A 71,914-nucleotide genomic window follows, 5' to 3' on the forward strand; every position below is an offset into this window, starting at 1 on the left:
ATGCCCCCAGTAAAACAAGGTTTGATTTCTGGCTGGATGCGGTGGCTCACACCTGTAATCCCAGCACTTTGGGAGGCCGTGGCGGGTGGATCACCTGAGGTTGGGAGTTCGAGGCCAGCCTGACCAACATGGAGAAACCCCATCTCTACTAAAAATACAAAATTAGCTGGGCATGGTGGCACATGCCTGTAATCCCAACTACTCAGGAGGCTGAGGCAGGAGAATCGCTTGAAACAGGGAGGCGAAGGTTATGGTGAGCCAAGACTGCGCCATTGCATTCCAGCCTGGCAACAAGAGCGAAACTCCATCACAAAAAGAAAAAGAAAGAAAACAAATGAATCAGCCAGGCACGGTGGCTCACACCTGTAATCACAGTACACTGGGAGGCCGAGGCAGGCAGATCACTTGAGGTCAGGAGTTCAAGACCGGCCTGGCCAACATGGCGGAAACCCCATCTCTACTAAAAATACAAAACTAGCTGGGCGTGGTGGCACACACCTGTAGTGCCAGCTACTTGGGAGGCTGAGGCAGGAGATTTGCTTGAACCCAGGAAGCAGAGGTTGCAGTGAGCCACCAAGATCATGCCATTGCACCCCAGCCAGGGCGACAAGAGCAAAACTCCATCTCAAAATAAAAAAACAAAAGAAAAAGAATGAATCAAGCTTCCTATCTCCCAGAGCTCTCCTCCTATTCCTTAGGACTTAATCTTTCAGCCAGTATAAACTATTGAGACTTCAGGGCAAGAAAGACACATGTAACTTGTGACTTACATCTACTGCTTGAAATATTGAGACAAATTTTCAGATCTATCTGTGGGGGTGGTTGGAATATCACATCTCAGAATTATCACACATCCTTTCAATTTTTGGTGATATCATGAATCCTATCATTTTTTTCAACTCCCAAGGAAGTTAGTAGTGATGATGAAACCACCTTCGCAAAATTATGACTGAGACCATGAAAGAGATCTAACCTAAAGGACTCCATCTTGCTTCTAACCTTTAAAGTGTCCTTGTTCTTTCCTGGGCATAGGCTGAACTAACTTTGGGAGGAATTTAGTTTATAGTTTAAAACAAAGACAATAATAGCCCTTTCCCAAAACAAACCTCCTTCTTGCCTGGGGACTAGACTGCCTTTTTAGGACTAACAAATTAGCCACAAGATTAGAAATTATGGTTTAGGAGTCATGCAGCTGGAGGCCAAGATTCTGACCCTCCCTAAACTGCTCCTAAGATCAGTGCTTGAGATATTTTGCAGACCCTGCACTTGATGGATCAGCTGGTACTACCCAGATCGATAAACAGGCTCATCTGATCTTGTGGCCCCCATCAGGGAACTAACTCAGCGCAAGAGGACAGCTTCAATTTCCCATTATTTCATCTGCTATCTAGCCAATCAGCACTCCTGGCTCACTGGCTTCCCCCCACCCACCAACTGTTCTTAAAAACTCTTGATCCCCAAATGTTCCAGGAGACTGATTTGAATAATAATAAAACTCCAGTCTCCCGCACAGCTGACTCTACGTGAATTACTCTTTATTGCAATTCCCGTCTTGATAAATGGATTCTGTTCAGGTAGCAGGCAAGGTGAGCCCACTGGGCAGTTACAATGACATCACTTGCCTTTGGATGCCCACTGAACCAGGACTGATTTCTGGGTTCCAATCTAATCCCAGTCACTGAGTTGCTGTGTAACTTGGGGCAAATTACCTTTATCCTCTTGCCTTCAGCTTTTCCTTTGGTAAGAAGGGAGTATTAGAGGAGAGATCATTTCAGTAAGGTCCCTTCTAATCCTAACAGTCTAAATAGATTATTATGAATATTAGAAGGTAATAATAAATGTTGAAGAAATTAACTTCAGTTACTTGTATAATATTTCAAATTATCAAAGGGTTTATATTAGATTTGAGGCTAACTCCAAAGGATGTTTAAGGACCATAGCAGCAAGGATCAGGAGGCCCTTTTGGTCTGGACCTCACCTTCACAAGGGCCTCAAATTTAGATTTTTGAGAATATCTCCTTTAAAAGTAATTGTCAAATATGATTATAATAAGTTCATCATTCAACTTTATATAAATATATTTTAGAATCCTCTTATGCCTTTAGGAATGGCACAGTTGATCCTATATTTTTTTAGATGTTGAAAGTATTGTTAAAAACATTTAAAATATACCATTATTTTTGACATGCAGTTTAAGGTTATTTTAATTTTTTTTTTTTTTTTTTTTTTTTGAGGCAGAGTCTCTGTCGCTCAGGCTGAAGTGCAATGGTGGGATCTCGGCTCACTGCAACCTGTGCCTCCTGGCTTCAAGCGAGTCTCCTGCCTCAGACTCCCAAGTAGCTGGGATTATAGGCGCGCACCACCATGCCCTGCAAATTTCTGTATTTTTAATAGAGACAGGGTTTCACCATATTGGTCAGGATGGTCTTGAACTCCTTAACTCAAGCAGTCCACCCGCCTCGGCCTCCCAAAGTTCTGGAATTATAGGCGTGACCCACCACGCCCAGCCTGGGGTCATTTTAATTTTAATGTACTAATGAAAGAAGTCTGAACTCCCTACCTCTGAGGATAATTTCCTTTTACTGGAAATTTACTCTGCACCTGGCACTTCACTAACATTGCCCTTTTTTCAGTCCAGCTTCTGCAGAAGCCTGCCGAATCTTTACAAAACTACGATGCAGCCACTACAATTATCCCCATTTCAAGGACGAAGAAATTGAGATTTATAGAAGTTGTCAAATCGCTTACTAGCACACAGCTAATAAGTGGTAAAGCCATCTCTCAAATACAGGAAATCTAACTGCCTTGCCTGAGCTCTGAGTCAAGGGTCCCACTTTGGCTGCCAGCTAGCGACAACTTCAAGGGTAAAATCCTATGCAGGCCGTAAGGACTCTTCCCCTCCCTCTCTCCCACGTTTTCAATCCCAAGGTCGCCCTTCCCAAGGCAGGGAGCTGGGACCACCCTGGGCCAGCTGCCCTGCGCATGCTCAGCCGCAGAGCACGACGGGAGAGGGGCGGGGCCGGCGGGGCCGTTTCGCTTCGAGATTGAGAAGCTTTGCGCGGCGGGCGTCTCTGAGAGAAATTAGTAAGCCTTCTCATGCGGCTCTGGTTTCGGTCTTTACTCCTGCGCCTTACTCGAAAGGGGCAGGGTTTCTCCTGTCGGTCGGAGGGAGGATGAGGCGTCGGGTCGGGGTTTTAGAGACGGGACTTTGAGTGCAGATTCCGCCAGATGGGGGTCGGGAACTCCGGGCCAGGCCCTGACCTGGATTGTGTTTGTCGCCCCCTTTAATCTTACCCTCACAGATTCGGGGGGTTACTGCTCCCCGCTTCCACCGATTCTCGCCGCCTCCTGCCCCTGTGTCGTAACTGGGCCTTCAGACTTCAGACTTTGGTCTCCTTCCGCAGCCTCCGTTTCAAAAGCCCTCATCACACCTGTAGCTCTCCTTCATTAAGCAGTGATTTTTCAAAAGTTTGACTCTGGCCGGGCGCGGTGCCTCACGCCTGTAATCCTGACACTTTGGGAGACCGAGGCGGGCGGATCACTTGAGGTCAGGAGTTCGAGAACAGCCTAGTCAACATGGCGAAAACCCCGTCTCTACTAAAAATACAAAAATTAGCTGGGCTTGGTGGCAGGCGCCTGTAATCTCAGCTACTCAGGAGGCTGAGGCAGGAAAATCGCTTGAGTTGTAGGCAGAGGTTGCATTTAGCCGAGATCGCGCCACTACACTCCAGTCTGGGCGACAGAGCGAGACCCCGTCTCAAAAAAAAAAAAAAAAAAAAGAATGAAATGTTTGCTGAACCCCAAAAGCACAGTTTGAACGCTGCTGATTTACAAGATTAATTTTAAGGTATTTGGTATCAGGGACCTTCCTGACATGACCCATGACCCATGTCTACTTTCCTAGCTTTCCAGTTCCTTTTACTGGCACTCTTGCATTTGTACTTTCTCTGCAACAATAGTCCCGCTCCTTCTAGTTCCCATGTATTTGTGCTTTTTTTCTTTTTCTCTTTTTTTTTTTTTTTTTTTTTGGAGACAGGGTCTCGCTCTTTGGCCCAGGCTGAGTGCAGTGACAAGATCACGGCTCACAAGCAGCCTCAGCTTTCCGGGCTCAAGCGATCCTCCCACCTGAGGCTCCAGAGTAGCTAGGACAACAGGTGCTCCCCACTACGCCCAGCTAATTTTTATATTTTTTGTAGAGACAGGTTATCTCCATGTTGCCTAGGCTGTCTCGAACTCTTGAATTGAAGCAATCCACCCGCTTCGGCCTCTCAAAGGGCTGGGATTACAGGCTTGAGCCACTGTGCCCGACTATTTGTGGTTCTGTACCTACTGTCTCTATACCAGGAATATCCCGCATTATTGGTTGGTAGTAGACACTTTAAAACCCAGCTCAAATTTCACCTCTCATTTCTTCTCAGTACCTTGTATATACTTACTGGTTGGGACATCCTGCTCATCAGTGTAACCCCGTACTGAGGCACTTCAGAAATGATGGCTCCCCATTGCCTGCAGAATTAACCATGGACATTTTAGTTTGGTTTGAAAAGCATATAGCCTTCTGCCTCCAGCCTTCCCATCAGGCTAGTAAAAGACCTTGCAGAACTCAGTTGAATAAGATAATTTTCTTTTTTTTTTTTTTTTTTTTTTTGAGACGGAGTCTCACTCTGTCCCCCTTGCTGGAGTGCAGTGGCCGGATCTCAGCTCACTGCCAGCTCCGCCTCCCGGGTTCAGGCCATTCTCCTGCCTCAGCCTCCCGAGTAGCTGGGACTACAGGCGCCCGCCACCTCGCCCGGCTAGTTTTTTTGTATTTTTTCAGTAGAGACGGGGTTTCACTGTGTTAACCAGGATGGTCTCGATCTCCTGACCTCGTGATCCACCCGTCTCGGCCTCCCAAAGTGCTGGGATTACAGGCTTGAGCCACCGCGCCCGGCCTCTTTTTTTTTTTTTGGAGACAGTTTCACTCTTGTCGCCCAGGCTGGAGTGCAGTAACTGCAATCTCCACCTCCTAAATTCAAGTGATTCTCCTGCCTCAGCCTCCCAAGTAGCTGGGATTACACCACACTTGGCTAATTTTGGTTTAGTAGAGACAGGGTTTCACCATGCTGGCCAGGCTGGTCTAGAACTCCTGACCTCAAGTGATCCACCTGCCTCGGCCTCTCAAAGTGCTGGGATTACAGACAGGAGCCACCGTGCCTGGCTAAATAAAATAAATCTTAGCAAAGTGTAATGTATAAAGAAGTGGTATAATGCAAAGAAATAAGAGGAGTATATCTGCTTCCGGACTCTATGTTTTGTTTTTGCTTGTGTCCTTACCATACTATCTTAATGTACTGTAGCTTTATAAGCCCTTCCAACTTTTTTTTTTTTTTTTTTGAGATTGTCTTGGTTATTCTAGGCTCTGTATGCACATTATATATACATTAGAATTACCTTGCAAATTCCACAAAAACCTCTGCTGGGATTTTCTTCTACAGCTTAATTAGGAGAAAAATTAACTTAATATTGACTCTTTCCATCAATGAGCATTTATTTAGATCTTCCTTAATTTCACTCAGCAATGTTTTGTTTTCACTGTAGCTTTAATAGCTTTCATTAGAGTTATCCATATACTTGATATTTATGATACTGTAGAAATGGTTATTTTTATATTTTTCTGTTCTAGTGCAAATAAATAAAATTGATTTTTTTTTTTTTTTTTTTTTTGAGACGGAGTCGCGCTGTGTCGCCCAGGCTGGAGTGCAGTGGTGCAATGGCTCACCGGAGCCTCCGACACCCACATTCAAGTGATTCTCCTGTTTCAGCTTCCTGAGTGGCTGGGATTACAGGTGCCCACCACCACGCCTAGCTAATTTTTTTGTATTTTTAGTAGAGACGGGTTTCACCATGTTAGACTGGCCTTGAACTACTGACCTCAGGTAATCTACCCGCCTCTGCCTCCCAAATTGCTAGGATGACAGGTGTGAGCCACTGTACCTGGCCAAAATTAATTTTCAAATGTCTTGCTAAGCTTAATAATTTGGAGATTCTTTTGAATTTTCTTTATACAGAATCATGTCATCCATGAATAATAACAATTTTACTTACTTTTCAAAGTTTGTCTTTTATTTCTTCTTGCTTTATTGATCTGACTAGAACTTCTACTACAATGTTGAAGATCAGCGATAAGAAAAATTCTAAAACGCGGATCTTGTATTATCCTATGATTCTGCTGAATTCACTTACTCCAGTAGTTTCTTTTACCGGGATTGAGTTGGGGGAGGTTCCTTAGAGTTTTCTATATGCAGTCATGCCTACAAATAAAAACAGTTTTCTTCCTTTCCAATTTCTTTTTTTTTTTTTGAAACGGAATCTTGCACTGTCACCCAGGCTGGAGTGCAATGGCGTGATCTGGGCTCACTGCAACCTCCACCTCCTGGGTTCATGCAGGTCTCCTGCCTCAGCCTCCCGAGGGATTACAGGCGTGCACCACCATACCCAGCTAATTTTTGTATTTTTAGTAGAGATGGGGTTTCACCACATTGGCCAGACTGGTCACAAACTCCTGACTTCAAGTGATCCGCCTGCCTCAGCCTCCCAGAGTGTTGGGATTACAGGCATGGGCCACAATGCCTGGCCTCCTTTCGAACTTTTATGCTAAATTCCCATCTACTATTTTACTTTAGCTTAAAGAATTTCCCTTAGTGGCCGGGCATGGTGGCTCACGCCTGTAATCGCAGCACTTTGGAAGGCCGAGGCAGGTGGATCACCTGGGGTCAGGAGTTCCAGACCAGCTTGGCCAACATGGTGAAACCCCTTTTCTACTAATAACACAAAAAATTAATGCACGCCTATAATCCCAGCTACTCAGGAGGCTGAGGCAGGAGAATCCCTTGAACCTGGGAGGTGGAGGTTGCAGTGACCCGAGATTGTGCCATTGCACTCCAGCCTTGGCGACAAGAGTAAAACTCTTGTCTCCAAAAAAAAAAAAAAAGAATTTCCTTTAGCATTTCTACAGTGTTTTCATTTATCTGAAAGTGTCTTTATTTTGCTCTTAATCTTGAAGGATATTTTTACTGAATATAGAATTTTAGGTAGATTTTCCCCAGCACTTTAAAGATACTACATTGGCTTCTGAAGTTTCATTGTTTTCTTTTCTTTTCTTTTCTTTTTTTTTTTTTTTTTTAGACAGGGTCTCACTCTGTCCCCCAGGCTGGATGCAGTGGCATGATCACAGCTCACTGTAGCCTCACCCTTCCAGCTTAAGCAGTCCTACCACCTCAGCCTCCTGAGTAGCTGGGACTCCAGATGCACACCATCACACCCAGCTAATTTTTGTTTTTAGAGATGGGGGGGTCTCACTATGCTGCCAGGGGCTGGCCTCGAACTCCTGGGCTCAAGCAGTCCTCTGTCCAATACCTCCCAACATGTTCAAATTACAAGTGTGAATCACCACACCCAACCTTCTTACTGCTTTTAAGATTTTCTTTTTGGTTTTCACCAGTGTGACTATGATATGCCTACTCGCTTTTTTCTTTATATTTGTCTTATTTGTGATTCACAGAACTTATTGAATTCATGTGGTTTGATGTTTTTCTTCAGTTTTGGGAAATTGTCCCAAAAAATGGTAGGTATTTTTTGTTATTTTTTTTTCGAGACAGTGTCTCATCTGTTACCCAGGCTGGTGTGCAGTGGTGCGATCATAGCTCACCATAACCTGGAACTCTTTCCTGGGCTCAAGTGATCCCCCAGCCTCAGCCTCCCATGTAGCCTGTACTACAGGCATCCACCACCATGCCCAGCTAATTTTTCTAATTTATTTATAGAGATGAGGGTCTCACTATGTCACCCAGGCTGGTCTCAAACTCCTGGACTCAAACTCCTGCCTGGGCCTCCCAAAGTCCTGGGATTACAGGCGTGAGCCACCTTGCCTGGTATTTTCTTTCAAATATTGCTTCTTTTGCATTGTCTATTTTCTCTTATTCTAGAACTGAATAAGAGATCCCACATGGCACATTATTCTAGATTCTTATTCTAGATTCTTATTCTAGAACTGAATAGGAATCCCACATGGCACATTATTTCAATTTTCCATCCTTTTATCTCTGTGCGTCAGTCTACCTTCTAGCTTGTCTTCACTAATTTGATATTCATCTGTTGAATTCTTAATTTCCTCACTGTGTTTTCCAATTCTAGATTTTCCATTTAACTCTCTCTCTCTTTTTTTTTTTTTTTTTTAATGGATTCCAGGTCACTGCAGAACTTCTCCATCTTTTCCTCTATTTTCTCAAACATAACCAAGTCCTTGTCTGACAAGAACAATATCTGAGTCACCTGTGGGTTTGTTTCTGTTGCCACTTTTTTTCAGTCAGTTTTGGGATTTTAAAAATTCCTCTTGGTCCATAAATTGTTATTAGATTCTGGATATTTTGGATGAACATTATTAGCATCTGGATGTACTTCCTTCAGGCTAAGGTTGCCATTAGGCAGGTGGATAGTAGTAGCAGATGACATTGATCCTGTTGATTACAGGCCTTGTTAAGGCTGTTCTATTTCAGTTTGTCCTTTCTTCTTGGAAGTGGTCTCTTTTCTTCTTGGGGCATGGCCATTACTCCTAGAGCAAGGCCCTCCTTGAGTCTCAACCAGAAATCCAGGTCTTTACCAAAACCCCTCTATCTTGCTAGTCTTAAATTTCAACTCTCAACTCAGCATAGCTGCTATAATCTTATCAGCTCTTTGACATTTAACTGCTCTTTGACATTTAACTGTTAAGTTTTTGAAGTCTCACTCTGTAAATGTGCAGTTTAGGAGTCAGCCAATGACTTGGAGGAGAGGAGATTTGTATGCACATTATTTTTCTGTGGTTTCCTCCTCTCCCAGATTGTGCCTCTTGAGTTCCAGCTACTTTAGAATCCAGTACTGCTAACTGTCTCCTGCTGTTTTCTGCTTGGGTTTCCACTATTTTGTCGTGGAAAGTCCCCTTACCAGTAAATAAAGTCTGTTAAATTTTGTAATTGATTCTAGTGAAAGGATTTAGTATGCTAAAGGCTACTCTACTATGCCTGGATTTATCCATTTTTTGTTTTGTTTTGTTTTTTTGGGGTTTTTTTGGAGACAGAGTCTCCCTCTGTTGCCCAGGCTGGAGTGCAGTGACGTGATCTCGGCTTACTGCAACCTCCGCCTCCTGGATTCAAGCAGTTCTCCTGCCTTGGCCTCCCAAGTAGCTAGGATTATAGGTGCCTCCCGCCATGCCCAACTTTTTTTTTTTTTTTTTTTTGAGACAGAGTCCCAGGCTGGCACAGTCTCAGCTCACTGCAACCTCTGCCTCCCTAGTAGCTGAGATTACAGGCATGTGCTACCATGCCCTGCTAATTTTTGTATTTTTAGTAAAGATGGGGTTTTACCATGTTGGTCAGGCTGGTCTTGAGCTCCTGACCTCAAGTGATCCTCCCACCTTTGCCTCCCAAAGTGCTGGGATTACAGGTGTGAGCCACTGTGCCCGGCCCTGGCTAATTTTTTTTATATTTTAAGTAGAGACAGGGTTTTACCATATTGGCCAGGCTGGTCTTGAACTCCTGACCTCAGATGATTTACCCGCATTGGCCTCCCAAAGTGCTGGGATTACAGGTGTGAGCCACCATGCCCAGCCCTATTATTTTTTTTTAAGACAGTCTCGCTCTGTGCCTAGGCTGGAGTGCAGTGGTACAGTCTTGCCTCCAGGGTTCACACCCTTCTCCTGCCTCCGCCTCCTGAGTACCTGGGACTACAGGCGCCTGCCACCACACCTGGCTAATTTTTTGTAATTTTAGTAGAGACGGGCTGTCACCGTGTTAGCCAGGATGGTCTCGATCTCCTGACCTCATGATCCACCTGTCTCGGCCTCTCAAATTGCTGGGATTACAGGTGTGAGCCACTGCACCCAGCCCCCATATTATTTTTAATTCTTGCTAGTCTGATAAAATCTGGAGTTCAGTTGATTTACAAACTGCGTAGGATCTGATTAGGCAGAAATGACTTGCAGGAAGGAAAGCAGTATGGGGACAAGTAAAGTGAGGAGATTAAGGTGCAGCTGATTCTTTGCCTTGACATCTGTCTCTCTTTCCCTCTGGCCCAAAGAGGAGGATGGTGTTTTCTCCTGTGGTTGTTGTAGATCTCCCTTTAGCTGCAGCTGTCATTTGCTGACGCTGAAAGCATCTCCTTGACTACATTCCAGCTTGAGGGACAATAGCCTCCTTCCTTGAACAGTCATTCCTAGGGCTATCCTGGGCCTGCCCATTCCTGCCTTTGGTGTGGCACATGCCAGCCACCTAGCTCTAATAGGGAATTGTTGTTAATCAGTATTCTGCACCCCTCATTCCCAGTCTAGTTTTGAAACATACTTGTGGTTGGGGTGCTAGGTTCACACTGGCCCCTAGCCTTTGTGGGGTCCTTGCTAAGATTATGAACTCTGTGTCTAAATATTTAAAAGTTATAAATTAAGCTAACACATCACGGAATAAAATGAGTTCCATCCTCCTACTGTGACAAATACACCTTTGTAATGACCAAATAGAAAAATACATGTAAAGCTGTGGTTTTCAGGACTGAAAGTAAGCAAATTATCAATGATGTCAGAATTCAATTTTGTGTATTATGTTTAAACATTGTATTTGGGTCACTCATGGTAAATTGTTATCACAGAAAATATAGAAGATTTGAATTTCATTATATAAATCACTGTCATCCATAATATGACTTTTTAAAAAATAATTTCTTCAAGTTATATTTATAGTCATACAGAATTTAAGGTTTTTCCCCAAAATTTTCAATATTGGGTTATTAGTTTATTTTATTTATTTATTTTGAGATGGAATCTTACTCTGTCATACAGGCTGGAGTGCGGTGGCGCAATCGTATCTCACCGCAACCTCTGCCTTCCAGGTTCAGGTGATCCTCCTGCCTCAGCCTCCTGAGTAGCTGGGACTACAGTCTGGGCTATTACTTGTAAAAAACAGAAAGTTGGCCGGGCGCGGTGGCTCAAGCCTGTAATCCCAGCACTTTGGGAGGCCGAGACGGGCGGATCATGAGGTCAGGAGATCGAGACCATCTTGGCTAACACAGTGAAACCCCGTCTCTACTAAAAAATACAAAAAAACTAGCCGGGCGAGGTGGCAGGCGCCTGTAGTCCCAGCTACTCAGGAGGCTGAGGCAGGAGAATGGCGCAAACCCGGGAGGTGAGCTTGCAGTGAGCTGAGATCCGGCCACTGCACTCCAGCCCGGGCGACAGCGCGAGACTCCGTCTCAAAAAAAACAAACAAACAAACAAACAAAAAAAACCCAGAAAGTTTATTGCTAAATTTGTTCAGATCTCTCTCCAATCAAGATTATAACTTTATCTGTAGCAGTAAAAAAATAGTCTCTATATAAATTAGTTTTGAGATTATATGTCTGTGCATCTTACTCATCGTCATGCAGTTTCCTTTCATTATTGTAGCTGCCTTATATTTCATTGAAATCTCATGCAAATTTTTTTTTCAATTGAAAAAAAATTTTTTTTTTTTGAGATGCAGTTTTGCTCTGTTGCCCAGGCTTGAGTGCAGTGGCCTGATCTCGGCTCACTGCATCCTCCACCTCCTGGGTTTAAGAAATTGTCTGCCTCAGCCTCCCGAGTAGCTGGGATTACAGGCTCCCACCACCACACTCGGCTAATTTTTTTTGTATTTTTAATAGAGATGGGGTTTCACCATCTTGGCCAGGCTGATCTTGAACTCCTGACCTCGTGATCCACCCACCTCAGCCTCCCAAAGTGCTGGGATTACAGGCGTGAGCCACCGCGCCCGGCCTTTTGTTTGTTTGTTTGTTTTTTTGTTTTGAGATGGAGTCTTGCTGTGTTGCACCCAGGCTGGAGTGCAGTGGCACAATCTCCGTTCATTGCAGCCTCCGCCTCCCAGGTCAAGAGATTCTCCTGTCGCAGCCTCCCAAGAGCTGAAACTACAGGTGTGTGCCACCACACCTGACTAATTTTTCGTATTTTTAGTAGAGATGGAGTTTCACCATGTTGGCCTGGCTGGTCTCGAACTCCTGACCTCAGATAATCTGCCCACCTCAGGCTCCTAAAGTGCTGGGATTACAGAGGTGAGCCACAGTGCCCGCCCAAAAATTCATTTTTTAACAGTAGTTTGAACCATCAGGGTTATATAAATACTATTTACTAATTTTCCAGGAAGAATCTGGATGATATCCCTTGGAGGTCTATATGTGTATCTGGAAATAACTCTTGAAACTTGCATTTTCTTTTTTTTTTTTTTTTTTTTTTGAGATGGAGTTTCGTTCTTGTTGCCCAGGCTGGAGTGCAGTGGCACAATCTCGGTTCACTGCAACCTCTGCCTCCCAGGTGCAAGTGATTCTCTTGCCTCAGCCTCCCAAATAGCTGGGATTACAGGCATGTGCCACCACGCTCGGCTAATTTTTTGTGTTTTTAGTAGAGATGGGGTTTCTCCATGTTGGTCAGACTGGTCTTGAACTCCCAGCCTCAGGTGATCAGCCCGCATCGGCCTCCCAAAGTGCTGGGATTACAGGCATGAGCCACCGTGCCTGGTCTTGAAACTTCCAATTTCTTTGTGATCTCCTGTTTTACTTTAAGAATGAATGTGGGCTGGGTGTGATGGCTCATGCCTGTAATCTCAGCACTTTGGGAGGCTGAGGCCGGTGGATCATGAGGTCAGGAGTTCGAGACCAACCTGGCCAAGATGGTGAAACCCCGTCTCTACTGAAAAAAACAAAACTTCCCGTCTCTACTAAAAAACAAAACGTAGCCAGGCGTGCTGGCAGGCGCCTGTAATCCCAGCTACTCAGGAGGCTGAGGCAGATAATTGTTTGAACCTGGGAGGCGGAGGTTGCAGTGAGCTGAGATTGTGCCACTGCACTCCAGCCTGGGTGACAGAGAGAGATTCCGTCTTGGAAAAAAAAAAAAGAAAGAATGAATGTGAATTTTGTTGTGTGCTCTATCGTATTTCTCCCTTCGGTTTAAATTAAAATATTTTATGGCCAGGCGCGGTGGCTCACACATGTAATCCCAACACTTTGGGAGGCCGAGGCGGGCGGATCACAAGGTCAGGTGATAGAGACTATCCTGGCCAACATGGTGAAAACCCGTCTCTACTAAAATACAAAAATTAGCTGAGCATGGTAGCGCATGCCTGTAATCCCAGCTACTCAGCATGCTGAGGCAGGAGAATCGCTTGAACCTGGGAGATAGAGGTTGCAGTGAGCCGTGATGACACCACTGCACTCCAGCCTGGTGACAGAGCAAGACTCCATCTCAAAATGTGTGTATGTGTATATATGTATATATATTTTATATTACTACCAAGTAGTATTGCCCAGCAGGAAGATGTGCAGCATTCATCCTTTGACTATTAATACCTGTACTCTGTCATACTATGATTTAGCCCTAGTTTGGAAAGATGAGTAGGGCTATGTTAAAAGGAAGTCTGTAGGAATTATTTTACTCTAATGTGCATCTTGTTGGAAAAGGAAGTAATGGATCTGTCACTAATACATGTTTTGCTCTTCTTATAGCCATATGTTGCATTGCATTTTCCCTTGCCTCAGAAATTTTCAGGATGCTTTCCTTTTTTTCTTTTTGAGACAGAGTCTCACACTCTTGCCTGAGCTAGAGTGCAATGGCGAGATCTCGGCTCACTGCAACCTCCGCCTCCCAGATTCAAGCTATTCTCCTGCCTCAGCCTCCTGAGTAGCTGGGATTACAGGTGCCCACTACCACACCCAACTAATTTTTTGTATTTTTTAGTAGAGATGGGGTTTCACTATGTTGGTAAGGCTGGCCTTGAACTCCTGACCTCCTGATCCACCCACCTCAGCCTCCCAGAGCTCTGGGATTTCAGGCGTGAGCCACTGCGCTCAGTCTCTACTATTTTTATGTTTGTATGATGACATGTTTGAAGGGGTTGCAAGATGCCAAAGCTCATAGGTACTTTGTTTTGTTTTACTTTGTTTTGTTTTGTCTTACAAATAGCAGTAATTGTACCTCACATAAACTTCATTGGCTATGATACCACCACTGCACAAAACTTGGTGCTTTCTTTTTAACTGATGTTTAGACTTGCATGGCGTATGTACTTCCAGGTGAAGGGAATCTACCTAATGACAAATAGTTAATTATTAGTGAGTTTTGCTTTACTACTTGTGTGTAGTGCTCAAATGGGCTGGACAGAGGCTGTATGAACTATTTATTGCACTTGACACTCAGGCCTTATTTAACTTTCTGTGTTGGGATAGGAACTTTCAGCAAAAGTTGAGCTAAAGATGGAAATGAGGGAAGGTGGTTGAGCCCCAATCACAGAAATAAAAAATAATGGCAGGATTACTTGGGTCTTTCGTGTACTAACCCAGAATAAAACCGTAGTCCTGGAATTACTCCTATAAGAGATTTTTTTGTTTGTTTGTTTTTTCTTTTTTGGAGCCCATTATTCTAAGTGATCCTGTAAGAACTTCAGCTTCTCCACATTTGTGTTAGTTATCATCTGCCCTCCATAATGAAGGCTTTTTTTTTTTTTTTTTTTTTTTCTGAGACAGAGTCTTGCTCTGTCACCCAGGCTGGAGTGCAGTGACGCAATCTCGGCTCACTGCAAGCTCCGCATCCTGGGTTCATGCTATTCTCCTGCCTCAGCCTCCCGAGTAGCTGGGACTACAGATGCCTGCTGTAAGGCTCTTTTTTTTTTTTTTTTTTTTTTTTTTTGAGGCGGAGTCTCACTCTGTCGCCCAGGCTGTAGTGCAGTGGCACAATCTCCGCTCACTGCAAGCTCCGCCGCCTCCCGGGTTCACGCCATTCTCCTGCCTCAGCCTCCCAAGAAGCTGGGACTACAGGCGCCCGCCACCACAGCCAGCTAATTTTTTTTTTTTTTGTATTTTTAGTAGAGACGGGATTTCACCGTGTTTGCCAGGATGGTCTCTATCTCCTGACCTGGTGATCTGCCCACCTCGGCCCCCCAAAGTGCTAGAATTACAGGCGTGAGCCACCGTGCCCGCCTCAAGGCTCTTTTTTAAGGATCTGGGAGACAGGAAGACTTGCACTCTGAAGCCAAGCTAGAGTAGCAGGAAAGGAAAGAGTTCCAAAGGATTTAGAATCAGAGGTGGCAGTTACCAGAAAAGTGGAAAGTAGGCCTCAGTCAAGGAAAAAGGAGAAAATAAGGAACCAATCTGTCTTTGAAAAAGAGACCTTGCTGGAAGGAATAGCATTAGGAGCTATACCTAATATAGGTGACAGGTTGATGGGTGCAGCAGACCACCATGGCATGTGTATACCTGTATAACAAAACTGCATGTTCTGCACATGTACCCCAGAACTTAAAGTATAATGAAAAAAGTAAAAGAGACCTTGCTTTCGTAGTTCCTCAAAAATTGTAAGATGGAATTTTTTTAAAACCTGAATGCACAACAGTCTTTTATAATGTGAGTTTGGATTTTAGCTGCCTATTGACCAAAAGTGAATCTACTGATTTGGATAGTGAGGAGAAGCAGGCAGGCATGTGTGATGGGAAAATAGACTTAAGACTTATTTGGCTGGTCGTGGTGGCTCACGCCTGTATTCCCAACACTTTGGGAGGCCAAGGCAGGCGGATCACCTGAGGTCGAGAGTGAGCCCATCCTGACCAACATGGAAAAGCCCCATCTCTACTAAAAATACAAAATTAGCTGGGCGTGGTGGCACATGCCTGTAATCCCAGCTACTCAGGAGGCTGGGGCAGGAGAATCGCTTGAACCCAGGAGGCTGTGGTTGCAGTGAGCCAAGATGCACGCCATTGCACTCCATCCTGGGCAACAAGAGCAAAACTCTTGTCTCAAAAAAAAAAAAAAAAAAAAAAACTTATTTAAAGGGGGTAGATTGATCTAATTTCATGATTAGATTTAGGGAGAAGAATAATTCTAGGTTAATCCTAGATTTCTGGTATAGGAAATTAGGTATATGACACTGCTATTTACCAAGAAAGGGAATATCTGTAAAGCAGGTTTGTGGGGGTAATAAAAGAATATAGTGTTATTGAGGCAAGAGGATTGCTTGAGACCAGAGTTCAAATCCCTTGAGTTTGAGGGACCTGTGGAACATTCAAATGGAGATATTTATTTATTTATTTATTTTATTATCAAGACGGAGTCTTGCTCTGTCACCCAGGCTGGAGTGCAGTGACACAATCTCTGCTCACTGCAAGCTCCGCCTCCCAGGCTCACGCCATTCTCCTGACTCAGCCTCCCAAGTAGCTGGGACTACAGGCACCTGCCACTGCACCTGGCTAATTTTTTTTGTATTTTTAGTAGAGACGGGGTTTCACCGTGTTAGCCAGGATGGTCTCGATCTCCTGACCTCATGATCCACCCGCCTCAGCCTCCCAAAGTGCTGGGATTACAGGCGTGAACCACCGCCCCGGCCAAATGGAGATATTTAATAGGCAATTAGGTATATGGACCGCAGCTTAGGAACGTAAGGGAGAAACAGCCCATAGGTGATAGTTGAATCTGTGGTTGTGATCATAGGCCGGGCGCAGATAGACACCTGTCATTTGAGCACTTTGGGAGGCTGAGGTGAGAGGATCACTTGAGCCAGGAGTTCGAGATCAGTCTGGGCAACATAGTGAGACCCCTTCTCTTAAAAAAAAAAAAAAATTAGCTGGGCATGGTGGCGCATGCTTGTGGTCCCAGCTACTCGGGAGACTAAGGTGGGAGAATTGCTTGATCCCAGGAGGGTGAGGCTGCAGTGAACTGAGATAGTGCCACTGTCTGAGTGACAGAGCGAGACTTTGTCTCAAAAAAAAATAAAAAAAGACTTGGTTTTTGTTTGTTTTGTTTTTTGAGATGGAGTCTCGCTCTGTCTCTCAGGCTGGAGTGCAATGGCACGATCTCGGCTCACTGCAACCTCTGCCTCTCATTTTCAAGTGATTCTCCTGCCTCAGCCTCCCGAGTAGCTGGACTTACAGGCGCCTGCCACCATGACCAGATAATTTTTGTATTTTTAGTAGAGACAGGCTTTTGCCATGTTGACCAGGCTGGTCTCGAACTCCTCACCTCAGGTGATCCACCTGCCTTGACCTCCAAAGTGCTGGGATTACAGGCATGAGCTACCGCGCCTGGCCAAAGACTTGGTTTTTTTGTTTGTTTGAGACAACTGGAATGCAGTGGTGCAATCTCAGTTCACTGCAGCCTCCACCTCCTGGGTTCAAGCAATTCTCCTGCCTCAGCCTCCCGAGTAGCTGAGATCACAGGCACATATCACCACACCCAGCTGATTTTTTTTTTTGTATTTTTCGTAGAGACAGGGTTTCTCCTTGTTCGCCAGGCCAGTCTCAAACTCCTGACCTCTGGTGATCCACTCGCTGTAGCCTCCCAAAATGCTGGGATTACAGGTGTGAACTACCGCACCCAGATAACAGGTTTTTCTTTCTTTCTTTTTTTTTTTTTTTTTTTTTTTTTTTTTTTTTTTTTTTTTGAGACAGAGTCTCGCTCTGTCACCCAGGCTGGAGTGCAGTGACGTGATCTTGGCCCACTGCTACCTCTGCTCGCAGGTTCAAGCTATTCTCCTGCCCTAGCCTACCGAGTAACTGTGATTACAGGCGTATGCCACCAAGCCTAATTTTTTGTATTTTTGGTAGAGATGGGATTTCAGCATGTTGACCAGACTGGTCTCAAACTCCTGACCTCACGTGATCCACCCTCCTCAGCCTCCCAAAGTGTTGGGATTACAGGCGTGAGCCACTGCGCCCAGCCAACTTGGTTATTTTTTAAAAGCCAGGAGTTCAAGATCATAGAGCAGGCAAGAAGACTGCTGGGAAATTGTGTTTTTGAGGAACACAAACATTTCAGAAGCGGTAAAATAAGTATTTGTGAAGAATACTGCCAAAGAGGTAAAATGAGAAACAGGAGACGTCGGAGTAAGAAAAATCAAAGGAATTTCAAGAATGGGGAAAGGGGTGGTCAGAGAGACGGTGGGTAGCTTTAGATTCTAGAATGTATTTAAATGCTTATATCCTGGAATGGAAGAGAAATCGAAGAAGCAAATGACAAGGATAACTGGAGGGCAGAGAGGGGTAGTGAGTACAGATTGGGTTAACCTCAGATAGAAAGCTTTACATTTCTTTTTTGTTTGTTTGTTTGTTTGTTTGTTTGTTGAGGCACAGTCTCACTCTGTCTCCCAGGCTGGAGTGCAGTGGCTCAGTATCTGTTTAATGCAACCTCCACCTCCCAGGTTCAAGCGATTCTCGTGCCCCAGGCTCCCAAGTAGCTGGGATTACAGGTACGTGCCACCATACCCGGCTAATTTTTGTATTTTTAGTAGAGATGGGGTTTCACCATGTTGGCCAGCCTGGTCTCGAACTCCTGACCTCAGGTGATCCACCCACCTAGGCCTCCCAAAGTGCTGGGTTTACAGGCGTGAGCCACCGCCCCCGGCTGAAAGCTTTACGTTTTCTACTATTGAAAAGTTAAAAATAAACTTGTAAGTTTTGGTGGTTTTATGCTGCATTCAGGCTTGGGGGAACAGAAATGGAGACTATTTCAGAAGAAAGCACAGAGTTGGTAGTAGCTACCAGAGAAGTATACAGCAAAACTATATTGAAGAATAATGAATGAAAGGAAAGAAGCCAGTGTTCTTACAGTGAAGGAACCTTGATGCCAAGCTGTCTAAAGACCCTTTTGTGGTTCCAGAAAATTACTGTATTTAAAAGGACTAATTTTAAAATCAAACTCTTTATCAATATTTTATTTTAGGAATCTGGAAACTGTTCTTCAGGAAGAAACCCATTAGTTTGGAACTGGAGAATTCCTTTGCATCAGATACTAAAATGAAAGAACCACTGTTAGGTGGTGAATGTGACAAGTCAGTGGCATCACAGCTGGGGCTGCTAGATGAAGTTAAGACAGAACCCGACAATGCTCAAGTAAACACTTTTCCCTTATTTCCATTATTTCTAGAGCAGCATTTAATTATAAATTTTAGTTATAAAGGTGCTGAAATTATTCATTGAAAAACTCAAATCTTTGTCTCCTCCAAAGCAGTTAATGAAATAATACAAGGTATATGGTGTTAAGTGCCATTACAAGTATATGTAAGAAAATGATTTGAGGAAAAATTAGACTGTTTGGAATTGGGTTGTTTTTTTTTTTTTGAGGCAGAGTCTCTCTCTGTGGCCCAGGCTGGAGTGCAGTTGCCGGATCTTAGCTCACTGCAAGCTCCGCCTCCCAGGTTTACGCCATTCTCCTGCCTCAGCCTCCCGAGTAGCTGGGACTACAAGCGTCCGCCACCTTGCCTGGCTAGTTTTTTGTATTTTTTAGTAGAGACGGGGTTTCACCATGTTAGCCAGGATGGTCTCGATCTCCTAACCTCGTGATCCGCCCGTCTCGGCCTCCCAAAGTGCTGGGATTACAGGCTTGAGCCACCGCGCCCGGCCTGGAATTGGGTTTTTGTGTAGATAAAAGGATTGTTTAAGGTGTTATGGGCCTGGCTGAGGTTAACACTTTTTTTTTTTTTTTTTTTTCCGCCAGAGTCTACTTCCAGAGGTTAACACATTTTATTTTTGTTTTTCTTAACTTGAAACAATACAAATTACAATTTTTTAATCTAAATTAATTTTTTATGTAAATTTAAAAAAAATTTTATACATATTGCTTACTAAAGAACCCATAAAGGATGAACTGACTTGAGCTGTGAGTATTGTTTAAGTAGGGAAAACATTCCCTAGAATGTTTGTAATATATGGCCGGGCACAGTGGCTCACTAGTAATCCCAGAACTTTGGGAGGCCAAGGCGGGACGATCACTTGAGCCCAAGAGTTTGAGACCAACCGGATGACGAGACCTTGTCTGTATAAAAAATACAAAGATTAGCCAGGCATAGTGGTGCACACCTGTAGTCTCAGCTACTTGAGAGGCTAAGGCAGGAGGATCGCTTGAGCCCCGGAATTCAAGGAAGCAGTGAGCTATGATTGTGCCATTGCACTCCAGCCTGGGTGATGAAGCGAGACCCTGTCTCTTAAAAAAAAGAAAAAGAAAGAAGAATGTTTGTATATGAACTGTGAACCAGCTGAAAGTTCTAATGAAAGAAAAATGGCTAAAAAGAGTAATTTATTTGTAGTATTCTATTTAGAAATAGCCTAAAGTAGATTGATATTAAATAAGATTAATTAAAATATTAAATATAAATAAATTTAATATTAATATTAAATAATATTAATTAAATAATTAAATATTAATATTTAATATTAATAAGGGTATGCTTACCATTGAGTTGTTGACACTGGGGAATGTTATTAATCTAGGAACTATCTATTGCTTCTTCATCCCGTGGACTTTCATACATAGATCAAGTTTAGATATAGCAGCTATGAAATTGCCTCCTGCTCTGAAAAAATTGTCCTTTGTAAGAATCATTCTGTCCAATTAACAATTTCTGGGGTTAAGGTCTTTATGAAAACAATTGGCTGTTAATGATTAGAACAAGCAGGGAAGACTGAGTGTGGTGGCTCATGCCTGTAATCCCAGCATTTTAGGAGGGTGAGACAGGCAGATCACTTGAGGCCAGGAGTTCAAGACCATGGGCAACATGGTGAAACCATGCCTCCACTAAAAATTCAAACATTAGCCGGGCATAGAGGCACGTCCTTGTAGTCCCAGAGGCTGAGGCATGAGAATCACTTGAACCCAGAAGTAGGAGGTTATAGTGAGCCGAGATCGCGTCACTGTATTCCAGCCTGGGTGACAGAGTAAGATCTTGTCTCCAAAAAAAAAAGAAAAAAAAAGTAGGGAAAATAGTTGTAATTCAATATGTCTGCTCCCTATTGGTAGTGACTGGAAGGATTTTGTTGACAAAAGAATCTGATGTCACACCTGGATACCACAGAAAATAATGTATTAGGTGATTGGTATTGTCAGCCAAAGAGCACCAAAAGGGTAGTGCATACCCATGTATTTTGGTTCAATTCAGTTTACAATTCATTGACCAGACCTGACCACAATTTATCATTTTCTGTTGAATGAGTGGTTGTCTTAAATTCATTGTATTCATTATTTTTAATTCTTTTCTTTTTTTCTTTTTAGGAGTATTGTCATAGGCAACAATCCAGAACTCAGGAGAATGAACTGAAAATAAACGCTGTGTTTTCAGAGAGTGGTAATAGAATGATTTAAGTTAATTATGTTTATTCAGACCAATATGATAGCTGATTCATTCTTTTTTAATGCCTTTGAATATTGCTCTGTTTGTGTTGGGTTTCAAGTCCAGGAAAAGTAACCTGTAAGAAAATTAAAGAGAGGCCATGCACGGTGGCTTACACCTGTAATCCCAGCACTTTGGGAGACCAAGGCAGGCGGATCATGAGGTCAGGAGTTCGAGACCAGTCTGGACAACATAGTGAAACCCCGTCTCTACTACAAATACAAAATTAGCCAGGCGTGGTGGTGCATGCCTGTAATCCCAGCTACTCAGGAGGCTGAGGCAGGAGATTCACTTGAACCTGGGAGGTAGAGATTGTGGTGAGCTGAGATTACACCACCGCACTCCAACCTGGGCAACAGACCGAGACTCTGTCTCAAAAAAGAAAAGAAGAAAATGAAAGAGCCTGGGCATGGTGGCTCATGCCTGTAATCCCAACATTTTGGGAGGCCAAGGTGGAAGGATCGCTTGAGGGCAGGAGTTTGAGACCAGCCTGGGCAACATAGTGAGATCCCGTCTCTACAGAAGATTTATAAACCAGGTGTGATGGTGCATGCCTGTAGTCCCAGCTACTTGGGAGGCTGAGGCATGAGGATTTTTTTTTTTTTTTTTTTTTTTAGATGGAGTTTCCACTCTTGTTGTCCAGGCTGGAGTGCAATGGCATGATCTTGGCTCACTGCAACCTCCGCTGCCCAGGTTCAAGCAGTGCTCCTGCCTCAACCTCCCAAGTAGCTAGGATCACAGGCACATGCCACCACACCCAGATAATTTTGTTTTGAGACAGGGTCTCGCTCTGTTGCCAGGCTGGAGGGCAGTGCGCGATCTCGGCTCACTGCAACCTCCACCTCTCAGGTTCAAGTGATTCTCCTGCCTCAGCCTCCCGAGTACCTGGGACTACAGGTGTGTGCCACTATGCTCAGCTAATTTTTGTATTTTTAGTAGAGACAGGGTTTTCCCATGTTGCCCAGGATGGTCTCGATCTCTTGAACTTGTGATCCACCCACTTTGGCCTCCCCAAATGCTGGGATTACAGGTGTTAGCCCCTGCGCCTGGCTAATTTTGTATTTTTTATTAAGATGGGGCTTCACCACGTTGGCCAAGGCTGGTCTTGAACTCCTGACCTCAGGTGATCCACCCGCCTTGGCCTCCCAAAGTTCTGGGATTATAGTCGTGAGCCACCGCACCAGGTGGCGAGAGGATCATTTGAGTACAGGGTGTCAAGGCTGCAGTGAGCCATGATCATATCACTACACTGCCTAGAGTGCAAAAGAGGGCAACTAGAGCAAGACCCTGTCTCTAAAAAAAGAAAGAAAGAAAATAAAAGAATGCCTACTTAATTTTGTGTAACTCGATTTTTTTTCTCCCTCTTCTGTTTTTATAGCTTCACAGTTGACTACAGGCATTCAGCTTTCTCTGGCATCATCTGGCATGAATAAAATGCTTCCTTCAGTTTCAACCACAGCTATTCAGGTTTCCTGTGCTGGTTGTAAAAAAATTCTTCAGAAGGGGCAAACTGCTTATCAGAGGAAAGGATCTGCTCAACTTTTCTGCTCCATACCATGCATCACTGAATACATTTCATCTGCCAGTTCATCAGTTCCTTCTAAGAGAACTTGTTCAAACTGCTCAAAGTATATAATTCTAAATTATGCCCCTTTTTATTTCCCTACCTTGTTCTTGATCATAGTCTTAGTTGTAATTTCTACATTTCCTTTTTTTATTTTTTGAGACTGAGTTTCACTCTTGTTGCCCTGGCTGGAGTGCAGTGGCACCATCTCAGCTCACTGCAACCTCCTCCTCCTGGGTTCAACCAGAATCTCCTGCCTTGGCCTCCTGAGTAGCTGGGATTACAGCTATGCACCACCACACCCGGCTAATTTGGTATTTTTTAGTAGAGATGGGGTTTCGCCATGTTGGCCAGGCTGGTCTTCAACTCCTGACCTCAGGTGATCTGCCAGCCTTTGCCTCCCAAAGTGCTGGGATTACAGATGTAAGCCACTGTGCCCGGCCATTTTCATTTCTTTTGAAGACGTCGTCTTGGTTTAGTAAAAAGTTTTTTCTACTTTTAGTTCCTCTGATGGATTCTCTAGAAATATTTTTTTTTGCAGAAATTTAACATGTGAAAAGTTCTGTTTCTGTTCACCTTTAAGTAATGTGACTTCCAAAACTTACTTTCCTACTCTTTTCGTTTGAAATTCTCTGTAAGTGTGATTATTGTTTATCCATTCTGTTCTATTTAACTGTATAGGGAGCAACCTACTACAAAATTAATCCTATGACAGTTATTTTGGATTTTCCAAGATGTAGAATAATACTACATTTCTTTTATAATGGTAAATGAAGTGATTCTTTTGAAAAATTGATGGCCATAGATAAACCTACGTGACTGTATGTAATCTTTTAAAAACTTATGTGAGAATATGTGAAAAATCAGTGTCATTTTGGCTTTGAGAGTCCTAAGGCAGTATAATTATGATTGTTAGCACTTAGGATATGCTAATTTTTAAATGTTCTTGTTCAGAACAAGAAAATTCATAGGCAACCACAGTGCTTCTAAATATAACAAATTTCTTCCAAATAATACTTGTTTTGGACTCAGGTTGCCATAATTTGAATTTTGCTGCTTCTGTTTAGTTATATTTTACTACTCAAAGTTTCATACCTGAGTTGCTAGATCAGCATCACCCAAGAGTTTGTTAGAAATGCACTTTTTCAGGCCGTGCACGGTGGCTTATGCCTGTTATCCTAGCACTTAGGGAGGCCGAGGCAGGCGGATTGCCTGAGCTCAAGTTTGAGACCAGCCTGGGCAACACGGTGAAATCCTGTCTCTACTAAAATACAAAAAATTAGCCGGGTGCTGTGCCGTGCGCCTGTAATCCCAGCTACTTGGGAGGCTGAAGCAGGAGAATTGCTTGAACCCGGGAGGCGAAGGTTGCAGTGAGTTGAGATCGGGCCACTGCACTGTAGTCCGGGCGACAGAGTGAGGCTCTGTCTCAAAAAGAAAAAACAAGAAATGCACTTTCTCAGGTCTCACCCAGACCTACTGATTCATAACTGCATTTATCCCCAAGTGATTCCTATACATGCCAAATTTGGATCACTATTGAGAACTTCTTTGTTACTTAGTATTCGTATCTGTTTTTATAAATGTACAAAAGAATTATGAGCATTAAATAGTACATTTAAGTGGTCAGAATAATACTAGCAGGTAATAAGAACTCAATAAATGTTAACTTATTATTTTCTTTTTTTTTTTTTTTTTTTTTTTTTTTTTTTTTGAGACGGAGTCTCGCTCTGTCACCCAGGCTGGAGTGCAGTGCCCGGATCTCAGCTCACTGCAAGCTCCGCCTCCCAGGTTCACGCCATTCTCCTGCCTCAGCCTCCCGAGTAGCTGGGACTACAGGCGCCCGCCACCACGCCCGGCTAATTTTTTTTGTATTTTAGTAGAGACGGGGTTTCACCGTGTTAGCCAGGATGGTCTCAATCTCCTGATCTCGTGATCCGCCCGTCTCGGCCTCCCAAAGTGCTGGGATTACAGGCTTGAGCCACCGCGCCCGGCCTAACTTATTATTTTCTTAACAAACTCACAAACCCTTTTGATGGGTTGCTTCAGCTCCTCTGGCTGCTGCTTCAGTTCTTATCTGTTGCTTCAGGTCTTATTCCATGGAAGGTTACTTACATTCTCTTTTGCTTTTCAACCCTTCAATACTATACTAGCCTTTTGTCTTTTTACTTTCTTGCTATGGGCCATATAGTACTTTCTTCAGCCTGCTTTCTCTCCCTGCAGAATCATAAAACTGGAAGGGACCTTAGAGACTCACTACACATCTTCAGCAGATGTCCCAGACAGATTGAAAAAGGCTGAAGCAGGAAAGATTTAGTGTGTAAGTTCTCCTAGGCATGAAAATCCAATATGAGTAAAAATAAGATAAGTTTTACTTACTCTAGAATAAAATTTTTAAATTAAAAATACTATATTGTAGTGGGTAGAAAGATGGTAGTAAATTTTAGGCTGGGAAACGCCATCCATGATTCAGAGTAGACTGTGCTTTTTTCAAAACTTAAAAATTCCACATTAATTAGCCTTTTATATAAATTTTAGCTAGTCTTCTGGGGTTTTTTATCTTCCAGTGAAACTATCCTGAACTGAAAATAATTTTCAGTTACTTATTTATTTATTTATTTTTGCAGAGACAGAGTCTCACTGTGTTGCCCAGGCTGGTCTCAAACTCCTGAGCTCAAGTGATCCTCCTGCCTTGGTCTCCCAAAGTGCCGGGATTACAGGTGTGAGCCACCATGCTGGTTTTCAGTTTTGTTTGTTTGTTTTGTTTTGTTTCATTTGAGACAGAGTCTCACTCTGTCACCCAGGCCAGAGTGCAGTGGTGTAATCTCAGCTCACTGCCACCTCCACCTCCTGGGTTCAAGCAGTTCTCCTGCTTCAGCCTCCTAAATAGCTGGGATTACAGGCGTACGCCACTGTGCCCAGCTAACTTTTTTATTTTTAGTAGAGATGCACTTTTGCCATGTTGGCCAGGCTGGTCTCAAACTCCTGACCTCAGGTGATCTGCTTACCTCGGCCTCCCAAAGTGCTGGGATTACAGGCATGAGCCACCACACCCTGCCTGATTTTTAATTACTTTTTTAAGATTTCTGTTATAGGAATGATTTAATATCTGTTTTGAGTCAATGCAGTTTTTATTCTATTTCATGGACTAAATGGAAGATCACTTTGAAGATAACATTTTAAATCTTACTAGAAAGATGCAACTTGTGGGCCAGGCAAGGTGGTTCACTCCTGTAATCCCAGCACTTTGGGAGGCCAAGACAGGAGAATCACTGGAGGTCAGGCGTTCGAGATACTCCAGTGACTGAGGCAGGAGAATTGCTTGAACCCAGGAGGCAGAGGTTGCAGTGAGCTGAGATTGTGCAACTGCACTCCAGCCTGGGCAACAGAGCGAGACCCTATCTCAAAAAAAAAAAAAAAAAAAACGATGTGACTTGTTCTTGGGAACTGTATATTTAAGTGTCATTTCTTCACTTTAGTGTCTCAGTTGGAACCAACCAGAAATCCTGAATGCAATCAATAAAGCCCAAAATCGGCCCCTGCACTAGGTTTGATTTATTTATCAGAAAGTTGTTCCTAATTTGTTGGCGTTTCTTTCTTTCTTTCTTTTGGTTTTTTTTTTTTTTTTGAGACAAGGTCTCTGTCTGCCACCCAGGTTGGAATACAGTGGCACCATCTTGGCTCACTGCAGCTTCGATCACCTGGGCTTAAGCAGTCCTCCCACCTTTACCCTCCCGAGTAGCTGGGACTGCAGGCACATGCCACCCTGCCTGACCAGTTTTTGTATTTTTTTGTAGAGATGGTTTCACCATGTTGTCCAGGCTGGTCTTGAACTCCTGGGCTGAAGTGATCCTCCTGCCTTGCCCTCCCAAAGTGCTGGCATTATGGGCGTGAGCCACTGTACCCAGCCAACATTCTCTTTTTTTTTTTTTTCTTTTTTTGAGGCGGAGTGTCCCTCTTTTGCCCAGGCTGGAATTCAATAGCAGGATCTCGGCTCACTGCAACCTCTGCCTCCCAGGTTCAAGAGATTCTCCTGCCTCAGCCTCCCTAATAGCTGGGATTACAGGTGCCCATCACCATGCCCAGTTAATTTTTGTATTTTTAGTAGAGACGGGGTTTTACCATGTTGGCCAGGCTGGTCCCTAACTCCTGACCTCAGGTGATCTGCCTGCCTCGGCCTCCCAAAGTGCTAGGATTACAGATGTGAGCTACCGTGCCTGACCAACATTCATTTTTTAATTTTTTATAAAGCTTTAGTAGATCACTAGAAGCCAGCAATCTAGTATGCTGATAACAATAAAACTAGGAAGCATTTTCAGACGTCCATGCGTCGTTGATGTAGTTTCTTCTTCTCCCTTCCCATCTGGCTGGTGTCTTTATTCTGTCTGAAAGGTATGCCTCAAATATCTTTACCTTTTGTCTATTCCCACACCATTCCTCACTCTCCTCTTACAACCACCCACTCCCCAAATTAATTCTTCTGTGGTCTGTGATTTTACAGTGTTGTGTTCATAACTCCCAAAACACTGATCACAAAATACTAATGGTTTTAAATATTTTTAGTAGAGATGGGGTTTCACCACGTTGGCCAGGCTGGTCTCGAACTCCTGAGCTCAAGTGATCCGTCCGCGTTGGCCTCCCAAGATTAAAGGCATGAGCCACCACGCCTGGCTATTAAGTATATAGGTATTTTCTATAGTGGCAGTTCTCAAACTTTCTGGTCTCAGGACTTCTTATACCCTGAAAAATTATTGAAGACCCAAAGAGCTTTAGTTATGTAGATTATGAATATTAACTGTATCAAAAATTAAATGACATTTTAAATGAAAAATACCCATATTTTTAAAAAATTGATAAATATCATTATCAGTTTTGCAAATCACTTTACATCTAGCTGGATTTTTGTATCTGTTTCTGCCTTCGCTTTATTGCAAAATGTCGTTTAGGTTGAAGTCTGAAGAAAATCTGGCCTCAGAAATATGTGACTGGAAAAGCAGGGAGTGTTTTAGTAGGCTTTTAGATTGTTGTGGGCGTTCTTTGATACTTTTGATACTACAACCAAAAATCAAGTGGTAGTTTCTTAAAGGCTAGTTGCAATGTGGGATCAAACTTTTTGTACCATGTGGATCAGTGAACTTTTTGCACTCTGTTATGTTAAAATTCATTAATTTATCTTGTACTTTGAATGAATCTTTTACACGTGAATGATTTTTATAATATGCTATTGTAATTTGGAAAATACTGGTTCACCGAGTTCTGCAGATCTTCTAAGTGTTCTCATATTTTATTATGCAGTATTTTAAAAATCACCACTAGTCTCAGAAAAGTTTTTAAGTTTTGGGTATCGATCAAGTTAATTTGGAAGATACAAGATTTCCAAATTCTACTTATCACTTGAAAGCCAACATTTTGTTGTTGGCGATAAATACTGTCAGTTGTTTTACTTGAAGTGGCAGTCTCATTTTTTTTCATTTTCAAGAAAATATCTGCAGATACCCACTTGTGGATAATAGTTTGTCTTTAAACTATTTACAGTAAACTGTTTATAGTACTTTGAAGTAAAAATGTTTTCCATGAAAAAAGTGGCTAATTCATTTATAACTCAACATTTCCGTGTGGGCTTTTCCTTGAGACAACCATCATCCTTTGGTGTGCAGAAGTACTTTATGCTTATGTCCCATGTTGTCACACAGAATTTTTTTTTTTCCTCACCCTACCACTTGGCCAAGACAGAATATTTTTTAAATGTACTTAAGGATGAAGTTTAAATAATCTAAAATATTTTGCTGTTACATTGAGTACATCCTTAAGTGAAACTGATACTTCAAAAAAAATTTTTTTTGGCAGCGAATGTGTAGCAGGGAGTAACATGAATATTAGTACATTTTGATGCCACTGCCTTGATTTCTGCTAAGGCTCTGACAGTTTTACCCACCATTGCCTTTTTTCTTTTCCAAATTCATTGAAGTGAAATTTGTATACCAAGAAATTAACCATTTCATTGGCATTTAGTATATTCATAATGGGTGACTATCACCTCTATCTTGTTCCAAAACATTTCCATCACTTCAAAGTAAAACACCTTAAACACTAAGCAGTTTCTCCCAAGTTCGCACTACCCCCAGTGCCTGTCAACCACCAGTATGCATTATATCTATAGATTTCATCTATTCTGAATATCTCATATAAATGGAATCATATATGACTTTTTTTGTGACAGGGTATTATTACTCTGTTGCTCAGGCTAGAGTGCAGTGACTTTTTGTGTCTGGGTCTTTCCCTTAGCATAATATTTTCAAGGTTTGTCCATGTTGTAACATGTATCAGTACTTTATTCTGTTTGTTAATAGGCGAATGATACTCCACTGTACGTATGTAACACGATGTGCTTGTTGATTCATTCACTTACTGATGAACATTTGGGCTGTTTTCATCTTTTGACTATTGTGAATAGTGCTGTTTTGCATGTACATGTGCTTGTTTAAGTACCTGTTTTTAGTTTTTTTGGGTGTTTACCAAGGAGCGGGATTGCAAGGTCCTACCGTTAGCTTTGCAACATCAGTGGCAAAGTGATGTTGCAAACATCAACACAGTGAAAAGGCAAATAACATCTTATGAAAATAGTTTTGATGTTGGGGACTCCCCCCGCCCAGGGATTTGAAGACTATTCTTTGAGATTCTCTGTCCTGTAGATTCTAGAGTTGCTCGTGTGAATATGTGATCCCTCGGTTTTCACTAGCACCACCTAATACTACAGGCTGGCTAGTCTCCAAAACTGCACCATCAAAGTCAGGCATGGTGACATTATGTGCCTGTAATCCTAGCTACTTAGGAGATTGAGGTGGGAGAATCTCTTGAGCCCAGGAATTTGAGGCCAGCTTGGGCAACATAGCAAGATCCTATCTCTTAAAAAAAAACAAAACTGCACTATTAGATGTGCTTTATATATGAGAAAATTAAAATTTAGGGAGTATAAATGTGACAGAACTGGATACCAAATTCAGGTTTTCTCATCTCAAGGCTAACGTTCTTACTCTATTTTGAGAGGTTATTTTGTTTATAAAGAGGAAGAAGTTATAATTGTGTTTAAACTGTTTAATGGTGTCCTTGTTATTTATTCTTAGAGACATTTTAAATCCAAAGGATGTGATCAGTGTTCAACTGGAAGACGCTACCTCATGCAAAACTTTTTGCAGCCTATCTTGTCTTTCATCATATGAAGAAAAAAGAAAACCATTTGTTACCATATGTACTAATAGCATTATGACCAAGTGCAGCATGTGCCAGAAGACTGCTACTGTAAGTTCCAATTATAACCTTTACAGGGATTCTGATGATTCTGCTTAAATATCAGAGTTTTTACTGAATCTTTTTATTAAATCCTAGATTCAGTATGAAGTAAAATACCAGAATGTGAAACATAATCTTTGCGGTAATGCCTGCCTTTCAAAGTTTCACTCTGCTAACAACTTCATCATGAACTGCTGTGAGAACTGTGGCACTTACTGTTACACCAGCTCTAGTCTGTCTCACATACTTCAGATGGAAGGACAGTCTCATTACTTTAATAGTTCAAAGAGCATTACAGCATATAAGCAGGTATGAATAAAGACCTATGGTTTCTTCTATTAACTGGCCTATGAATGGTTTCACTCTAGGAAAATGTGGGAAGTAGTTTTTGGTACCCTTTGGAATAATGTCAGTTGGTAAGTTGATGAAGATGAAATAGAAGACTTTTTAACAGTTTCTTCTTGCATAAGAATTCATGATAAATGCTATATGGAGATTTTCCTAAATAATCTCAGATTGATTATGTTATCTTAAAGAAAAGGCAAGCAGGCTGGAGCCAGTTTATAAACTACAAATAAGTATAGCAAAAATAACAAGTCTGCTGGTCAATAAAACCCAAACATGAAAGTATTTCTGTTTTTATTTTTATTTATTTTTTTTTTGAGAAGGAGTCTCACTCTTTTGCCCAGGCTGAAGTGCAGTGGCACAATCTTGGCTCACTGCAACCTCTGCCTCCCGGGTTCAAGCAATTCTCCTGCCTCAGCCTCCCAAGGAGCTGGGACTACAGGCATGAGCCACCGTGCCCAGCTATTTATTTTTTTTATTTATTTTTATTTTTTTGAGATAAGGTCTTTCTCTTCTGTCAGCCAGCTTGGAGTGCAGTGGCAATCATGGCTCACTGTGGCCTTGACCTCCTTAGCTCAAGTGATCCTCCCACCTCAGCGTCCCGAGTAGCTGGGACTACAGGCACACGCCACCACACCTGGCTAATTTTTAAATTTTTTGTAGAGACAAGCTCTTACTGTGTTGCCCAAGCTTGTCTTAAAACTCCTGAACTCAGCTGATCCTCCTGCCTTGGTCTCCTAAGGTGCTGGGATTACAGATGTGAACCTAGCCATGTTTTTGTTTTTAATTCCACGTGTTTAACTCTTATACCAAACAATGCAAAGATGAATCAAGAATGTCACATGTGGTCAGGCATGGTGGCTTACACCTGTTATCCCAGCACTTTGGGAGACCAAGGCAGGAGGTTCAGTTGAGCCAGGAGTTCAGAACCAGCCTGAGCAACATATCAAGAACCCATCTTTAAAAAAACAAACAAAAAATATCACATGCTTTTTCTGAATCAGTCATAGGAGGAAATAATCCAATGAGATTTGGATTATTTGTCCCTATTTCTGATGAGACGAGCTCTGGGTGGGTGCTTCTGAGAACAGAGAAAGAGCAAATGAGATGAGGTGGGACTTCTTAGATATGTTGCTTGTTCATATCATGTTTTGAGACCCAACTCTTTCCCTATACAGATTTCCTTAAAAACAAGCAGTTGACCTGGTGCGGTGGCTCACACCTATAATCCCAGCACTTTGGGAGGCTGAGGTGGGCGGATCACCTGAGGTCAGGAGTTGGAGACCAGCCTGGCCAACATGGCGAAAACCTGCCTCTACTAAGAATACCAAAATTAGCTGGGCATGGTGGCGGGCACCTGTAATCCCAACTACTTAGGAGGCTGAGGCAGAAGAATTGCTTGAACCCGGGAGGCGGAAATTGCAGTGAGCCGAGATGGCACCATTGCACTCCAGCCTAGGCGACAGAGTGAGACTCTGCCTCAAAAAAAAAAAAAAAAAAAAAAAAAAAAGCAGTTGAAGATGGGAGTCAAAACAAGCCATAATTCAAATAGATCATTTGTGACTCACATCTTTTCTATGGCAGAATGCCCCCATCTTGAGAGTATCCTGCCTTGGGACCAGAATGGAAAGCACAGAAGACTTCTCCCAAAGGCAGGAAATAATATTCCTTTTTTTTTTCTTTATTTTTGACACTCAATAAATAGGCCTTGTTCTGTTTTTAAAAGCCTGTATTGAGTACCCAGTTGTTCAGCTTATGTGATGGGGCAGGACTGATTTGGGTAAACAAGTTAGTTAACAAGCACAACCTAACACTTTCCTCTTACATCTGAATGTAAGACATCATGTGACAGTGATACTGGAGTAAATCTACAATGTTAGGGAACTATAATCCAGAATTAGAAAAATGTCCAAATATGTGAATCTAAAAATGGGATAGCTTTTTATTTTTAAAAAGTGGATTATTAGATGCAATTATAATTATTTTGGCCATATGTTAATAGAGTATATTAAGTTAGCCTTCCCTTATGAATAATAAACTAACTTAATTATAAATTATACATTGGACCAGAAGCGGTGGCTCATGCCTGTAATCCTAGCACTTTGGGAGGCCAAACAGGAAGATCACTTGAGGTCAGGAGTTCAAGACCAGCCCGGCCAATATGGTGAAACTCCATCTCCACTAAAAATACAAAAATTAGCTGGGCATGGTGTCACATGCCTGTAATCCCAGCTACCCAGGAGTCTGAGGCAGGAGAATTGCTTGAACCTGGGGAAGGTAAAGGTTGTAGTGAGCCGAGATCGCACCACTGCATTCCAGCCTGGACAACAGAGCAAGACTCTGTCTCAAAAATAAATAAATAAATAAAAATAAATGACGCCACTATTGTTGATTAATGTTAAAGATTAGTGAATTGTTAAGATTTCTCAAAATATAAAAGTTTTTCATACTAATAAAGGATAAAAATAGAAATTTTCAAAATTATCCTTTTTGTTTTGTTGTGCCTTTGCCAATATCCCGTTCTCTCACAGAAAAACATATATGTATTTTTTTGTCTTTGTACTTTGGTGGGGTTTTTTTTGTTTTGTTTTTGTTTTTGTTTTCTTGAGACAGAGTCTTGCTCTGTTGCCCAGGCTGGCATGCAATGGCACAATCTCAGCTCACTGCAGCCTCCACCTCCCAGGTTCGAGCAATTCTTCCATCTCAGCCTCCCAAGTAGCTGGGGTTACAGGTGCCCGCCACCACACCCAGCTAATTTTTGTATTTTTGTAGAGACAGGGTTCCACCATGTTGGCCAGGCTAGTATTGAACTCCTGACCTCAGATGATCTGCCTGCCTCGGCCTCCCAAAGTGCTGGGATTACAGGTGTGAGCCACCGGCACCCAGCCTGTCTGTGTACTTTGTATCTCCGAAAGCAGTTTTATTCCATCAGTGACTTTTTTTGTTTTTTGTTTTTTTTTTAGACTGAGTCTTGCTTTTCCACCTAGGCTGGAGACTGGAGTGCAGTGGTGTGAGCAAAGCTCACTGGAGGCCCAACCTCAGGTGTTCAAGCAATCTTCCTGCCTCAGCCTCCCATGTAGCTGGGATCACACGCATGCGCCACCACACCTGGTTAATGTTTGTGTTTTTTGTAGAGATGGGTCTCACTTTGTTGCCCAGGCTGGTCTCGAATTCCTGGGCTCAAGTGATCTTCCTGCCTCAGCCTCCCAAAGTGCTGGGATTACAGGCAGGAGCCACCATACCCAGCCTGATGTTTAATTTTTCTTTTTTTCTTGTTTTGAGACAGAGGCTTACTCTGTTGCCCAGGCTGGAGTGCAATGGCATGATCTCAGCTCACTGCAACCTCTGTCTTCCTGGGCTCAAATGATCCTCCCCACCTCAGCCTCGCAAGTAAATGGGACTACAGGCGCAGGCCACCACACTAGGCTAATTTTTTATTTTTATTTATTTATTTATTTATTAGAGATGAGGTCTCACTATTTTACCAGTCTGGTCTCAAACTCCTGGGTTCAAGTGATACTCCCGCTGCAGCCTCTGAAAGTTGAGATTACAGGCGTGAGCCACTGTGCCTAGGCTCTGACATATTCTGAAATCCAGGAATATTGGTTCCTGTTTGACTAGAAAGAATAGATGGTGAGCATAATCTTTGCAGTAATGCCTGCCTTTCAAAGCTTATATCCTTTCTTTTGCACAGTTACTACTTACTCAACTCAGAATACTCTATACTGTCTATTGCTTGTATGCTGCTTTCTTACAATATGCTTGTAATTTTTACCATGAAGTTAGCCTAGAAAAACAGTTATTCCCACAGTATCTTATAAAGTGTGTTAAGCACTCCTTCCTGGCTCCTCCTCAGCATCAGTAGACATCTTCCCAAGTTAATTCCCAAGCTACCATTGAGGATAGATCTATAACTATAAAAGGCCTTTGTTTATCCAATAGGCTTTGACTGCCTGAAATGATTAACTTCTTCTGTGACCACTTTCTTCATTGCTTTTTCTTTTTTTCCTTGAAATGGAGTTTCGCTCTTGTTGCCCAGCCTGGAGTGCAGTGGTGCGATCTCAGCTCACTGCAACCTCTGCCACCTGGGTTCAAGTGATTCTCCTGCCTCAGCCTCCTGAGTAACTGTGATTACAGGTGCTCACCACCACACCTAGCTAATTTTTTGTATTTTTAGTACAGACTCGGGATTTTACCATGTTGGCCAGGCTGGTCTCAAACTCCTGACCTCAGGTGATCTGCCTGCTTTGGCCTCCCAAAGTGCTGGGATTATAGGCGTGAGCCACCACACCTGGCCTTATTGCTGTCATAGGTATTATTATTATAATTGCTGTTAAATATATCTGATAAATAATAAAGATCATTTTCAAATTTGCCAATTTTCTTCATTTTAGTTATTGTAATCTGTAGTGTCTTTTTTTTTTAAGAAAATGTAAAAAATATCTTGTTATTCTTTTTAATATTCCAACTAAAAGCAGTGGTGATAGGTTCTTCTTCATTAACAATATATCACATACCAGAAATATGAATATTATTTTAATCTCTAAACAGAAACCTGCCAAACCACTTATATCTGTTCCTTGCAAACCATTGAAGCCCTCAGATGAAATGATTGAGACTACCAGTGATTTGGGGAAGACAGAGCTTTTCTGCTCTATTAATTGTTTCTCTGCATACAGTAAAGCTAAGATGGAATCTTCTTCAGGTAATGTTTGTTTAGCAATTGTAGGGGTTTAGTAATTATTAATAAATACTATTATTTGGCTTTAATTTATAACCTTGATTCATTTTCAAATTAAACTGACTTTTAAAAGTCAAAACAATCTAAACCTGTTGCAAAGAACTATTTTTCAGTATTTTTGTATAAAAGGAAGGCTACTTTACCACCAGAGAGTTAATATTTGTAGGCCAACCACGGTGGTTCATGCCTATTTGGGAGGCCAAAGCAGGCAGATCGCCTGAGGTCAGGAGTTTGAGACTAGCCTGGCCAACATGGTGAAACCCCGTCTCTACTAAAAATACAAAAATATTAGCTTGGCGTGGTGGTGGGTCCCTGTAGTCCTGGCTACTCAGGAGGCTGAGACAGGAGAATCACTTGAACCCAGGTGGTGGAGGTTGCAGTGAGCCAAGATCGCACCATTGCACTCTAGTCTGGGCAACAGATCAAGATTGCATCTCAAAAATAATAATAATAAAAATTAAAAGATACATGTCTTTATTTAGATTCTTTAGTAAATGAACATATGTATGTTTACATCAATATATATTGAGCAACTACGGCAAAACATGGTACATAGGAGGCACTCAATATAGAGTTTAATCCATTTACAAGACTGCTTTTATTAGAATATAGAATGTTTTACTTAGCCCTGCTTTGTAAAAAGAGTTTTCATTACATTTTTCACATGAAATAGAGGTGATTGTAAATGCTTTAGGACTTAATAATTAAAAAGCACAAATAATCTGAGCCAACTAAGTATTCCATCAAAAAGCCCCAGGATAGGACCAGTGGTGCTATTTACATAGACCATAGAGTGACTGCTGCCTCTGGGATTTGTAAGTCATACAAACTGGCTTGTTACAGAAATTTCTGCAATAATAGCTGGGACACCAACCTAGCACTCTATTGATGTTAAGGTTTATGAATCCTGAAAGAGTTTGAAATTGATGCCCATTAGGAGATTCTATCAGAATCTCTTTTCTTCATGAGTAATTTCACAGAAAAATTTTCTCATAATTTAAACTTTTTAAATTGTTTAAAAGGACTGGGAAATTGTGCACAAAGGTAAAAGACATAAAATATTGGAGAAGTGTAAATTTTCAGTGTAGTGTTGTAATTATAAATATGATACTAAAGAACCTGGCTATTCCTAAGCCCTAATAAAAATTACTTCAGTAACTACCAATTCCTTAAGCTATTAGATGCTTGCATTATTTCTTGAAACAGTATTACTATAACAGTACTTTCTGATGATTGTTTTCGCTTAGTTTATAAGAAATCTTTTTGTTTTTGTCAGTAAATGTTGTTTCCGTGGTGCACAATACTTCAACAGAGCTTCTCTCTCCAAAGAAAGATACGACTCCAGTTATAAGCAATATAGTGTCATTGGCAGACACCGATGTTGCCTTGCCCATCATGAACACTGATGTCTTGCAAGGTAAAAGTTGACGTTAAGATATTTGACATAGGCCGGGCACGGTGGCTCAAGCCTGTAATCCTAGCACTTTGGGAGGCCGAGGCGGGCGGATCACAAGGTCAGGAGATCGAGACCATCCTGGCTAACACGGTGAAACCCCGTCTCTACTAAAAACACAAAAAACTAGCCGGGCGAGGTGGCGGGCGCCTGTAGTCCCAGCTACTCGGGAGGCTGAGGCCGGAGAATGGCATAAACCCGGGAAGCGGAGCTTGCAGTGAGCCGAGATCGCGCCACTGCACTCCAGCCTGGGTGACAGAGCAAGACTCCGTCTCAAAAAAAAAAAAGATATTTGACATAAATATTGTTTTGTCACACTTGATAAATCTGTCTATATGCTAAATTTCCTTTTTGTTTCTTGTATGAAATAAGCAATTATAGTTTATGATGCTATTTTATAGGTTATAGTATGTAAGATCTTGAATTTATGCTCTATTTTAACAGATACAGTTTCTTCAGTAACAGCAACAGCAGATGTCATTGTGGAGGTAGGTTTTATTTTAACCTTTTTTTTTTTTTACCACTGTCTGTTTTTAATAAGCAGAATTTGTTTGTTTGTTTGTTTGTTTGTTTACAGACAGAGTCTCGCTCTGCCACCCAGGCTGGAGTTCAGTGCCATGATCTCAGCTCACTGCAGCCTTTACCTCCTGGGTTCAAGCGATTCTCCTGCCTCAGCCTCCTGAGTAGCCGGGATTATAGGCACCTGCTACCATGCCCAGTTAATTTTTGTATTTTTAGTAGAGAAGGGGTTTCACCATGTTGGCCAGGCTGGTCTCAAATCCGCCCACCTCAGCCTCCCAAAGTGCTGGGATTACAGGCGTGAGCCACTGCACCTGGCCCAGATGTTTTATATATATATATTTAATATATATTTCTATATTTAAATATATTTCTATATTTTATATATTTCTTATATGTTTTTAAATATATGTATTATATGTGTGTAGATTGTTTTAAACAGAAGGATTTTTTTCCTCTGGGTTCTTCGTTTAAAAAAATACTATGCAATTTGAGTCATCTGAGCAATAAAAATTATTTTTATGACAATTACATACCAAAAGGTCCTTCAAACATTTAATGCTGAATCTAGATTGCAAATAAATAAGTTATACGTAATTGTTAATGTTTCCCCCTAGTGGAGCTCATACTGTAACTCAGCCATTTATTTTACTATGTTATTAGAGTAGATATATTTGATATTTTAATTAATATTTGAAAACTCTTAAATGTTCTTTTCCCATTTTCTCCCAAAGCTTTCTAAGAGTTCACCTAGTGAACCCAGCAGTGCTATTGCTAGTAGTAGTATGGAACAGCCAAGCCTTTCACCATCTTCATCAGTATTCAGTCAGCATGCAATTGGTTCCAGTATAGAAGTACAAAAAGACAATATGAAATCTATGAAAATAAGTGATGAACTATGTCACCCAAAATGTACATCCAAAGTACAAAAAGTTAAAGGTAAATCAAGAAGTATTAAAAAATCTTGTTGTGCAGATTTTCAGTGTTTGGAAAACAGTAAAAAAGATGTGGCATTCTGTTATTCATGCCAGTTGTTCTGCCAAAAATATTTTAGCTGTGGAAGAGAGTCATTTGCAACGCATGGAACCTCTAATTGGAAAAAAACTCTGGAAAAATTCAGAAAGCATGAAAAAAGTGAAATGCATTTGAAGTCACTGGAATTTTGGAGAGAATACCAATTTTGTGATGGAGCTGTCACTGATGATTTATCTATTCATTCGAAACAGATTGAGGGAAATAAAAAGTACCTAAAGCTTATAATTGAAAATATTTTATTTCTTGGAAAGCAGTGTTTACCCTTAAGAGGAAACGACCAGTCAGTTTCATCTGCGAATAAAGGCAATTTTTTAGAATTGTTAGAAATGAGAGCAAAAGATAAAGGAGAAGAAACATTTCGACTTATGAATTCACAAGTTGACTTCTATAACAGTACACAAATTCAAAGTGATATTATTGAAATAATAAAGACTGAAATGTTGCAGGATATTGTGAATGAGATCAATGACTCCTCAGCATTTTCAATAATATGTGATGAGACAACCAACAGTGCCATGAAAGAACAGCTTTCAATTTGTGTAAGATACCCACAAAAATCATCAAAGGCTATCTTAATTAAGGAAAGATTCTTGGGTTTTGTTGATACTGAGGAGATGACTGGGACCCACTTACATAGCACCATCAAAACTTATCTGCAGCAAATTGGAGTAGATATGGATAAAATACATGGCCAGGCCTATGATAGCACCACTAATTTGAGAATAAAATTTAATAAAGTAGCAGCAGAGTTCAAGAAAGAAGAACCAAGAGCTTTATACATACATTGTTATGCACACTTTTTGGATTTATCAATAATTAGGTTTTGTAAAGAAGTAAAAGAACTCCGAAGTGCTCTAAAAACTCTCAGTTCTTTGTTCAACACTATTTGTATGTCTGGAGAAATGTTGGCAAATTTTCGAAACATTTGTAGGCTAAGTCAAAACAAAACATGCAAGAAACATATATCACAATCATGTTGGACAGTCCATGATCGTACATTACTATCTGTGATTGACACTCTTCCAGAGATTATTGAAACATTGGAAGTTATAGCAAGCCATTCTTCAAATACAAGTTTCGCTGATGAATTGAGTCATTTGCTGACATTGGTTTCCAAATTTGAATTTGTCTTTTGTTTGAAATTCCTGTATCGAGTGCTGAGTGTTACAGGAATTCTTTCCAAAGAGCTTCAAAATAAAACCATAGACATTTTTTCTTTGTCTTCAAAAATAGAAGCAATTTTGGAATGTTTATCATCTGAAAGAAATGATGTATACTTTAAAACAATCTGGGATGGAGCAGAGGAAATATGTCAAAAAATAACCTGTAAAGGTTTTAAAGTTGAAAAACCTTCTCTTCAGAAAAGAAGAAAAATTCAGAAATCAGTAGATCTTGGCAATTCAGATAATATGTTTTTTCCTACTTCAACAGAAGAACAATATAAAATTAATATCTATTACCAAGGATTAGATACTATATTACAAAATTTAAAGTTATGTTTTTCAGAGTTTGATTATTGCAAAATAAAGCAAATTTCAGAACTGTTATTTAAATGGAATGAGCCATTAAATGAATCAACAGCAAAACATGTTCAGGAATTTTATAAACTGGATGAGGACATTATCCCAGAACTTAGATTTTATCGACATTATGCAAAGCTCAACTTTGTCATAGATGATAATTGCATAAACTTCGTCAGTCTCGGCTGTTTGTTTATTCAGCATGGTCTTCACAGTAATATTCCTTGTCTCTCAAAGCTATTGTATATTGCTTTGTCTTGGCCAATTACTTCAGCAAGTACTGAGAATTCATTTTCTACCCTGCCTCGTCTTAAGACATATTTATGTAATACCTTGGGACAAGAGAAGCTTACTAGCCCAGCCCTAATGGCTGTTGAGCAGGAGTTGGTAAATAAACTAATGGAGCCTGAAAGACTCAATGAAATTGTGGAAAAGTTTATCAGTCAGATGAAAGAAATATAATACTTGTTCATTTGAACTTACCTAAAAGACTTGTATATCTGTTGGAATGTTTTTATTTCAAAATTGTTCAAAATTCAAAAGACACAGAATGATATACAGTGAAGTTTTCTTCCCTCCTTTAGAACTCATTTTCTCATCCCAGAAAGTGTTATCTTTTCCTTAAATATCCCTCTAGAGATATTTTTCCTAAGTGGTATTGTACAGTGTATACTGTTTTTAGCTTGTCTTCTCTGTGTAACATATTTTTGAGATTGTCCCATGTCATTACATGAAGAGTTTCTTGATTCTTGGTCTATAACTGCAGATGTTATTGTATGAATGTACCATAATATATTTGAGCAGTCCCTGCTGACAGACATGTTTTTTCCTAACCTTTTGCTAGTATAAATAATGATTCATTTTTTAACCTTTTATATAGGTCATATTGCACTCGAGTGAGTTACTGTAAGCTGGAAATCTAAAGTTAGAATTATTAGGTTAAGATATGTGCATTTTTACTTTTGATAGATATTGGCAAGTTGCCATCTATAAGTATTGTGCCAATTTACAGTCCCACCCACAATGCATGAGAGTGCCTATTAAATTTTTATAAGTGTTATCAAATGTTTTGATCTTTCCCAATCTCTTACTTTAAAAATGGCATTTTAATCTCAGTAGAATTTTGTATATTAAGAATAAGGTTGGGGACTGGGCATGGTGGTTCACACCTATAATCTCAGCTCTTTGAGGGCCTACGCAGGAAGGAAGATCACTTGAGACCATGAGTTCAAGATCAGTTTGGCAACATAGTAAGACCCCAAAACTACAATTTTTTTTTTTTTTTTAATTAGCAAAGTGTGGTGGTGCATACCTGAAGTCCCAGCTACTTGGGAGGCTGAAGCAGGAAGATTGCTTAAGCCCAGAAATTTGAGGCTGCAGTGAACCATGATTGCACTACTATGCTCCAGAGCCTAGGCAGCAGAGTGAGACCTTATCTCTTTAAAACAAACAAGAGCCGGGCGCAGTGGCTCACGCCTGCAATCCTAGCACTTTGGGAGGCTGAGGCGGGCGGATCACGAGGTCGGGAGATCGAGACCATCCTGGCTAACACGGTGAAACCCTGTCTCTACTAAAAATACAAAAAATTAGCCGGGCGTGGTGGTGCGCGCCTGTAGTCCCAGCTACTCGGAGGCTGAGGCAGGAGAATGGCGTGAACCCGGGAGGCAGAGCTTGCAGTGAGCCGAGATGGCGCCGCTGCACTCCAGCCTGGGCGACAAAGCGAGACTCTGTCTCAAAAACAATAAAAATAAAAATAAATTAAAAAAACAAGAATAAAATTAGGTATCTATTTATTTGTTTGAGCCATTTGTATTTCCTTTTTTGTAAACTGTCCTGTTTAAATGTTAAAGTCATTGCTGTGTTTTTGGTTTATACATCTCAGCTGGATGACACAATAAATTACTAAGCCACGTTATGAAAATATAACTATATTTAAGTAACCTCAAAAGAAAAGACTATTTATACTAGAGAAGAGGGTTTTTTTTGAGACAGTTTCGCTCTTGTTGCCCAGGCTGGAGTGCAGTGGTGTGATCTCGGCTCACTGCAACCACTGCCTCCCAGGTTCAAGCGATTCTCCTGCCTCAGCTTCCCAAGTAGCTGGGATGACAGGCGCATACCACTACGCCCAACTAATTTTTGTATTTTTAGTAGAGATGGGGTTTCATCATGTTGGCCAGACTGGTCTTGAACTCCTGACCTCAGGTGATCCGCCCGCCTGGGCCTCGCAAAGTGCTGGAATTATGGCATGAGACACCATGCCTGGCCAGAAAAGTTTAAATAACAAAGAAAATGTGTTGTTCAAAGATTTGAAAGAATCAAATGGTGTATATATCTAGGCCTGGAATTTTTTTTTTAAGACTATTTCTCTGGCACTTTTCTCCAGCTGTTTCTCCTTTACCCTCTCATCAATTTTGAAAACTTATACTTTTTCTAGGAGAACATCCATTTCATTGAGGCTTTCTTTCAAATGCATTTGCCTAGAGTTGTAGAAAAAATTCTCTTAGTATCTTCTATATATCTGTTTTACTTTCTTTCTTTTCTTTTTTTTTTTTTTAAAGATGGAGTCTCCCTCTGTTGCCCAGGCTGGAGTGTGTAAGGTGGCGCAATATCAGCTCACTGCAACCTCCACCTCCCGGGTTCAAACGATTCTCCTGCCTCAGCCTCCAAGTAAATGGGATTACAGGTGCCCATCACCACACTTGGCTCATTTTTTTGTATTTTTAGTAGAGATGGGGTTTCACCATGTTGGCCAGGCTGGTCTCGAACTCCTGACCTCAAGTGATCCACCCACCTTAGCCTCCCAAAGTGCTGGGATTACAGGCATAAGCCACCATGCCCAGCCCTAATTAACTGATTTCCACCTTAAGAAAGAGAAAACAGGCCTGGCGCAGTGGCTCACACCTGTAATCACAGCACTTTGGGAGGCCGAGGCAGGCGGATCACTTGAGGTTGGGAGTTCGAGCCCAGCCTGACCAACATGGAGAAACCCCCGTCTCTACTAAAAATACAAAATTAGCCAGGCGTGATGGCACATGCCTGTAATCCCAGCTACTCCGGAGGCTGAGGCAGGAGAACAGCTTAAACCCCGGAGACTGTGGTTGTGGTGAGCCGAGATCGTGCCATTGCACTCCAGCCTGGGCGACAAAAGCGAAATTCTCAAAAAAAGGTAAAAATAAATAAAATAGGCTGGGCATGGTGGCTCATGCCTGTAATCCCAACACTGGGAGGCCAAGGCAGGCGGATCACGAAGTCAAGAGTTCAAGACCAGCCTGGCCAACATAGTGAAACCCCATCTCTATTAAAAATACAAAAAAAAATGAGCCGGGCATGGTGGTGGGTGCCTGTAATTCCAGCTACTCAGGAGACTGAGGCAGGAGAATCAGTTGAACCCAGGAGGCAGAGGTTGCAGTGAGCCAAGATCGCGCCATTGCACTCCAGCCTGGGCAATGAGTGAAACTCTGTCTTAAAAAAAAAAGAAAAGAAAATAGAAGACAGTTAACTCTAGTATTGAATGCTTATTGCATATATTTTCAGTCTTTTAATGGAAGTGCTTTAGACTATGAACTTTCCTCTAAAGTCACCTTGGTCAACCATGTGTGTTTTTCATCATTTTCCAGCTGTTTTTAGTTGTAGTTTCTACCTTGTCATAAAATCAAGAGGTTGGTGTTCTTATTTTCATTTTCAAGTGTTTTCTACTCTTTGTAGTCTATTATAAAGCCAATAATGTAAAAAAATAAACTTAAGTATAACAGCTATCTTTGTTGAATGCCTATTAGCCTATTAAGTAACCTAGTACTTCCCTCAGTGTTTTACATATATTATTTCATTTAGTTCTCACAACAACCTATTATTTTACAGAGGAAACTTAAAAAAAAACAGACATTATAGATTACACAACTAATACGGGGGAAACTAGGATTTGTACCCAGGTAGCCTGACTCCAAAGCCCATCCTATCAATCACCATGCTGTACTACCTCTTAGACAACCATTATCACTTATAAATATTCCTAAATAAAAGATTACCAGAAGTCCATTAAAAAATAGATGGCTGGGCATGGTGGCTCACACCTGTCATCCCAATATTTTGGGAGGCCAAGGCGGGTGGATCACCTGAAGCCATGAGTTCAAGACCAGTCTGACCAATATGGTGAGACCCCATCTCTACTAAAAATACAAAAAAATGAGCCAGGCGTGGTGGTGCACACCTGTATTCCCAGCTACTTGGTAGGCTGAGACAGGCGAACTGCTTGAACCTGACAGGCAGAGGTTGCAGTGAGCCACGATTGCACCATTGCACTCCAGCCTAGGTGACAGAGCGAGACTCTGGCGCAGAAAAAAATAAAAAAAAAAGTAGATGTCAGAAATAGTTGTGTCATTTGTTAATCTCCCCAAATCCCTTCATAAAAACAGCAACTAGGAGACTTAAAGCAGAAATCCATGCACGGCATCTACTGCTAATCTTTGTGACAAGGTATCCACAATTCCAAAATATGATCAGATAGTGACAAACTCAAAAGCAGCTATAAGATCTGCTTGGGACATCTGTGTAGAAAGCCATGGAGGAAAGGCAGTGGGACATCTGATGGCCTTAAGAATAGGAGAGCCTGGCCGGGCGCGGTGGCTCAAGCCTGTAATCCCAGCACTTTGGGAGGCCGAGACGGGCGGATCACGAGGTGAGGAGATCGAGACCATCCTGGGTAACACAGTGAAACTCCGTCTCTACTAAAAATACAAAAACTTAGCCGGGCGAGGTGGCAGGCGCCTGTAGTCCCAGCTACTCGGGAGGCTGAGGCAGGAGAATGGCGTGAACCCGGGAGGCGGAGCTTGCAGTGAGCTGAGATCCGGCCACTGCACTCCAGCCTGGGGGACAGAGCGAGACTCCGTCTCAAAAAAAAAAAAAAAAAAAAAAAAAAAAAAAAAGAATAGGAGAGCCCCCAAGTCAACATGTTTTCACTGGAAAGCATGGTAGGCCAAAAATAAAATTTAAAAAATTGGAACCAGGTGTGGTAGCTCATGCCTGTAATCCCAGCTCTTTGGGAGGCAGAGGCAGGTGGATCACCTGAGGTCAGGAGTTCGAGACCAGCCAGGCCAACATGGTGAAACCCCCATCTCTACTAATACAAAAATGAGCCAGAGGTGGTGGTGGCAGGTGCGTGTAATCCGAGTTACTCAGGAGGCTGAGGCAGGAGAATCTCTTGAACCCAGGAGGTGGAGGTTGCAGTGAGCCGAGATCCTGCCACTGCACTCCAGCCTGGGCGACAGAACGAACGAGACTTCCATCTCAAAAAAAAAAAAAAAAAATCTAGCAACAGCTGAAACACGGAAAGTTTCTATCGACTCCAATTTGCCCGTGTAGCCCGTGAGGGGACTACAGGCGCCCGCCACCTCGCCCGGCTAGTTTTTTGTATTTTTTTTAGTAGAGACGGGTTTTCACCGTGTTAGCCAGGATGGTCTCGATCTCCTGACCTCGTGATCCGCCCGTCTCGGCCTCCCAAAGGGCTGGGATTACAGGCTTGAGCCACCGCGCCCGGCCGACAGTGCTAAGTTCTGAAGATGTTGTAGTGGTCTAGGTTCTCATGAAGTCTTGAAACTAACAAATTTGAGCTTCATTCCAAAACAAAACTCCTCTGAGGTTGTAGACTCCAAATTGAGCAGGACAGTGACAGTAAGAGGTAAAGGAAAGAAAAGGTACAGACAGAAGTGAGAGAGAAGCAGAGGAAACATCTCAAAGTATTAGGCTATTTTAGTCATTTTGTGAAAATAATGGAACTTCATGAGCCTTGAGGCTAGAAAAGCTATTCTGGCCCGTCTCTCCCAATAAGTACAGGAAAATGCATTTCACATGAAAGTAAGCAACAAAAAAGGATTATGAAATATAATACAAAATTGCATAGAAAACAGCAAAGTAAATCCCTACCAAACAGGTGAAAATTAACATGATGTTTCAAAACAAGCTAAAAGAGCCTGGGCAACATAGTGAGACCCCGTCTCTGCAAAAAATAAAAAAAGTAGCTGGACATGGTGGCTCACACCTGCAGTCCCAGCTACTTGGGAGGCAAAAGTGGGAGGATTGCCTGAGCCCAGGAGGTCGAGGCTGTAGTGAGCTGTGACTGTACCACTGCACTGCAGCCTGGATGACAGAGTAAGACACTGTCTCAATAAATAAATATTTAAAAAATAGGGGGCGGGGGCGATGGCCCCGGTCTGGAGCTGGCAGCCGCCACCGCCAACAACAACAACGTGTAGGGAGTAGCGGCGGCCGGAGACCGAGCAGGGGCCAGAGTTGCGGCTAGCGTGGGGCCTGCGCGTATGAGTGGCCGAGAGTTGCCCCTGCCGGAGACCTCAAACTCCAGGCGGAAGCGTTATTGGTGGGCTGAGCAGCCGTCGCCCGCGGCGCGGCGCCCCCCAGGCCCAGACCGCGGGGCGAAGGTCTAGCAGGCGCGGGACTGGCTTCTCTCAGAGCGAGCCCTTAGAGCCCGGCTCGAGATCTTCCTCGGCCTCGGGCCCCCTTCACTTTCAGGCCAGAGGCCAGAGAACGGTGATCATCACACACCCCGTCCGGCTTCCTGGCCTGGGCATTTTCTCCGCGGCCAAGCAGTGTTGGGGTTGTAGCCGCTGGGAGCTCCCTCCTGCCGCCACCTCTCCTGCTAGGAAGGGACTGACGCGTTCCCACCTTCTTGCTCTACACCTCCCCACTCTTCCCACTCAAGAATAAGTTTCTCTTCCCTCTCCATTGAAAACTCTGCCCCGGAGGTCCAAAACATCTATTTTGTGTGCCCTTCCCCAGCTCTTGGAGCAGCATCCTTAGAAGTATTGCCTACTTATCAGGGTTGAGAACCCTTCATTTTTGACTTGGCTTTTTTCCCGGCTTTGGGAGATAAAGGTCCCTTTCCACCCTCTTTACTAACGCTCTGCGCCCAAGGCCTTATCCTTTGGGGTCATCAGCTCCTTGGCCATTTCTATGTGTCTTCCCCCATCCAGCTTCCTCTGGGCTTCAATCTCCAGTCCCTGGCGGATCCGGTCAGTCCCACCCCTAGGTGGGAGTGACCAGGGGCCTCTGGCCCAGGATCCCCAACCCTGGAAGGCAGCTGCCAAGGCAGGAAGAGAATGGGGCATCCGATGCGCACCTGGCAGCTCAGGAGTCGGGGCTCCACTTACCCCACACAAGAAAATGAAAATGCCCAAAGAGCTCAATGCATTGATTGGTTTGGCTGGGGACAGCCAGAGAAAGAAGCCCAAGAAAGGTCCAAGCAGTCATCGCCCTGAGCCTCCTGACTCAGACCCTGAGTCCAGCTCCCAGGAGGAAGAGGAATTCGGTGTGGTTGGAAATGGCTCTCGCTTTGCCAAGGGAGGCTATTTAGGATGCTGCAAGATCTGTTATCTGCTCTGTGGTTCTGTCATCCTCGCTGCCTGTGTTGTGGCCTATGTTGGCTTGGTGTGGATGCAGGTTGCTCTCAAGGAGGATCTGGATGCCCTCAAGGAAAAATTTCGAACAATGGAATCTAATCAGAAAAACTCATTCCAAGAAATCCCCAAAATTAATGAAAAACTACTCAGCAAGCAAAAACAACTTGAGAAGATAGGATCTGGAGACATGAGTTTGAACAAAGTCTGAATAAACATCACAGAAATGAATAAGCAGTGCAGGGTCGGGTCATGAGTGGCCAGAGCCTATCCTGGCAGCTTAGAGTGCAAAGTGGGAACCTACCCTGGACAGGACGCCATCCCATCGCAGGGCTTACTCATACACACTCTCACACTCAGACTGGGACTATTTACACATGCCAACTAACCAAACATGCACAGCTTTGTGATGTGGGAGTACCCGGAGAAAACCCACGCCAACATGGGAGAACATGCAAACAGACAGTGGCCCCAGCCAGGAGTCAGATTTTTTTCTCATCAATGTTATAACCAAATGATGTTGAAAAAAGCATTATTCAAAGACCTTCTGTAAATAGGAAAGTTTACTTCTGTCCTAGAGCTTCATCTATGAAACTGGAAGAGATTGCACTGAAACCCTTTCCATTTCAGCATCAATATGCCTTCAAAGATGCTGGGACTGACTTATGAAGCCAGCCTGATAACAGAGGACTTCTCTGCGAGCACAGGCCCAAAAGCATGGGTGGTGGGAAAGCAGAAACTTGTGTTGTTTCCTAAGTGAGCTCAGCACTCTCTGACTGGTTTTCTAAAATTCATGTTGCACATCTCTGATGGTCTGTTCAAGTCAGAGGCATCTGTCCTAAACCAAAATAGGTGGAAAAATAAAAGTAGCCGGGCACGGTGGCTCACGCCTGTAATCCCAGCACTTTGGGAGGCCAAGGCGGGCAGATCACCCAAGGTCGGGAGTTTGAGACCAGCCTGGCCAGCATGGCGAAACCCCCGTCTCTACTAAAAATAAAAAATATTAGCCGGGTCTGGTGGCGTGCATCTGTAATCCCAGATACTCCGAAGGCTGAGGCACGAGAATCACTTGAACCCAGCAGCAGAGGTTGGCAGTGAGCCAAGATCACACCACTGCACTCCAGCCTGGGTGACAGAACAAGACTCCATCTCAATAAAAAAAATTAATTAAAACATAAAAGTAATATTTAACCATAAAAAATAATTTTTTTAAAAAAATTGGCCATTTCTCCATCTCAAAAGAATAAAAAATTCTAATTTTCCTTTTGATTTCTCCTTTATGAGTTATTTAAATGTATATTATGTAATCTCCAAATTTGGGGGTATTTTCCAGGTATCTTGTTATTAATTTCTAATGTAATTCCATTGTAGTCAGAGAACATTCACTGGATGATTTGAATCTTTTAAAATTTATGTTTATCACCAGACTTATTTTACAGTCCAGACTGTGGTCTATCTTAGTAAATTTTTCATCTGCCCTTAAAAATAACATGTGTTCTGTTGTTGTTAGGTAGAGTAGTCTATAAATATCAATTAGGCCAGCATGGTGGCTCATGCCTATAATCCGCATGATTTTGGAGGCTAAGGCTGGAAAAATCACTTGAGGCTAGGAGTTCGAGTCCAACCTGAGCAATATAGTGAGACCCTCTCTACCAAAAGCAAACAAACAAACAAAAACAAGCTTAACTGGACATGGTGGCATGCACTTATAGTCCTAGCTACTTGGCAGTCTGAGCTGGGAGGATCATTTGAGCCCAGGAGTTTGAGGTTACAGTGAACTATAATCGTATCACTGCACTCCAGCCTGAGTGACAGTGGAAGACTCAGTCTCTAGAAAAAAAAATTAGGCCCAGCTAATTTTTGTATTTTTAGTAGAGATGGGATTTCACCATGTTGGCCAGGCTGGTCTTGAACTCCTGACCTCAGGTGATCCACCCAGCTCGGTTTCCCAAAGTGCTGGGATTACAGGCGTGAGCCACCGCACCCAGCCAAAAAAAAAGTTATAAATAAATAAATATCAGATAAGGTTGGCTGATAGTGTTGCTCAATTTTCTTATTCCTTGCTGATTTTCTCAATAATTACATAATATTGATTATGAAGGGATACCAAATCTCCAACCTTAATTATGAACTTCTCTATTTTTCCTGCAGTTCTAGCAGTTTTGGATTTGTGTATTTTGAATCTTTTTTTTTTTTTTTTTTTTGAGACAGAGTCTCGCTCTGTCACCCAGGCTGGAGTGCAGTGGCCGGATCTCAGCTCACTACAAGCTCTGCCTCCCAGGTTTACGCCATTCTCCTGCCTCAGCCTCCCAAATAGCTGGGACTACAGGCGCCCGCCACCTCGCCCGGCTAGTTTTTTGTATTTTTAGTAGAGACGGGGTTTCACCGTGTTAGCCAGGCTGGTCTCGATCTCCTGACCTCGTGATCCGCCCGTCTCGGCCTCCCAAAGTGCTGGGATTACAGGCTTGAGCCACCGTGCCCGGCCTATTTTGAATCTTTATTATTAAGTGTGTAGTGTTTAGAACAGGTATGTCTTTTTGTTTGTTTTTTGAGACGGAGTCTCACTCTGTCACCAGGCTGCAGTGCAGTGGTGTGATCTCAGCTCACTGCAACCTCCGCTTCCCAGGTTCAAGCGATTCTCCTGCCTCAGCCTCCTGGGTAACTAGGATTACAATCACGAGCTACCATGCTCAGCTACTTTTTGTATTTTTAGCAGAGACAGAGATTTGCCATATTGGCCAGGCTGGTCTTGAACTCCTGACCTCAGGTTATCTGCCCACCTCGGCCTCCCAAAGTGCTAGGATTACAGGCATGAGCCACTGCAACTGGCCTGTATTTTGTTTTGAAAGATATTTTTGCTGGGTATAGAATTAGAGGTTAATAGTTTTTGGATTTTTTTTTTATTTCTTTCAGTACTTTAAAGGAGTTAACTACCTCTGCTTGCATTGTTTTCTTCAAGAACTTGGCTGTCATTCTTATCTTTATTCTCTACATGCTGTGTCTTTTTTCTCTGGCTGCTTTCCTATTTCTTTTTTCTTTTTTTCTTTTTTTTTTTTTTTGAGACAGAGTTTTGCTCTTGTCGCCCAGGCTGGAGTGCAGTAGCACAATATCGGCTCACTGCAACCTCCGCCTCCCAGGTTCAAGCGATTATCCTGCCTCAGCCTCCCAAGTAGCTGGGATTACAGGCACCTGCCACCACACCTGGCTAATTTTTGTATTTTTAATAGCGATGGGGGTTTTACCATGTTGGCCAGGCTGGTTTTGAACTCCTGACCTCAGGTGATCCATCTGGCTGCTTTAAAAAAAAAAAAAATGTTGCTTCCATTCACAGTATGTAAAAGAAGAAGTGAAATGCCCTGGGGAAGTAGATGCTTCAAATCTCCCTGTCCACTAGTTCCAGGGCCTGGGAAAGTTCTTTCTTTGTTTAAATCTCAGCTCTTCCTGTTGCCTATGATATTCCTTATTGTTCAGTCCTCCAAGGAGGCTGTAAAGCAGCTCTGTATCCCCTTTTCTTTGTTTAATATAATATCCTTTCAGAGATAAAATGACAATTCCATTTCCCCCCAGACTGTTTTTGGAGACAGAGTCTTGCTTTGTCACCCAGGCTGGAGTACAGTGGTGTAATCTTGGCTTATTGCAACTTCTACTTCCCGGGCTCAAGCAATTCTCATGCCTCAGCCTCCCAAGTAGCTGGGACTGTAGGCTCATGTCACAATACCTGGCTAATTTCTGTATTTTTAGTAGAGACAGGATTTTGCCATGTTGCCCAGGTTGGTCTTGAAATCCTGACCTCAAGCGATCCACCCTGCTAGACCCAAAGTGCTGGGATTACAGGCATGAGCCACTGCACTTGGCCAGAAAGCTTATTTTTAAAAGGTTGCGAAGTCTCATGTCCTGTAAAGAGAAAATAGAGGAGGAAGGGAGAAAAACAACAAACAAAGAACTATCCTGGAAAATCAATATAGGCCACAATACTCTGAAGTCAGTACATCAGTAGGCAGGTATGAAAGTGGGTTATCTATGTAAATAGGTTGCTGTTATTTTCTTCTGAAATTTAAGTTGTCTAGCTTCAGTTCTCAGGGCTTTAAGAAAGCACAGCTTAGGCCAGGCGCAGTGGCTAAGGTCTGTAATCCCAGCACTTTGGGAGGCTGAGGCGGGCGGATCACCTAAGGTTGGGAGTTCGAGACCAGCCTGACCAACATGGAGAAACTGCATCTCTACCAAAAATACAAAATTAGCTGGGCATGGTGGTGCATGCCTGTAATTCCAGTTACTCGGGAGGCTAAGGCAGGAGAATCACTTGAACCTGGGAGGCAGAGGTTGCGGTGAGCCGAGATCGTGCCATTGCACTGCAGCCTGGGCAACAACAGCGAAACTCTGTCTCAAAAAAAGAAAAGAAAAGAAAAGAAAGCACAGCTTAATTTTCAGTGACTCCAAATTAGGGAAAATGGAGAAGAAGAAGGAGAAAAAAATTGAAAATATTATTTTGCAGGCTCGTAGCCAAGAAAATTAGAATTCAGTCCAAACTGTAGAAAAAAATAAAAATTGGTAAACATTAGGCAAGACTAGAATCTAACAACAGGTGTAGTAAAGTTTCTGAAACACAATTATTCTCTCTCCAGTTTCAGGACTGATGTGCTTTGTTATACTTGGCCTGATTATTTGTATACACTGCAGCAAGAATAATAATAATTTTTTTCCATAGGCTTTTAAAGTGGCTTTGATGGAACTTTGTTCAATAGAAGGAATCTCAGATAAGACTTTTTTAAAGGTGAGCCCAGCCATGGATTTGTATCATCAAATACCTATGAGTTGGGTGAATTCATCTCCTCTGAGGTTCCAAGATAAACCTGGGGCTCCTGGGCCTGTCAGAAAGTGACATTCTTTACTTACCACAGGTCAGGAACCCTGTACAGGGACTGTGTAGACAAAAGTATGAGGCCAGTTTTTTCCAAGGGGCTTTTATTGGCTCCATAAGTCATGTTCAGTTCCTTAAAGGAAAGCACACCATTCCAGTCAAAGCCTTGGTAAAATATCCAGTTTCTCCAATTGTGTCCTGTTACAAATGAAAACAGATTCTTATTGCACTTATGCAAATAATTGTATTGTCATAATTTAAGAATACTCACACTTTCCAAATTCTGTAGAAATCAGGTAGAGAGAAACAAATATGCTCCAAATTTTGTTCATAGGAGTATACTTTACTCAGTTGTTAAAAGCTGTAAATAGCTTAAAAGAAAAATTTTACTGACTCTGAAAAAAAAAGAATCAGCAACGTTTTTTGTTTGGTTGGTTTTTTTTGTTTTGTTTTTGTTTTTTGGTTTCTTTTTTTGAGACGGAGTTTTGCTCTTATTGCCCAGGCTAGAGTACAGTGGTACAAGCTCAGCTCACTGCAACCTCCGCCTTCCGGTTTCAAGCGATTCTCCTGCCTCAGTCTCCCAAGTTGCTGGGATTACAAGTACCCACCACCACGCCCAGCTAATTTTTTTTAGAGATGGGGTTTCATCATGTTGGCTAGGCTGGTCTTGAACTCCTGACCTCTGTTGATCCTCCCACCTTGGACTCCCAAAGTGCTGGGATTACAGGTGTGAATCACCATGCCTGGCCAAAATATGTATTATTTAATATAACTTTAGATTCTAAATTATGACAAGTTTGTCTACAAGTATTTATCCCATTACATTTACCTTATTTTATTTTAATCATTTACCTATATTATTTGTGAAAATTGCAACTGTCATCATTTAAAGTTATGAAACTGCCATTGCAAAATTATAACTGAGACAGTGAAAAAGATCTGCCCTAACTGACTCCATCTTGCTTCTAACCTCCAACCTGTCCGTGTTCATTCCTGGGTGTCAGGCAAACTAACTTTGGGAGGAATTTAGTTTATAGTTTAGCTTTGAAGAAAAGACGAACAGTCCTTTCCCAGAGCAAACCTCCTTACTACCTATGGACTAGACTGCCTAAAGCCTAGACTGCCTAAAGCCAAGCATTAGAAGTTATGGTAATCTTAGTAAATTCAAGATGTAGCTATTTTCATTAAACCAATATCAATGTGTTATTTATTTAAAAATACACAAGCAAAGATCATTCTGTTATGGGCTATGTTTATACTTTTGTAACCCTATGCCAAATTTTGACATCTTATAGTATTTGGCAGGGATGAGTATAAAATTGCTTGATTAATAAATGTGAACAAAAATATATGCTGGGCTGGGCGCAGTGGCTTACGCCTGTTACCCCAGCACTTTGGGAGGCCGAGGCAGGTAGATTACCTGAGGTTAGGAGTTTGAGACCAGCCTGGCCAACATGGTGAAACCCTGTCTCTACTAAAAACACAAAAATTAGTCAGGTGTGGTGGCGCACGCCTGTAATCCCAACTACTCAGGAGAATTGCTTGAGCCCGGGAGATGGAGGTTTCAGTGAGCTGAGATTATGCCACTGCACTCCAGCCTGGCCAACAGAGCGAGACTCTGTCTCAAAAAAAAAAAAAAAAAAAAAAAAAAAAAAAGTATGCTGGCAATCTTAAGACATTTCTGATATTACTTTACCAATAATTTTAAAGCTACCTTATTTATTAAAGATTTTACTTACGTCACGTAAACTTGAAAAACCATTTGACTAGTCTTTCCATGTTCAGATAAAGTATTTGATTTATACACTTTTGTTTTTCTTTAAGCCAATTAATAGAACTATTTTATATATTTTCAGGAGTGAAACATTGTGTACACAATACATGAATACACAGCTGTATTAGGTGTGCCAATAGAAGTACATCTTGATTTATAAAAACCTTTCTTTTTGCCATCTTAAACTTTCAGATTCTTAATAACCTGTTTCACAACCCTAAGCAGCTGTCAGCTAAATAGCCTTAAATTTGCATATTCAAGGAAACAACTCAGGTGAAAATCAAATAGCAAAATGTACATCATAAGGTACAGAAAGAAAAAGTCTGGTGGTGCTAGAGGGAAATTAAAGATGGATATCAAATCAAACATAAAATTCTAGAAATCTATCATAGGATTGTATAAGGAGGTCAATTTTATTTAGATAGGGATATCTTTTAACTGGATCTCTGAGCTCTGGGCAGTGCTAGCAGTGAATCCTGGGTCTCTAAAAAGGGAGACTTGTTATGAGATTAGACCACGCGATGCTTTTAAAGTACACTTAACTTTTTTTTTTTTTTTTTTTTTAAAGATGGAGTCTCCCTCCGTTGACAGGCTGGAGTGCAGTGGCGCAATCTCAGCTTACTGAAACCTCCGCCGCCCAGGTTCAAACAATTCTCCTGCCTCAGCCTCCTGAGTAGCTGGGATTACAGGTGTCCGCCAGCACACCCAGCTAATTTTTGTGTTTTTGGTAGAGATGGGGTTTCATCATATTGGCCAGGTTGGTCTCAAACTCCTGACCCAGGTGGTCTGCCTGCCTTAGCCTCCCAAAGTGCTGGGATTACAGGCGTGAACCACTGCACCCAGCCATCACACAGACATCTTGGATGCTAGCTTTTAATTAAGCTGACTTTTAACTATTGAGTTCCTTTAAAAAAATTTTTTTAACCTCATTACCATATTTCAGCTAGGACAAATTGCTGCTATTTCGGAAGTATAGTCATTGCTCTTTCAGTTTGGCCTGGCTAGCAAAAAGGTGTCCTTGTTATGTAAATAAACCCCTTAGTAGTCAAAATAAAAAAATCTTTCCTTTTTTTTTTTTTTTTTTTTTTCCTTTTGTTGGCTGTTTTTTCTCCCCCACCATACCACTTTTGTGTTGTGGGGGTGGAGGGGGAATTTAACCATTTCAGGGCCTTGTTCCCCATAATTTGGAACTTTCCTTCGGATTTGATCAAGACAGATAAAGTTGGTCAAACCCAATGGGAAAAGGACCAAAACAGTAACAAAAATGGACACAAACAACAACAACAAAAAACAGTTAAGCAAAACAAACGACCGCACAACTTACATGGATTACTGAGTGCTCTAATGGTAAGGAGAAATTAAGAGCAGCTGGTTGTTACCTTTAGACAAGACAAAACTCCAATTCATCTACTTACTTAGGGATGGACCTCAGGCTGAAGACTGCTCCCTACCATCCTAGAAGCAAGAAGAAAAAAAAAAAAAAACTCACCTTCCCTATTGGAAGCAAGCTCAAACTCCGTAGAGGAGTTAACCTGCATTCCATCATCATGGAAGCTGGAAAACTTGCCTGCCTTGTTGGAAGCAAGTAAAACTAAAAGAAAAAAAAGGAAGTTGTACAGCAAAATAATCCTTTAGATCTCAACCAAATCTTGGGAAATCAGGGATTCTCTGGAGTGGGTGATCCAGGCCTCAGCAAGTTGTCCTATTGGTTTGAGCCATAAAGATAGATCAAGCTGGTACCAGGCACCAACAGGAGGTTTGTCAAGGTCAGGGGCACCTCCACTCAGAATCCATTCATGGTTACCAAAACATGAACCCCGAAAATCTGAGACAGATCTCAGTTCATTTTGAAAGTTGATTTTGCCAAAGTTGAGGATGCACACCCATGACACAGACTCAGGAGGTCCTGATGACATGTGCCCAACGTGGTCAGAGCACAGCTTGGTTTTATAGATTTTAGGGAGACATGAGACAGCCATCAACATATGTAAAATGAACATTGGTTTGGTCCAGAAAGGCGGGACAACTCGAAGCAAAAGTGGGACAACTGAAAGCAAAAGCAGGACAACTCGATGTAGGGAGGGGCCTTCCAGGTCATAGGTAGATAAGAGACAAAGGGTTGCATTCCTTTGAGTTTCTGATTAGCCTCTCCAAAAGAGGCAATTAGATATGCATTTATCTCAGTGAGCAGAGGGGTGATTTTGAATAGAATGGGAGGCAGGTTTGCCCTCAGCAGCTCCCAGCTTGACTTTTCCCTTTAGCTCAGTAATTTTGGGGGCCCAAGATATTTTCCTTCCACACCCTGTTAACACTGAGCTGAGAGAGGTTCCGGCACTCACCATGATTATTCCAAATTCCCAACACCCACAAACATGAGTTCTCTCCCAAAACTCATCACACTCTGTATACATCACAATTATAACCTTAGCACGCTGTATTGTAATTATTTGCATGTATATCTGCCCTCTAAGCTCCTTAAAGTGTTGGGGGAGCTCTTCTTTTATTGAGTGTTTTTTTTTTTTTTAACTTGCCACTTTAACCATTTGAAGTATACAGTTCAGTGGCATTAACTACATTCACAATGTTATCCAACCATCACTTCAATCTATTTACATATTTTTTATTACCCCCAAACAGAAACTTCCCATTCATCCCTACCCTAACGTCTGATAATCTCTCGTCTTTCCGTCTCTATCGTCTATCCTAGAGATCTCATATAAGTGGAGTCATACAATATATATATATTTTTTGAGATGGAGTCCTGCTCTGTCACGGCAACCTCTGTCTCCAAGGCTCAAGAGATTCTCCTGCCTCAGCTTCCCGAGTACCTGGGATTACAGGTGTGCACCACCATGCCTGGCTAATTTTTGTATTTTTAGTAGAGACCAGATTTCACCATGTTGGCCAGGCTGGTGTCAAACTCCTGACCTCGTGATCCACCTGCCTCAGCCTCCCAAAGTGCTGGGATTACAGGCTGAGCCACTGCGCCCGGCCTATTTTCTATTCTTATACAACTTGTTCTTTGTTCTGGGATTCAGTTAACTTACATGGAAAGAGTTTGATCATTTTGTTACTACTTTTGTCATTTGTCCAGCAGGTCTGAAGTAGTGCTCAAGCTGGGGCTAATTAGACAAAGCAAGCCCTACCTGAGTATTTTCCCAGTGCCTGGTGAATTACGAATTTTTCTAGTCTAGCTGCTGAGAACAGGCACTATTCTCAGTCCTGTATGAGTGCCAGGCACTGTTCTCCAATCCATTCTAATGGTTTTATCTCAGTTTCAGGAAGTTTCTCTCACACATGCACTGATCAGCACTCTGCTGAATATTTGAGGGAGGCCCTCTGCAGATACCTGGACGTCTGGTACAAATTTAAAGACCTTGATGTTGAAGGAGTGAAGGACATGCCATCCCAAAATATGCTGGATTGGTATATTGATTATTTCTAGCTAAAAACATTGGTGAGGACAGAGGTGGTGGCTCACGTCTGCAATCCCAACACTTTAAGGCCAGGGGTTCGAGACCAGCCTGGCCAACATGGTGAAACCTTGACTCTACAAAAAGTACAAAAATTAGCTTGGCATAGTGGTGCATACCTATAATCCCAACTGTTTGGGTGGCTGAGGCACAAGAATTGCTTGAACCTCGGGAGGTGGAGGTTGCAGTGAGCCAAGATTAAACCACTACACTCCAGCCTGGGCAACAAAGGGAGACTGTCTCAAAACAAAAACAAAACAAAATGTTAGCAAAATTGTAGTTTCGGGAAGAACTAGCTGACCTGTCCCTTCCTGCACGCAGCAAGCCATAAGGATTCCTCCAGGAGGAGTACCCTCCCCATACCAGGGTGAGAAAATAGCCCTCATTATCAGAGACACACTGTGAGGCTGCCATAGACCCAAATAAACATACTCAACCAAGTAACTCTTGTCTTCTGTTAGTTTTACACCCTCCCCTACATTGCCTAGTGACTCCCCTAGAAATTTACTACCCCTCGTCAGATTTTCTTTATTCTGTCATTGCTTCTCAAGTTCATCATCCTTTGTCTAAAAAGTATAAACACAGCCGGGTGCGGTGGCTCATGCCTATAATCCCAGCACTTTGGGAGGCCAAGTCGGGAAGATCACTCGAGGTCAGGAGCTCGAGACCAACCTGGTCAACATGGTGAAACCCTGTCTCTACTTAAAATACAAAAATTAGCCAGGCGTGGTGACGGGTGCCTGTAGTCCCAGCTACTTGGGAGGCTGAGGCAGGAAAATTGCATGAACCAGGAGACAGAGGTTGCAGTGAGCTGAGATCGGTCCACTGCCCTCCAGCCCAGGCAACAGAGCGAGACTCCATCTCAAAAACCAATTAAATAAATAAATAAATAAATAAATTCGCCAGGCATGGTGGTGTGTGCCTGTAGTCCCAGCTACTCAGGAGACTGAGGCAGGAGAATTGCCTGAACCCGGGAGGCGGAGGCTGCAGTGAACCAAGATCACACCACTATACTACAGCTTGGGCAGCAAAGCGAGACTTTGTCTCAAAAAAAAAAAAGAAAAGAAAAATCAGCCCTGCATAGTGGCACATGCCTATACTCCCAGCTACTCGAGAGGCTGAGCCAAGAGGATCTCTCAGGCCTAGGAAGTCAAGGCAGCAGTGAGCTATCTTTGCACCACTGCACTCCAACCTGGGTGATAAAGTGAAAGACCCTCTCTCTAAAAAAATTAAAAAATGTAAAAGTATCAAATTATACCGTTTAAATATATGCATTTTATTGTGTATCACGTATCCCTCAATAAATGTGGGTAGAATTAGTGACTCACAGACACTAGGAATTCTATAGAGGCTCAGATATACATTTCAGGAACAACTGACAAGTAATATAAGAACATCTATATATAGAACATCTTGTTCCATCTTCTTGTTTTTATATTCATGTTCAATTTACTTTTTAAGTCTCATTTCTTAGAGGCAGAATTCATAGATTTCTTAGGTATTTTTTCCCTAAAGGCAGAGCCTGAGACAAAGACATGGTTGGGGTTGTTTATTTGGGAGGTGACCCCAGGAAGTGGAAGTGAAGGAGTGGAGAATATGATTGAAATAAGAAAGGGGGCCGGGCGAGGTGGCTCAAGCCTGTAATCCCAGCACTTTGGGAGGCCGAGACGGGCGGATCACGAGGTCAGGAGATCGAGACCATCCTGGCTAACACAGTGAAACCCCGTCTCTACTAAAAATACAAAAACTTAGCCGGGCGAGGTGGCAGGCGCCTGTAGTCCCAGCTACTCGGGAGGCTGAGGCAGGAGAATGGCGTGAACCCGGGAGGCGGAGCTTGCAGTGAGCTGAGATCCGGCCACTGCACTCCAGCCTGGGTGACAGAGCAAGACTCCGTCTCAAAAAAAAAAAAAAAAAAAAAAAAATAAGAAAGGGATGGCCGGGCGCGGTGGCTCAAGCCTGTAATCCCAGCACTTTGGGAGGCCGAGACGGGCGGATCACGAGGTCAGGAGATCGAGACCATCCTGGCTAACACGGTGAAACCCGTCTCTACTAAAAAATACAAAAAAAAAACTAGCCGGGCGAGGTGGCGGGGCCGTAGTCCCAGCTACGCGGGAGGCTGAGGCAGGAGAATGGCGTAAACCCGGGAGGTGGAGCTTGCAGTGAGCTGAGATCCCGCCACTGCACTCCAGCCTGGGCGACAGAGCGAGACTCTGTCTCAAAAAAAAAAAAAAAAAAGGAAAAGAAATAAGAAAGGGGAAAAAAATCCAATAAAGGGTGTTACTAAAGTGGTCACCATGCAAAGAACAACTGGGGCTCAATCTTACTGGGACTCTCTAAGGAACCATGTAGACAGTACTTTGGACCGTCCTACTGAAGAGCAGGGAGGTTGGGGCATTTATCCACCAATTCTAACTGAGAATTCCCCTGGGATATTAATTCCCCCACACTTACAGGTTGTGCCTCCAAATGGCAAGCAGTACCCCCGAAGCAGGAAAAGAGATGCCCCCATAGCCCTTGTTTGATGTGGGATGATGATAAGTACGTGAGAATTTCCATACAGAGATCAAAGCTGCACTCAAGTGAGCCTCTTAAGTGGATGAAGCAAGACTATAAAAGTGATTAAAAGCACAGGTTCTGGAGTCATTCAACCCTAATTCAAATCTCAGTTCCATCATTTTGTACTTTGAGCCTAAGCAACTTTTTTTTTTTTTTTTTTTTTTTTGAGATGGAGTCTCACTCTTTCTCCAGGTTGGAGTGTAGTGGTGCAATCTCGGTTCGCTGCAACCTCTGTCTCCTGGGTTCAAGCGATTCTCGTGCCTCAGCCCCCCGAGTAGCTGGGACTACAGGCGCCCACCATTACACTAGCTAATTTTTGTATTTTCAGTAGAGAGGGGGTTTCGCCATGTTGGCCAGGCTGGTCTCGAACTCCTGACCTCAGGTGATCCACCTGCCTCAGCCTCCCAAAGTGCTGGGATTGCAGACATGAGCCACTGCGCCCGACCGCAACAATAATTTAGATAATGCATATCAAGTGCTTAGCACAGTATTTGCCACATGGTAACAATCAACTCAATTATGTATTTTATTCATCAGAGAAGATTCCAGATAACTTTACCTACCCTCAAAGGGCAAAGTTTCCTCATCACTCAGGATATTCTTACCAAATTAATCGTGGGTTTTGAAGACAAAAGCAAATCATAGGGTACAAAAATTTTACTGGACAGAAAAAGGAGACTGACCAAAGTGGCTAGTCTGAGAGAAAAGTAGGTTCCTGGATAAGGAAATCAAGCTAAGTACTTTTAAGACTAATCATAATTCTTAAATACTATAAAAGAAATACACCAGCCACGCACGGTGGCTCATGCCTGTAATTCCAGCACTTTGGGAGGCCGAGGTGGGAAGATCACCTGAGGTCAGGAGTTCAAGACCAGCCTGTCCAATATGGCAAAACCCCTCTATACTAAAAAATACAAAAATTACCCAGGCATGGTGGCAGACGCCTTTAATTCCAGCTACTTGGGAGGCTGAGGCAGGGAGAATTGTTTGAACCTGGGAGGTGGAGGTTGCAGTGAGCTGAGATCTAACCACTGCACTCCAGCCTGGGCGACAGAGCAAGACTCCGTCTCAAAAAAAAAAAAAAAAAAAAAAAAAAAAGAGAGAGAGAAGCACATCAAAAATCTTTTTTGTTTTGTTTTGAGATGGAGTCTCGCTCTGTCGCCCACGCTGGAGTGCAGTGGCGCGATCTCTGCTCACTGCAAGCTCCGCCTCCCGGGTTCACGCCATTCTCCTGCCTCAGCCTCCCGAGTAGCTGGGACTACAGGCGCCGCCATCACGCCCGGCTACTTTGTATTTTTAGTAGAGACGGGGTTTCACCGCGTTAGCCAGGATGGTCTCGATCTCCTGACACCTCATGATCCGCCTGCCTTGGCCTCCCAAAGTGCTGGGATTACAGGCGTGAGCCACCGAGCCTGGCCCAAAAATCTTTTTAAAAATGTCTCCGGCCGGGCGCGGTGGCTCACGCCTGTAATCCCAGCACTTTGGGAGGCCGAGGCGGGTGGATCACGAGGTCAGAAGATCGAGACCATCCTGGCTAACATGGTGAAACCCCGTCTCTACTAAAAATACAAAAAACTAGCCGGGCGAGGTGGCGGGCGCCTGTAGTCCCAGCTACTTGGAGGCTGAGGCGGGAGAATGGCGTAAACCCGGGAGGTGGAGCTTGCAGTGAGCAGAGATCGCGCCACTGCACTCCAGCGTGGGCGACACAGCGAGACTCCGTCTCAAAAAAAAAAAAAAAAAAAAAAAAAAAAAAGTCTCCTATTCGTTCAATTTATTGAGACCAAAACAAAATAAAATGTTGTTTTAAGTAATATGTTTCCAGCATATTTAAGAACAAAGCCATATTTAATTTTCTTTAAAAAAAAAAAAATAGGGGGAAACCACTTTTATATCTAGTTGTACTAAAATACTCCATATTTTTTTATTTTATTTTTTATTTTTATTTTATTTTATTTTACTTTTTTTACTTTTTTTTTAAATTATACTTTAAGTTCTAGGGTACATGTGCATAACATGCAGGTTTGTTACATATGTATACTTGTGCCATGTTGGTGTGCTGCACCCATCAACTCGTCAGCACCCATCAACTCGTCATTTACATCAGGTATAACTCCCAATGCAATCCCTCCCCCCTCCCAAATACTCCATATTTAATGCCAATATTAAATATAAGAAACCTTATACAACCAAGCAAGCAGAGAAAAAAAAAATATTGGATAGGTTTATTGAGGGGTGAAATAAACTGTTATTTTCTTGTTCTGACCAAGAACATTTAAAAACTATTCCTATTTATTAACCCCTGACTACATACGCTATTCTGGGAATTTCTAATGTCTACCATAGGATACTAAAGACCCAAACTACACCAGATCTTCAAACATTTCAGCATGAGGAGAGCTCATGGATCCTCTTCACAAATTCAGTGTGTGACTCTAGTGAAGACATTACCACATCAAAGTGTCCTTACACAGGAGACAGCAATAAAACTATCTACGGTAATCATGTCCAGGAGTGTTGGAAAAATCAATACACACACCTGGGACACGTAAAGTTCTTTTTTTCCAAATGAAATAGCAACTGGGTGCAGTGACTCAGGCTTTTCATCCTGGCACTTTTGGAAGCTAAGGTGGGAGGGCTGCTTGAGCCCAGGAGTTAAAGACCAGCCCGGCCAACATGGCAAGACCCTGTCTCTACAAAACAAAATTAAAAATTAGCTGGGCATGGTGGCACAAACCTGTGTTTCCAGCTACCCGGGAGGCTGAGATGGGAGGATCACCTGGGCCTGGGAGGTTAAGGCTGCAATGAGCGGTGGTCCTGCCACTGCACTCCAGCCTGGGCGACAGAGTGAGACCCCATCTCTAAAATAAATAGAATATAATAATAAAATAAAATAGAAATAACTTCCCACATAGTAGTAGTCCCAGCTACTCGGGAGGCTGAGGCGGGAGAATGGCGTGAACCCGGGAGGCGGAGCTTGCAGTGAGATTGTCAAGATCGCACCACTGCACTCCAGACTGGGTGACAGAGCGAGACTCTGTCTCAAAAAAAAAAAAAAAAAAATTAGCCAGGCATGGGCTGGGTGCCGTGGCTCATGTCTGTAATCCCAGCACTTTGGGAGGCTGAGGCAGGTGGATCACCTGAGGTCAGGAGTTCGAGACCAGCCTGCCAACAGGGTGAAATCCCCTCTCTACTAAAAATACAAACAAATTTGCCAGATGTGGTGGTGCACGCTTGTAGTCCCAGCTACTTGGGAGACTGAAGGACGAGAATCGTTTTAACCTGGGAGGCGGAGTCTACAGTGAGCTGAGATTGCGCCACTGCACTCTAGCCTGGGAGACAAGAGCAAAACTCCGTCTCAAAAAAACAAAAACAAACAAAAAAGATAACTTGCTTTTTCTTGAGGCTTTGAAAACGACCTGGTCTGGTCTTTGTAAAATAATGAATGATGTTTAAATAGTAGTTGTCTACAGGAACGAGGCATAATAGAATCTTCTATACTAGGGCCGGGCGCGGTGGCTCACGCCTGTAATCCCAGCACTTTGGGAGGCCGAGACGGGCGGATCACAAGGTCAGGAGATCGAGACCATCCTGGCTAACACGGTGAAACCCCGTCTCTACTAAAAGTACAAAAAAAACTAGCCGGGCGAGGTGGCGGGCGCCTGTAGTCCCAGCTACTCGGGAGGCTGAGGTTGGAGAATGGCGTAAACCCAGGAGGCAGAGCTTGTAGTGAGCCGAGTTCGCGCCACTGCACCCCAGCCTGGGTGACAGAGCAAAGACTCCGTCTCAAAAAAAAAAAAAAAAAAAAAAAAAAAAAAAAAAAAGAATCTTCTATACTACATATTTTTTCTTTTTTTGAGATGGACTCTCCCTCCATTACCCAGGCTGCAGTACAGTGGCACCATCTCAGCTCACTGCAATCTCCGTCTCCCAGGTTCAAGCTATTATCCGGCCTCAGCCTCCCAAGTAGCTGGGATTACAGGCATGTGCCACCACGCCCAGCTAATTTATTTTTGTATTTTTAGTAGAGACGGCGTTTCACCATATTGGCCAGGCTGGTCTCGAACTCCTGATCTCGTGATCTGCCCACCTCGGCCTCCCGAAGTGTTGGGATTACAGGCGTGAGCCATCGCGCCCGGCCTTCAGATGTTCTTTCAAGTAGCTACTCACATTATTTAGCCTTGAAGAAAATTGAAGCTTCTAGAATTTTAGAATCTATAAACTCCTCAATTAAAAGGTCTTTATGAGGAAATCTAAGAAGTTTGAAAGCGGAAGTAACATATTATTCTAAAGTGACATTAATTCAGGAACATGGAAATGTAGAAAATTACACTTAATGCTCTAAGAACTACATACACAGAAATGAAGAAATAGTCACAGACTTTGGAATTCTGTTTCACTCTGAGCAGCTTGGGCAAATTTTCTTGGTAGAAGGTGGTGACCCGCTAGATGAAATTTGCTCAGTAATCCACAGTATGGAAGAGCTGAAAAGTCCAGTCCTGTAATAAGCAGAGTGCCTAATGAAAGGTAATTTTACAATCAAGGCCAGGTACGGTGGCTCATGCCTGTAATCCCACACTTTGGGAGACACAGGAGGGCAGGTTACTTGAGCTCAGGAGTTCAAGACCAGCCTGGGCAACATGGCGAAACCCCATCTCTACTAAAAATACAGAAATTAGCCAGAGGTGGTGGTGCACACCTCTGTAGTCTCAGCTACTTGGGAGGCTGATGTAGGAGAATCACTTGCCCCCAGGAGGTGAGCAGAGATCAACAATCAGAACCAGAAACTTCAACACCTATGGTCAGAGCTTTAAAAAAGCTTTATTCTCACTAGAAGGAAAAACAGCATTAGATAGAAATGTGACTATTAAGTATTGATTCTTTCTTTTATAGAGCTTTTCGGGATTGAAATTTAATATTATGTTGAATATTATAACCAATGTTTAAATTTTGGACATTGCCAAATTTAAAATTTAAAAAAGAGCACCAGGCGTGGTGGCTCATGCTTGTAATCCCTGCACTTTGGGAGACTGAGACGGGTGGATCACTTGAGGTCAGGAGTTTGAGACCAGCCTGAACAACATGGTGAAAGCCCATCTCTATTAAAAATACCAAAAATTAGCCTGGTGTGGTGGCAGGTGCCTGTAATCCCAACTACTTGGGAGGCCAAGGCACGAGAATCACTTGAACCCAGGAGGAGGAGGTTACAGTGAGCTCAGATCACACCACTGCACTCCAGCCTGGGTGAGAGGGTAAGACTTGGTCTCAAAAAAAAAAAAAAAGAGAAAAATTATTACAATACATTGCATTACACATATACAAAAACTAGATATTTCTTTGGGAGGCTGAGGCAAGTGGGTCACTTGAGGCCAGGAGTGCGAGACCATCCTGGGCAACATGGTGAAACTCTGTCCCTACTAAAGAAACAAAAATTAGCCAGGCATGCTGGTGGGCTCCTGTAATCCCAGTTACCTGGGAGGCTGAGGCAGGAGAATGGCGTGAACCCGGGAGGCAGAGCTTGCTGTGAGCCGAGATCACGCCACTGCACTCCAACCTGGGCAACAGACCGAGACTCCGTCTCAAAAAAATAATAAAATTCATCTGCAAAGACATCTACCAAGCAACTGCCTGTCCAGCCTCAGCCAGGCAACACCCTTGTTAAGGATTTTTATAGCCAAGGATATCATTTCAAAACAATGATGTAATCCTCTTCATTTTTTCCTTTGAAAACGTTTCTCTGTCTCTCATTTTTCTTTTCTTTTCTTCTTTTTTTTTTTTTTTTTGAGACAGAGTCTTGCTCTGTCACCCAGGCTGGAGTGCAGTGGTGTGATCTCAGCTTACCACAACCTCTGCCTCCTGGGTTTGATTCTCACGCCTCAGTCTCCTGAGTAGCTGTGATTACAGACACGCACCACCATCCCTGGCTAATTTTTGTATATTTAGTAGAGATAGGTTTTCGCCATGTTGACCAGGCTGGTCTCGAACTCCTAGCCTCATGTAATCCACCCACCTCAGTCTCCCAAAGTGCTGGGATTGCAGGCACGAGCCACCACACCCAGTCAAAACCTTTGTCTTTCTTTACCTACTCAATACATACACATAGTTTACTGTGGCACACATATTCCCATTGCAATGCCTAACTCCTGAATAAATCTCTTTTTCTTTTAGAGAGCCTCTCTCTGTTTATTATTTAGATTGACAGTGGTAATGATCTTATTCGTGTATACATATGTCAAACTTTATCAAATTTGTACTTTAAATATGTGCAGTTTATTGTATATCAATTACTTCATTTAAGCTGTTTTTTAAAATGTTCATTATGTTTTCCTGTGAAAAACAGAGATTTGTGTGACTATTTATAACTTTTTCTAACTTGTTCTGTCTCTGTTAAAACAAATCTGTTGTATTCAGCTTCCAGCTCAGACAGAAAAGTGGTACCAGATTTTCCTCAGTCCTGTAAACAACTAGAAAACTGCATGACATATATGAAACAACTGCTGTTCATACATGGTATGTGTGTTTGCTAGAGCTGCTAACAAAATACCAGACTAGTGGCTTAAAAAACAGAAATAGGGGCCGGGCGCAGTGGCTCACGCCTGTAATCCCAGCACTTTGGGAGACTGAGGCGGGCGGATCACGAGGTCAGGAGATCGAGACCATCCTGGCTCACACGGTGAAATCCCATCTCTACTAAAAATATAAAAAATTAGCCGGGCGTGGTGGCGGGCACCTGTAGTCCCAGCTACTCGGGAGGCTGAGACAGGAGAATGCATGAGCCCGGGAGGCAGAGCTTGCAGTGAGCTGAGATTGCGCCACTGCACTCCAGCCTGGGCAACAGACCCAGACTCCAACTCAAAAAAAAAAAAAAAAAAAAAAAACAGAAATAGGCTGGGCACAGTGGCTCACACCTGTAATCCCAGCACTTTGGGAGGCCGAGGTGAGGGCAGATCACTTGAGGTCAGGAGTTCAAGACCAGCCTGGCCAACATGGTGAAACCTTGTCTCTACTAAAAATACAAAAATTAACCAGGCATGGTGGGGGTCACCTGTAATCCCAGCTACTCAGGAGGCTGAGGCAGGAGAATCACTTGAACCTGGGAGGCAGAGGTTGCAGTGAGCCGAGATCGTGCCACAGCACTCCAGCCTGAGTGAAAGACTGAAACTCCGTTTCAGAAAAGAAAAAAAAAAAAAAAAAAAAACAGAAATGTATTTTCTCACAGTTCTTGAGGGTAGAAGATCAAGATGGCGGTGTTGGCAGGTTTAATTTCTTCTGAGGTCTTTCTCCTTGGCTTGCAGAGGGCTGTCTACTTGCTGTGTCCTTTCCTGGTCCTCACGTGGTCCACTCATTCATGGTGATTATTCCTCTTCTCATAAAGATATTTGCCATAATGGAGTAAGGCCTAACCCATATGCCTTCATTTTACCTTAATTACTTCTTGAAAGGCCCTATCTACAAATATAGTCACATTCTGAGATGCAGTGCACTAGGGGTTAAGACTTCAGTTGGATTTTGGGGGGACACAATTCAGTCCATAACACACTGCAAAATAGGCTATACAGGATTGTGATTCTTGAAAAAAAGGATAGTAAATGAGGCAAGCACCTCTGCACTCCAGTCTGGGTGAAAGAGTGAAACTCCTGATTGTCACATGATATCTGCCTGGAAGCTTTACCTGATCCATGGCATAGAGAAGAGGACCCAAACAAGAGCATGGAGTTCTTGCTGCATTGAGGAGACAGAGATTGGAGTTGTTCTTTTTTTTTAGACAAAGTCTCCAGTTGCCCAGGCTGGAGTGCAGTGGCAGCACAATCTCAGCTCACTGCAACCTCCGCCTTCCAGGTTCAAGTGATTCTCCTGCCTCAGTTTCCTGAGTAGCTTGTATTACAGGCACGCGCCACCATAGTTGGCTAATTTTAGTATTAGAGACAGAGTTTCACCATGTTGGTCAGGCTGGTTTCAAATTCCTGACCTCGGGTGATCCACTCACCTTGGCCTTCCAAAGTGCTGGGATTACAGGCATGAGCCACTGAGCTCAGCCAGAGATTGGAGTTTGATAAGGCTGAAGCAGCTGGAACTTGCAGAACAAAATACTAGAAAGAAGGGAGCTATACAGAAAAAGAATCTGCATAAAATGATTTGGAGTTATTGGCAGAATACTAAGTTGGGCATGTATAGAACGAGACTCCACAAGGTCAGAGAAAAAACAATGATTGAAAAAGGAACAACGACTAGAGAGTTTTATGTTGAACAATTCCTAGAGCTTACAAGGGCTGGGGAGACATTCACATTCTGACTATTCAGAATAGAAGAACCTTGTTACACATCTAAGGCATCCAGTGGAAATACTAGAATTAGGCCTAGAGAAAAGGTCACTCCAGACTTGCTCTATCAAATCTAATTGCCTGCCAAACAAAACTAATACTCTTAAAAGTAAGACATTCAACAACATAATATTCACAATGTCCAGCATCTAATAAAAAATTATTAGATATGTCAAGGAGCAGGAAAATGTGAACCATAGCAGTAGAAAAATCAGCTAATAGGGAAAAAAAAAAAAAAAAAGTCCGGGCGTGATGGCTCACACCTATAATCCTAGCACTTTGGGAGGCTGAGGTGGGAGGATCACCTGAGGTCAAAAGTTCAAGATCAGCCTGGTCAACATGGCAAAATCCCATCTCTACTAAAAATACAAAAATTAGCTGGCCGTGGTGGCACGCACCTCTAATCCTTGCTACTAGGGAGGCTGAGGCAGGAGAATCACTTGAACCCAGGGGGTGGAGGTTGCAGTGAGCCAAGATTGTGCTACTGCACTCCACCCTGGGTGACAGAGTGAGACTCCATCTCAAAAACAAAAACAAAAGACCCAGGATAACAAAGATGATGGAATTGCAGACAATAATGCAAAAAACAGTTAATAAGACTATATACAGATATACAAAGGAAAACGTGAACATAGTGAAGAGAAAATATTAAAATAAATTGACCTTCTTTTAATTTTTTTTTTTTTTGAGATGGAGTTTTGCTCTTGTTGCCCAGGCTGCAGTGCAATGGCATGATCTTGGCTCACCGCAACCTCCGCATCCTGGGTTCAAGCAATTCTCCTGCCTCAGCCTCCTGAGTAGCTGGGATTACAGGCACGCACCACCACACCCCAGCTAATTTTGCATTTTTTTTTTTTTTTTAAGTAGAGATATGGTTTCTCCATGTTGGTCAGGCTGGTCTCGAACTCCCAACCTCAGGTGATCCACCTGCCTCAGCCTCCCAAAGTGCTGGGATTACAGGCGTTAGCCACCGTGCCTGGTCATAAATTGAACTTCTAGAGATGAAAAATAGAATATCTGAAATGAAAATGTTACTTACTGGGGATACAGAAGATTAGACACTACAGGAGAAAAGATTAATGAACTTGAAGACATAGCAAATCATACTGCCATGTCTTCAAGTTCACTGAAGACCTAAGGAAAAGAAAATAAATAAAAAAGATGAACAGAGTTTCAGTGACCTGTGGGAAAATGTCAAGCAATCTAACTTACATGTAATAGGAGTCTACAAAAAGGAAGAGGGCAAGAAAAATATTCCAAGAAGTAATGGCCAATTTTTGTTTTTTAATTATTATTATTATTATTTTGTATTGAGACAGAGTCTCACTCTGTCACCCAGGCTGGAGGGTAGTGATGCAATCATGGCTCACTGCAGCCTCGACCTCTTCAGGCTCAAGTGATCCCTCCCACTTCAGCCCCCCAAGTAGCTGGGATTACAGGTACACAACACCATGGCTGGCTAATTTTTTATATATATATATATATTTTTTTTTGTAGAGTTGGGGTTTCACCATGTTGCCCAGGCTGGTCTCAAACTCCTGGGCTCAGGTGATCCGCCTACATTAGCGTCCCAAAGTGCTGGGATAAACTTTTTAAAATGTGATGAAACTATAACCTCATAGATTCAAAAATCTCAACAATTCTGAAGCAGAATAACAGAAAGCAAATCATCCCAAGGCACATCGTAATAAGGATGCTGAAAATCAGAGACAAAGGTAAAACTTTACAAGCAGCTAGAAAGATGACAACTAATTTCTCATTAGAAATAATGCAAACCTGGCTGGGTGCAGTGGCTCACACCTGTAATTCCAGCATTTTGGGAGGCTAAGGCAAGAGGATTGCTTGAGCTCAGGAGCTGGAGACTAACCTGGGCAACATAGAGAAATCTCACCTCTACTAAAAATAAAAAATACTGGCTAGGCGTGGTGGCTCATGCCTGTAAGCCCAGCAGTTTGGAAGGCTGAGGCGGGTGGATCACCTGAGGTCAGCAGTTTGAGACCAGTCTGGCCAACATGGTGAAACCTTGTCTCTACCAAAAATACAAAACTTGGGCGGGCATGTTGGCAGGTGCCTGTAATTCCAGCTACTTGGTAGGCTGAGGCAGTAGAATCACTTGAATCAGGGAGGTGGAGGTTGCAGTGAGCTGAGATAGCACCATTGCACTCCAGCCTGGGCGTCAAGACCTAAACTCTGTCTCAAAAAAAAAAAAAAAAAAAATTGCCGGACACTGTGGCTCATGCCTGTAATCCCAGCACTCTGGTAGGCTGAGGTGGGTGGGTCATTTGAGGTCAGGAGTTCAAGACCAGGCTGACCAACATGGTGAAACCCTGTCTCTACTAAAAATACAAAAAAGTTAGCCGGGTGTGGTGGCCCACACCTGTAATCCCAGCTACTTGGGAGGCTGAGGCAGGAGAATCGCTTGAACCCAGGAAGTGGAGGTTGCAGTGAGCCCAGATCGCACCACTGCACTCCAACCTGGGCAACAGAGCGGAACTCCATCTAAAAAAAAAAAAAAAGAAAGAGTATCTCAGATACATGAAGGATAGGATACTAAACTTGGAATAAAAAATCCTAGCTCTGAGTATGACTGCTATTTACTAGTTCTGAGACTTTGGAAAATCCACATTCTCTCAGGCTATCTCCTCAGTGAAGTAGGGGCTCTTTCATCATATGGCTACTTAGAATTTATTTATCTATCTATCTATCTATCTATTTATTTATTTATTTATTTATTTATTTTTTGAGACAGAGTCTCGCTCTGTCACCCAGGCTGGAGTGCAGTGGCCGGATCTCAGCTCACTGCAAGCTCCACCTCCTGGGTTTATGCCATTCTCCTGCCTCAGCCTCCTGAGTAGCTGGGACTACAGGCGCCCGCCACCTCGTCCGGCTAGTTTTTTGTATTTTTTAATAGAGACGGGGTTTCACCATGTTAGCCAGGACGGTCTCGATCTCCTGACCTCGTGATCCGCCTGTCTTGGCCTCCCAAAGTGCTAGGATTACAGGCTTGAGCCACCGCACCCGGCCAGCTATTTAGAATTTATTAAATGTCAAGTGTACCACAAGGGATATAAAGTCCAATGATACATGCTTCCTGCCATCTAAAGTTTAGTGGGAGCCACCAGCGGTGGCTCACACCTGTAATCCCAGCACATTGGGAGGCTGAGGGAAGAGGATCACTTGAGGCCAGGAGTTTGAGACCAGCCTGGACAATATGGCAAAACCCACCCAGTCTCTATTTTATATGTATATATGTAGCAGGTGGGAGGAGGGAGAGCATCAGGAAGAATAACTAATGGATACTGGGGTTAGATGATGGGATAATCGGTACAGCAAACCACCATGGCACACATTTACCTATGTAACAAACCTGCACATCCTGCACATGTACCCCTGAACTTCAAATAAAAGTTGTGGCCAGGTGCGGTGGCTCACGCTTGTAATACCCATCACTTTGGGAGGCCAAGGCGGGTGGATCATTTCAGGTCAGGAGTTCGAGACCAGCTTGACCTACATAGTGCAACCCCATCTCTACTGAAATACAAAAATTAGCCGGATGTGGTTGTGGGTTGCCTGTAATCCCAGCTACTCAGGAGGCTGAGGCAGGAGAATCACTTGAACCCAGGAGGCGGAGGTTGCAGTGAGCCAAGATCATGCCACTGCACTCTAGCCTGGGCGACAAAGCAAGACTCCCTCTCAAAAAAAAAATGAATAAATTTTTTAAAAAGTTAAAGTTGTAAATCAAAAAAGAAAAAAGAATATGTGTTTAGTTTTATAAACTATATATAATATAGTAATATATATTAATATAACTGTATATAATAAATGGATTTAAAAATATAAATATATTTGTTAAAGAAAGATAAAAATAAGGCCAGGTGTGGTGGCTC

The 71,914-nt window shown here is 42.7% G+C and overlaps 1 protein-coding gene across 7 annotated transcripts; it reads left to right on the forward strand.

Annotated features, from left to right (window-relative positions):
- Positions 1-3,012: 3,012 nt before the first annotated feature.
- On the forward strand, positions 3,013-40,722 carry ZMYM1 (zinc finger MYM-type containing 1). Of its 7 annotated transcripts, XM_050797683.1 has the most exons (11): positions 3,013-3,084; positions 5,707-5,915; positions 18,736-18,905; positions 21,061-21,133; positions 22,557-22,806; positions 29,864-30,038; positions 30,126-30,338; positions 34,926-35,079; positions 36,392-36,532; positions 37,013-37,056; positions 37,822-40,722. In XM_050797683.1, exons 3-11 carry the CDS (start codon positions 18,810-18,812, stop codon positions 40,102-40,104), a joined length of 3,429 nt encoding a protein of 1,142 aa, XP_050653640.1. In that variant the 5' UTR covers positions 3,013-3,084; positions 5,707-5,915; positions 18,736-18,809; the 3' UTR covers positions 40,105-40,722. The 7 variants fall into 7 exon arrangements, with proteins under 7 accessions (XP_050653640.1, XP_050653631.1, XP_050653649.1 ...); XM_050797674.1 differs by lacking the exon at positions 5,707-5,915 and having other exon boundaries at positions 3,014-3,084; XM_050797664.1 differs by lacking the exons at positions 3,013-3,084; positions 5,707-5,915 and adding an exon at positions 17,442-18,262.
- Positions 40,723-71,914: the final 31,192 nt, after the last annotated feature.

The sequence above is a fragment of the Macaca thibetana genome, chromosome 1, assembly GCF_024542745.1.
Source record: "Macaca thibetana thibetana isolate TM-01 chromosome 1, ASM2454274v1, whole genome shotgun sequence".
In the NCBI taxonomy this organism is placed as follows: domain Eukaryota; kingdom Metazoa; phylum Chordata; class Mammalia; order Primates; family Cercopithecidae; genus Macaca; species Macaca thibetana.

Excerpts from the sequence above, each read along its gene's own strand:
- ZMYM1 (XM_050797683.1), top strand. The coding sequence starts at position 18,810 with ATGAAAGAACCACTGTTAGGTGGTGAATGTGACAAGTCAGTGGCATCA. Across the intron at positions 22,807-29,863 it reads ACTTGTTCAAACTGCTCAAA|AGACATTTTAAATCCAAAGG; the intron begins GTATATAATTCT and ends ATTTATTCTTAG. Across the intron at positions 36,533-37,012 it reads GAACACTGATGTCTTGCAAG|ATACAGTTTCTTCAGTAACA; the intron begins GTAAAAGTTGAC and ends CTATTTTAACAG.